The sequence below is a fragment of the Podarcis filfolensis genome (genome assembly GCF_964270895.1).
Source record: "Podarcis filfolensis genome assembly, chromosome: 12".
In the NCBI taxonomy this organism is placed as follows: domain Eukaryota; kingdom Metazoa; phylum Chordata; class Lepidosauria; order Squamata; family Lacertidae; genus Podarcis; species Podarcis filfolensis.
This window is the reverse complement of record NC_139614.1, coordinates 8,621,003-8,687,933: the sequence shown is the minus strand read 5'-3', so window position 1 is coordinate 8,687,933 and position 66,931 is coordinate 8,621,003. Positions and strand designations below refer to the sequence as shown.

Here is a 66,931-nt window from a genome sequence, read left to right as displayed (position 1 = left end):
CACTGTTGTAACAATGTGGAAAACTGGACTTAAGACTGGAAAAATGAGATATCAGAATTGATGGATTAGCCCATCCCTATCAACCAATGAGCCACATCTGTTCCCCTAAGGCAGCCTCTCTCAACCTGTGGGTCCCCAGATGTTGTTGGACTACAACTTCCATTACTCCTAGCTAGCAAGGCCAGAGCTCAGGGATGATGGGAGTTGTAGTCCAACAACATCTGGGGACCCACAGGTTGAGAACCACTGCCCTAAGGGTATCAGGACATATAGTGACAAAGCCACACCAAGGCACAAGCTGCTGCATAGGTCACACTCTAGGTCAGTGAAATGCCTCACATTCCTTGCTTCAAATTGCTTAGCAACTGTGATTAAGTGATAAGCAACCTTAGCAATAGCAGTGCCTCGTTATTTGCATAAAAAGCTTTGGAACGTTGCCTCCACATGTTGCTTTCTAACTTACTTTTTAAAAATAAACCTAAGAGTCTGGGCCTCCTGCTGGTGAGGGGGGGAGAACATTAAGATGAACTAGAAACCAAAAAATCTACCCCAAAATAAATTTAATTCATCCAGCAATTACAGTAACTACTTTCAGATGTAATTCAGATTTTTTTTAACTCTTTCAGGGAGCTTGGTTCAAATTAACCAATTCATTCCAAGTACTGTTCATGACATCTTGTAAATGAAATGCAACATTTGAGGTGCAAATAAGATATCTATCTATCTATCTATCTATCTATCTAATCTCTCTCTCTATATATATATCCTTTTCTGCACCTCCTCATGGCTGAAATCTGCCTTTGCCAGATTTAAATATTCAGCAATTCATTATTATTATTATTATTATTATTATTATTATTATTATTATTAGTTGTTGTTGTTATTGTTGTTGTTCAGAGTGTGGTACATAATGGAGGGTTACACTACTGGAAATAGTGATGGCAAATGTACTGCATTTAGAATTTTTCACAAGGGATTCAATGTTCCCCAAAATATATAGCAGAAAAAGGACTAAATATAAAACACTATAGCACTGTCTAATATGACAGCTTGAGCTCATCACATGTCTGAATATAGTTTTTTCCCCCTATATTTTTAGGCATGGCCATCCGCCACTATATCACTACTTATTTTTCAACACTACATTCACACATTTCAAAAGCCCTTTGGTTTCAAACAGTTACTTCTTTCCCTCCTCCACCTCACCAGTTAGCTGTTTCAACACCCACAAAATTTGTAAATGGCCCTGAATAAACACTTAATAAAATTAGCACTGAGCCTGGTGGGAAGTTACATACATATATATCTCACAACAAACAGAGAGACATTGAAGGAGGGGGAAAGTAATGTAAAAGAAGAAGGTATTCACATGAAGCGTGGCCCAAGACACTTTGCTGCCTGAGGCAGAGGAACAAATGCCATCCCACCCCCACTAGGTGCCTAGTGCCCAAAGCCACTAAAGTTATTCTGGCACTGGAGACAGAAAATCCCATTTCCCGTCAGTAAAAATTCAGTAACAAAAAATAACAAACCATTTGCTGCCCTTTTGTGACATCCAGGAGCAGCTGCCCCACAGCACCAAAAGTTGCCTAATTGTCATGCAAAATCCGTGGAGATGCTCCTCTTTACCTCATACAGTGGTACCTCGGGTTACATACGCTTCAGGTTACATACGCTTCAGGTTACAGACTCCGCTAACCCAGAAATAGTGCTTCAGGTTAAGAACTTTGCTTCAGGATAAGTACAGAAATTGGGCTCCGGCAGCGGGGTGGCAGCAGGAGGCCCCATTAGCTAAAGTGGTGCTTCAGGTTAAGAACGGACCTCCAGAACGAATTAAGTACTTAACCCGAGGTACCACTGTATTGAGGAGGAACTGCTACAGAATGAGCCCCTTTGCAAATCCCACCAGCATCTATTTTGGAGCCATTTCTCTAATGGATATTATTCTTCCTCGTGTAAATGATATTGTATAGTCAAATCCAAGTGGATACACATGTACTGATGAGATGAGTAGAAGAGTTTGGATTAGATATCCCACTTTATCACTCCCCGAAGGAGTCTCAAAGCGGCTAACATTCTCCTTTCCCTTCCTCGCCCACAGCAAACACTCTGTGAGGTGAGTGGGGCTGAGAGACTTCAAAGAAGTGTGACTGGCGCAAGGTCACCCAGCAGCTGCATGTGGAGGAGCGGGGAAGCGAATCTGGTTCATCAGATTACGAGTCCACCGCTCTTAACCACTACACCACACTGGATATCATTGTGTGAAGAAGACCCTTTTTGCATGTTTCTGTTTTAAAGGTTGCTGAAGCAGCAGATGATACAGGAGATGACAGGCCCTGTCAGATGCTGCGGGAGGGGGCCCTCTAGGAAATATCTCACCCCGCCAAGCCCCTTTTCACAGAGGGAGGTTTTCACCTTTGAAAATTCATCGCAGCTCTAGCCATCTGTTCTCACAGTACTCAGAGGTACCTCAGCTCAGGCCCGGTCCCAGTCCAAAATTCAGTGGGCCTGCAACAGCAGCAGCAAGGACAATTCACAGGTGAGCAAGTTGGTGTTTTTGAAATGCATGTTGTGGCCATCAAGCAAGCAAAACTCTGACCTGGCATTGCATGTTGGGTAATTTGATGGTGGCTAACCCCACATATGGGAGCAGCAAAGCTCCCATCGAAAAGTGCAGTTACTACTCTAGGTGCCTTATATGGAAGAATGCAGCTGGGTAAGTGAATGGTGGTGGTGGTGGTGGTGGGGAATTAGAGTCAGGCATGGCTTTCATTTTTACACTGCCTTTGAATCACTGGGCTCTTAGGACCTGCTTGGACGGATACACTCACTGTTAGAATTCCTGATCTATGATTGCAGTCATGGGATTGTTGTCTTTCACATGACGGCATATGTTTTGACTCCACAGAGTGGGAAGTGACGGAGACGGGATGTTTGTGTTACTGTGTTCTGTGAAGTGGGACTATTGTCCTTTGTTCCTTCTCTCTTTTGCTGTCTGATGCTAGAGAGGGAGGCATGTTGCAGTGCTCCGTGTGTGTTTATATGTAAATAAAGTAGATTAGCCAAAATGCTGAGTTGCTGAGGTCTGTCACGCATGATGCACAAACTCTGTGGATCCCTAAGTGTGCCGGTGTCGGTTGGCATCGGGAGCTGTGATGTTTGGGCTGAAGAAAGCTTTTGAAGCTCCTGAACAAATGACCAGAAGGGAGAGAACATGCCAGTCAGGCATGTGTCTCTACCAGGGTCCTACTCGAGTGTAGGCTGACCTCCTGACACTCACCACATAGAATCATAGGATTGTAGCGTTGGAAGGGCCCATGAGAGCCATTTAGTCCAGTCCCCTGAAATATAGGACTTAATATAGGCTCAAACCCACAACCCTTAGATTAAGAGCCTTATATTCTACTTACTGAGCTATCCAACATGGGTGGCACGTTGCTGGCATGCCAGTAGTGCCCCCCTGCCCAATACATCCTGCTGTGGTCCTGGATGGGGGGCAGCCAGTAGTCTCTTGGTCTCTGCCCCATCTTAGCACCAAGCCTGGTGCCACTGAAATGATTAGATTCAACAGGGAGATGCAAGAACATCACACACAAAAGGGGGTGGGAGGGAGAGAAGCCATTATTTCTTCCAGCTCTTTTCCTTTTGAAAACCCTTCAGAAATCATCTACTTTGCAAAGTTGTGCGAAAACTGACAACAGCTAATGCTCAAAAAGCTAAAGCAAGTTAGAACGGCAGTGCACTGGGACTCCGAGCTGAGCCTGTCATAAACATATCACTTCCTCAGCTCTCCTTGTTGAGAGCTAATGAGCTCATAAACCTTTCTACCATTCTAACAAACTTTTCATTTGTCAGAGCCTGCCTAGATCTGCCTTTGACTGTCGACCACAGCAAACTATGGCAAGTTCTTAAAGAAATGAGAGTGCCTGATCACCTCATCTGTCTCCTGAGAAATCTCTATGTGGGACAAGAAGCTACAGTTAGAACTGGATATGGAACAACTGATTGGTTCAAAATTGGGAAAGGAGTACGACAAGGCTGTATATTGTCTCCCTGCTTATTTAACTTATATGCAGAATTCATCATGCGAAAGGCTGGGCTGGATGAATCCCTAGCCGGAATTAAGATTGCTGGAAGAAATATCAACAGCCTCAGATATGCAGATGACACAACCTTGATGGCAGAAAGTGAGGAGGAATTAAAGAACCTTTTATTGAGGGTGACAGAGGAGAGCGCAAAATATGGTCTGAAACGAAGATCATGGCCACTGGGCCCATCACCTCCTGGCAAATAGAAGGGGAAGAAATGGAGGCAGTGAGAGATTTTACTTTCTTGGGCTCCATGATCACTGCAGATGGTGACAGCAGTCAAAAAATTAAAAGACGCCTGCTTCTTGGGAGAAAAGCAATGACAAACCTAGACAGCATCTTAAAAAGCAGAAACACCACCTTGCCAACAAAGGTCCGTATAGTAAAAGCTATGGTTTTCCCAGTAGTGATGTATGGAAGTGAGAGCTGGACCATAAAGAAGGCTGATTGCCGAAGAACTGATGCTTTTGAATTATGGTGCTGGAGGAGACTCTTGAGAGTCCCATGGACTGCAAGAAAATCAAACCTCTCCATTCTTAAGGAAATCAGCCCTGAGTGCTTACTGGAAGGACAGATCCTGAAGCTGAGGCTCCAATACTTTGGCCACCTCATGAGAAGAGAAGACTCCCTGGGAAAGACCCTGGTGTTGGGAAAGATGGAGGGCACAAGGAGAAGGGGACGACAGAGGACGAGATGGTTAGACAGTGTTCTCGAAGCTACCAGCATGAGTTTGACCAAACTGCGGGAGGCAGTGGAAGACAGGAGTGCCTGGCATGCTCTGGTCCATGGGGTCACGAAGAGTCGGACACGACTAAACGACTAAACAACAACAAGCCTAGATCTGCTTGATGCAAAGTTTGTCAGCTTTTCACGAGTCTTTGTCGTATAACTGAGGCTGAACAGCCCAGTGAGTGTTTGGCTCCAGAGTATACCTATTGTTAATGATGTTTGAACGCTCAAATCCCTTTATTTTACAGTGAGTTTACCCTAGAGTGGCAGGGCAGAAATTATCACCGAGATAAGGAACTGGAGGTCCCCCAACCACTTGAAGATTTGTCCTCCCAATTTCCAAACCCAGAGGCAAGAGACATGTGTTTATTAGCAATGGTGGCTTTGCAATCAGACTTGCTAGGAGTCTGTGGAAGAGAGACCCTGCTCTATTGCTTTCCATCTCCTTCTGCCAAAACTGAGAATCAAGGGTAGGGAACATCCTACCATACCCTCCGACATTTATCCGATGAAATTAGGGATATCCTAAGGAAAAGCGGGGCATTCCAGGATCAAATCAGAAACCAGGATGGCTTCTGTAAATCTGGGTCTGTCCCTGGAAAATAGGGACACTTGGAGGGTTATTATTCAGGGAAGAATTCATATAAATTTTCCCCCGGCTCTTTTTACTGGCCCATTTGGACCAGCATGGATAGTTGGCCCCAGTGAATATTTGACATTTTCTCCCCTTATGGCTTTGATCTATAGGCTACCACTAAAACGAGGCTGCATTTTAAGCTGCATTTTAAACTGTATTCTAACTTATATTTTAATCAACTGGTGTGTGTTTTGGGGTTTTTTTTGTGTTGTTTTGTTTTGTTTTTAATGTTTTTACTGTATTTATATCCAGTGTTAGCCGCCCTGAGCCCGGTCTTGGCCGGGGAGGGCAAGGTATAAATAAAAAAATATTTTTATTTTTATTATTAAATGGCACCCCAGCATCACTTATAGTTTGGGTGAACAATTGATTCCCTTTTAATCTTTAAATAGGGGGTTAGAGGCCAAATATTGAGGAAAGGTGAGGCAAGAATCAGAATAGTGCCAGAGCCAAACTGAGTGGAGCCGAAGTCAGTGGTTGGTGGAGATATCTCTTCTCTCTCTGCCTCACTCTCTTTCTGCTGCCTTATTCTGTCTAACTCTCTTTCTTCTCCCGGTCCATCTGCCACCCTGAAGAACATCCCTTCCCTGCCAAGCAATTAGCTAATCCCACCTAGTTCCCACACAGGGAATGATGATGCCAACGAAGAGAGACCATGGTCTGGATCCATTTTGATACAACTTCCAAATCCCGCCTGCTCCCTCTGTGCCACAAGTACCATCTTTATTCATCAAGATTCTTGTGTCCAGTCCAGTTTGTCATGGAAGAGATGGCTCAGAAGAAAACAAAAGCTGTTTCCCCTCAAAGGGATTCTGCCTCTGTGAGCAGGAAAGGAGTTCCTTGCGTCAGCACATCAGAGCCACTGAAGCTGAAGTGCTTTCCAGGCCAGGGGGCTAAATCTGTCCATTTTTGACAAGACATCTCTTTGACTAAGAAGCCATATCACCTTCTTCTACTTAAGGAGGAAGGCTGAACGATAAAGCAGCTATTGAGTGTAGGGTTTTCCTCATCCTCAAACCTCAGCCAAACTAAAAATAAACAAGTTCACTGAGTGGTTAGCAAGCAAACTATTGATTCCCCAGAGAACTCAGTGCAAGTGCAAAAACAGCTATCTTTTGCTCAGACATGTGAGGGTGTGTGGATGGATTTGTTTTTGTTTAGTCGTTTAGTCGTGTCCGACTCTTCGTGCCCCCCTGGACCAGAGCACGCCAGGCACTCCTGTCTTGCACTGCCTCCCGCAGCTTGGTCAGACTCATGTTTGTCGCTTCAAGAACACCGTCCAACCATCTCATCCTCTGTCGTCCCCTCCTTGTGCCCTCCATCTTTCCCAACATCAGGGTCTTTTCCAGGGAGTCTTCTCTTCTCATGAGGTGGCCAAAGTATTGGAGCCTCAGCTTCACGATCTGTCCTTCCAGTGAGCAGCCAGGGCTAATTTCCTTAAGAATGGATGCGTTTGATCTTCTTGCAGTCCATGGGACTCTCAAGGGTCTCCTCCAGCACCATAATTCAAAAGCATCAATTCTTCGGCGATCAGCCTTCTTTATGGTCCAGCTCTGGATAGATGGATAGTGTCATTATATAATTTGGTCACTAGGTGGCACTGGACTGAGTAGTGTCTGGGTGGAGTCAGGAGTTTCCTGTGCTTGTTCTGCTCTTTTTGGAGAGAGACAATAAAGTTCTCATCTAGCTTCTTGGTTAGTGTGTCCTCTAAGTGTTCCATGACATAGGGATTGAACCTGGAAGATACAAAATAATCTGCTCTTCCAGCGAGCAATGTCCCTTCCCATGTGAACTGTGTGCAAGAGAAGCAATGGAGACTAATTCCCAGGATTTATTCATATTGATTGTAGAATAATAGAGTATATTTATACATAACTCAGATGGTTGCGGTGAATTAGCAGGAGGGTCTTGTGGAGCATAAGAAACCCACAAGGTAGACTCTAGTCCAGCAAAGTTTATGTCATAATAAATGTAAGCAGCTTCAAGATTTCATTGGCTAGAATTATAGGATTGGTGGTGCTGGGGAAAACTGACCATCCTCTGCCAAAACTGTAATTCAAGATGAGGAGAACTGCTCTTTTGGATTATGAACAATCTCAGTTTCTAATATACGGTACCTCTTAACCTTTGCTGTGTAGATACTTCCTTGCAAAGGTCTGTGAAACTCATTACATCTTTTTTTGTTGAGACATCACAGCAAGCTTCTTTGACTTGACTTAATCCCACCTGTTTGAGAAAGGAAGGCTTTCCAGACCTTATCTTTAAAGTAGCTTCTTGTGCACAACACTATTTGTCTTTACAAATCCCCAGCTAATGCCTTGAAATACAACAACAAGAGTGGTGAACAATGTGTGTCTTAGCCAATGCGGAGAAAAGCCTTATGAGAAAACACAGTTAAGAGCATTATATACTACTTGTGGGTGGGTGGGGGAACCTCTTCAGAATCTGTCAGTAGAAAGAAAAGGTTCTGGTCTTAAAGGAAAGCAATCAAAAACACCATTTACAGGTGACACTCATGTGAACTTCTGTATAATTCCTACCCTGAACTTCTTATAAAGATGCCCACGAGATGACCAATACTCCACATTGATATGGTGAACATTGGCTTGGATCTTAAGGTAAGCTAACTCAAGGAGGTTCATGAAAGAAATGTTAACATGTTGAAGATTGTTTTGTTATTTATGTCCAATGCATAGGGTCAGTCTGAGGAGTTTGAGGCAATGCGTGTTTTAGCACGAAGCACCTAGAACAGAGATATCTCGTAATCAAAAAGATTATTTCGCCGTTGCTTCATGTGTGGAGGGCGGTATAGAAATTTAATAAATAAATAAATGCTTTCTCCACTGGCGTGTGTTATTGTCATGCGGAGGAAAAACTTAAACATGTTGCAAGATTCCCAAACAGTGGACCAGAGGCAATTGTATTTCATCCAGCAGAGCTTTACTGCTACTGAAGGCAAATGAACATAACAGTCACAAATCCAATACATTCAGGATTGGCACAGTCCATAAGATATCCAGTTGCAGCAGACTTAACTTAAACTTACAGTAACTTATAATAAGACTAAAACTTTAACACTAAGCATACAGAACATCACACCAGAGCAAAGAGATAGAAAGAGAAAGTGTGAAGACCCAGGCTCCTTCTGGCCTTACTATTATAGCCAGCATTACCTTGATAGAAAGGGAAGCAGGTGGCACTGTGGGTTAAACCACAGGGCCTAGGACTTGCCGATCAGAAGGTCGGCGGTTCGAATCCCCGCGACGGGGTGAGCTCCTGTTGCTCGGTCCCTGCTCCTGCCAACCTGGCAGTTCGAAAGCACGTCAAAGTACAAGTAGATAAATAGGTACCGCTCCGGCGGGAAGGTAAACGGCATTTCCGTGCACTGCTCTGGTTCGCCAGAAGCGGCTTAGTCATGCTGGCCACATGACCTGGAAGCTGTACACCGGCTCCCTCGACCAGTAAAGCGAGATGAGCGCCGCAACCCCAGAGTCGGTCACGACTGGACCTAATGGTCAGGGGTCCTTTTACCTTTACCTTACCTTGATAGAAAGAGATAACAGAACCAGTTTAGACCAGCTGTGCTCAACTTCCCAGAAGGAATAACCCAAACATCAGAAACTTTCTGCTGGTTTCTTTCACACAGAAAGAAACCTTCCAGAACCCTCTTGATCTAAGCAGAACAGGAAAGATCACGGCACATCAGATCAATACTTTCTGTACTAAGAAATGCAAACTGCCAGTTACATGAGTAACAGGAGCCAACAGTGAACTGTGCCATACAGTAAACTCCACTGAATAAGTGCTCTCTGTTTATTTTAACAGACTGACAAAAATGGATAGACTCTCCGGGTTGCCTTATTATTTCTCTCTCAAAGTGCCAAGCTATAGTTGGCATCCAGGTGGTGCAAGCAGTTCCTACATATTTTACAGGGGCTCACCAGGTAGGTGGACTGCCTACCAGTCAAAGGCAATTCAACAGCCATAAGATGAAGAGTGCGTATTCTGTGTAAACTCTCATGCTTCCTATTCCTCAGGCAGTGGTAGAAAGCGCTGAGCAACCTTCGCAGAGTGTTTTGCCTTCGGAGGAAGAGTGCCCAGGGGACTTTTGCCGCTTTTGATTGAACTGTTTATCTGCAAACCTTTGAGCTGATCAGCTGCAAAGAAGCAGGCATGTTCAAAGTTTCATAGCAGAAAGCATGTGTCCATCACCATCCGTATGTTATTGAATACCATAAACACTTTTTTTGATGTATAAGGGTTTGTGCATGCAGATAAAAGGGGTGTGCTGGTTAATTTTGGGTTTGTCCTGCACCTGCTACTAGTTAAGCATGTGAGAGGTAGTCAGCAAACATCTGAGAGTGATTCAGCACAATCTTAAGTTTGAAGCAAGTTTACTCTTGACCCTGGCCCTTGGCTAGAGTCTAGTCTGTGTTAGAACCCTGCAAGTATGCTGCTGGAAGGACTGTACTGTCATACCTCAGGTTACAGCTGCTTCAGGTTGCCTTTTTTCGGGTTGCAGACCGCTGAAACCTGGAAGTACTGGAACAGGTTACTTCTGGCTTTCGGTGGCCATGCATGCACAGAAGCACCAAATCACACTTTGTGCATGCGCAGAAGCACTGAATCGCAACCCGCGTGTGCGCAGATGCAGGTTGCGAACACTGCGGTTTGCGAATGTGCATCCCACATGGATCACGTTCGCAACCCAAGCATCCACTGTATATTACAACTGCATGTAACCCATAAGCTGTGGAACTGCTTTATGCTATCAGTAAAGGCACTGACCCTACCTAGAACTGTCTGGTGTTTTTCTGTTCCATTGCCACACTTCACTGGCGTGTTGAATAGGAACTGTGCAAACACCCTGAGATTGTGAGCATGCTTAATTGATGTGCAGAAACAAGCCCATGGGCAGAAGGTACGAGTCCCCCAAACACGAGTGTCTTGAAATTTCCAGACCTGCTCCCGCCTGCATCTGGAGCACTTTCTCTGGACAAAGCTGCTTTTGAAACCCCTCCTTTGGCAGGCGGCAGGGACTTGTTTTTCCATGTGCTCAGAACAGCCAACTGTTATTTCGTGTGTCCATGGTCTACTCGTGAGGCGCTGCCAATCTAGGGATTAGATTTTGGTTACAATAACACAGCTGCACTCACTGCAATATAACCTGCCTTCCAAAATATATTATGGTAGATGGAAGCTGCACTTGCTTAGCATGGTAATGAACTGTCTTGCAGCAGCAAAAATTACTACTGCAGGAAGGAGATTGCTCCACCTTCAGAAAGCGTGTTCTCCTTCATGGAGAGCACGTGTTGCGGTGGGGGCCAACAGGACACTCCAAAATTGTGGGGCGGGCTAATTGATCATTGGCCACTGATGCAATTGGGCTTCCCTTGTCGTTGGGAAGAAGTTAATGTTGCCATTTGTTGACTGACAGCCAGAAATGCTAAAACTCTTTGCACGAGGCTAGAGCTTCCTCTTTTCGCCCGTGCATCAGATTGCCCCCCCCCCCTAGAATTAGGGTTGTTCGCTTGACCTTGCTATGCTTGTCATGGGGTCATCTGCTCTTGAAGCAGGGGCCTGGTAGGAATTTTGTCCATCTGGCAGATTGGCTGGGCCAGTTGGTTTTTTGCCTACTGCGTAGCAAATTGTCACAACTTGTAAGGTTGCAGTTAGGCATTGGTTTAAGGTTTGGTTGGTTGAGGGGCATGGATTGGCTGTGCCTGCCCCTCTCATGCTGCTGCTGCAAGGGATTCCGTTAAAGGAATCGGGGGCTAACTATTCCTTGTCCACCCTGTCAAGGGGGCTCGGGCCACTGCAAGAGCTCCTGGCTGCATTTGGGGAGGGCTGAGGGCAGCTTCCCTGCTCTGTCACTACCCCCAAGTGTATTCCCTTTTTCTGACTTTCGCATGCGTGCGGAATGTCAGACTGTCCCCCATGGTGGGGGCAGCTAGTCGCAACCAATGCATAAGCAACCACTCACATGTTTGTATTTTAATAAAGTTGTGGCCAAAATTATGCCAAAACCTTAAACTAAAATTTTGGTGTGGTGTGTGAGTTATTTGGGGTGGCCCTGGGGACCTCGACACGCATTAATTATTTTATGTGATGTGAAAGACTGGCATATCAGTGAAATCAACTTCTTATTCAAGGCTTCACGAGGGTTACATGTCTGGTGACCCTTTTATTCAACATAAGCCTTAGTTCACAACGTTTTGGAATAATAAAATCTGATAAACTAACACATAGTGGGTGGTATGCAATAAAGTTTTACTCAGAATAGATCTATTGAAATTAATGGGCCTAACTTAGTCATGTCCATTAATTTCAATGGGTCTACTCTGAGTAAAACTTCATTGAATGCCACCCCATGTTGTGTTCTCTCTCTTGTAGCAGAATTAAGGAATTTGCAGTAAATATTTATAACGAAAAGGAGGGGAAGCAGTAGCTGCACTCAACATTCCAAAGAACTGCCGAGTATTTCCCAGGACAGACAAAATTATGCTTTTTTTGTTGTTTTTAGACACCTCCCTGCATCTTCCTGAAGTGGAGAAGCTCAAATCAGTAATTTGGGCCACAGAGAGACTTGTGAGGAAAGTGCCATAAGCAATCTCCATTGGGCTCTCTCGCTCTCTCTGTAGATAAAGAGATAGATCAGAATCTGTTGCTGCGGCTACAGCGTAATGTGGACACCTGCTTAGCTTGGTTAACACACAAAATCTATTGGTCATGGTAATTTGAATTCAATTAAACTGCCTCCATTCCTAGTCCTTCAAGGAATCTGCCTGTTTTGAAAGCTTTTAGCTCACTAGATCGCTTAATCACAGACCATCTGCATACTCTGCCCGAAGTAGAATGCCTTCCATATCATCACAGAAATAATCACAACAAGCTAGATTTCTAATTGTAACAAGGGCCACTGTGCCTTTAAACAGGCTCTCACTCTCTCAGAGGGGTGTGTGTGTGTGTGTGTGTGTGTTTTTAAAGCACACATCACTACTCAAAATAGACCAGGGGTCAGCAACCTTTTTCAGCCATGGGCTGTCCCTCAGACCCTCAGACCATGTGGTGGGCTGCACTATATTTTGGGGGAAAAACAATATGAACGAATTCCTATGCCCCACAAATAACCCAGAGATGCATTTTAAATAAAAGCACACATTCTACTCATGTAAAAACACACTGATTCCTGGACCATCCACAGGCCGGATTGAGAAGGCGATTGGGCCGCATCCGGCCCCCAGGCCTTAGGTTGCCTACCCCTGAAATAGACCACATCCCCTGGAAATCACCTCAACTTTCAGGAAAGAGGGAAATGAGACATTACAAGGAAAACACCTTGGCTCCAATTTCATCTTTCTCTCTTAAAGCAAATATCAGAAAGCATTTTGAGGGAACAATCTACAGGTGAAAGGAGGTGCCTAATCCTTCCCTCACCTGCCCTGGCAAATTCCTCTGGTTGTAAAATCCAGTGATGTGACCTCATTTAATGCCACAGGTACCTGAGAGCAGCAGGAATTGGCTTTCTTTTACACCTGGATGATGTGCCAAGCAGAACACAGGCCACTTGTTCAGTCCGTGCCTTCCAATTCAAAATTATATGTGCATAAAATTAAAACCACTATATGATAATGTTTAGGGAATGTTTAGGGAAGCTTTTAATGTTTGATGTAGTACTGTATTTTAATATTTGGTTGGAAGCCACTCAGAGTGGCTGGGGAAGCCCAGCCAGATGGGCGGGGTATAAATATTATTATTATTATTATTATTATTATTATTATTATTAGGGACCATAATGACCATTAGGTATTGGGGGTTAATGCTCAGTTCCTTGTTTAATTAATGTTGTACTTCATATTGATCAGGGTAGTGAAAGAGGGAAGAAGTGTAATTCCAAATATATAATCCAAGCAAGGGGTTAAAAGGGTAGAAAACTCACTGTATACGGCGACGAAGTTCAAATTCTTGGCTCTTATTCCAGAGATTAGACACTTAGAAATCACAGGTAGTCATGAACTAGGCTAAGGTCAAGAAGCCAAGTTCAAAGTCTGATGGTTGATCCACACAAGAAAAGTAAAAAGCCTGAAGGTCAGGAAGGGAGGTTCAGGGTCAATCCAAGTAGCCAAGTCCAAAGTCCAGCAGTCAGGATACAGTCCAGAGTCAAACCCAAAGCAATCCTGTGGAGATCTAGAAGTATCCAAGCCAAGGTCTATCAACATGAGCAGTTGAGCCAACACAGCACCTCAGCTCTGCTTCTGTTTTGTCCTTTTCCTGCTGGTTGCAGCTTCTGGGCTTGATGAAGCAGGTGACCCTCACCTGTGGTGAGCCTACTCCAGCTGAGGAATCACCACCCAGAGCTAGCGAGCCACACCTGGCAGGCTAGGGAGATGGGCTGTGGGCCCTTGCCTGTCTCAGCCTCCTGGAATACCCTGCCCGCTGCTCAGACGTCCCAGAGCCCACCACGTTTGTGGAGGTAGGGGTCCCTCTGGCTCTGGTGATGGGTCCTGCTGCTCTTGTTCCTGTGCACTGCCCCCCACCGCCTCATCATCCTCCATCACCCCATGAGTACTTCCTACACCAACCTCTCCTTCCCTATCCCCAGCTTGCCCCAGTGTGTCCCAGTCCCAGCTACACCCCTCACTGAGATCCTCTTCCTCCTCCCCGTTGCCCTTCTGGTTCATGACAAGTGCCAGCATATCTGAAATGATATGTCACCTTTTATATAGCCAACCAATCATTGTGTTCTATAAGGGGCGGGCCTCCTGCAGATACCACCCTATCTTCTGAGGAAATGCAGTATATAAATGAAAAGCGGCCTTTAGTGTGATGGCATCTACCCTTTGGAACTCCCTCCCACTAGATTATCAGACAGGCATCATCTGTGTTGTCTTTGTGGCGCCTACTGAAGACTTTTCTACGTTAAGGTTTTCATCACAGTTAGTATTTGTGTTGAATTTGACATCGTTTTGGTCTATGAAATTGCTTCAGTGGGTTTTTCATGCTTCGCTGTGGATGTTTTTATTGTCTTTACTCTTTGTCGTGAAATTGTTTTGAGACGCTGCATAGGAGGCGGTTCATAAATGAAATAAATAAAATAAATAACACGTTTCTGGAATAAGTGTCTTCAGGAGTGCCAATAAACTGTTCATATTTACCAGGTACCCAGTAAAGAACACTCCACAGCAGGTGATTTATATAAGATTTGGGAAACAATCCAGATGCTTGAACTAAGCTATACAGAAGCCTGTTTCTTGGCAAATGCCCTCACGACCATCTGGCAGAAGCTGCTGCTGCAAAGGAGATGCTGGCCTTGACAGAGCATTGATATAACTCGTTGTGATTGTTTCTGTGCTCTTGATAAAACAGGAGCTGTATCTGACAAGGTTTCCCTCTCCCCGCTTGATTAGATGACCACGGATGAAGTGAATGCCATCAGAAACCTGAAGCTTTTCTTTCAGGGATTAAAGGGACAGAAGTTCCAAACAAGATGGTTAAGGACTCAGCTGCATTAGTCAAAAAACAGTGTTTTGAATGGGTTATAAACATGTAACACCAGATGGCGCCAGAGAGCACACACAAAAAGTAAGCAATTTTCCATAGCGTTTTTTTTCCTTTAGTTATAACGATTTAATTTCTGACTTATTTATAGTGGGGCTTTTCCTGTGTGTAGATCCACCCTAAGTTGTTTATGCATGTTACAACTGCAGCTAGGACTCTCTACGCACAAAAATGGAAAGAAGCAGAAATTCCCCACTAAAGAAGAATGGATAAGTAAGGTGATGGATTATGCAGAATTGGCAGAGTTAATTGCTAAAACAAGAGAGAACTAATAATGAAAGTTTTGTGGAAGAATGGAAACCCTTTTCGGATTATTTAAAGAAATATTATAGGACTAACCCATGTTCAGGATTTGAGCTATGAGCAACAGAATGGATTAAAGATTCTAATAGTTTTGTTAAGGTTTAAGAGATAGAAGATGGGGTGCAGCACTGGGAAAGAAACAAAAACACCATGGAAAAGGGGGTAGGAAGTCGGGGAAAGGTTTTTGTTATGTATCGAAATGCCTGGGTGAAATTTTGGAAAACTTAATTTAAAAAACTTCACACGCAGAGAAATGAAGTGAATCCCGTCAGGTCCTTTGCTCTCGTGGCAAAGTCTATCTCCATGGTTAACTAAAACCTGTGTAATTGCAGCATTGTGAGAAAACCGTACAACTTCAATTAGGACAGAATCAGTGTCAAGCAACACTGCCCACTAATTGGCCACCAGAGTCTATCCCAGTCGAGACTTGAACCTGGGTCCATGAATCCCAAAATGAAAGGCCGCAAGCACCTGAAACAAAAGAAGAATTCTCACTAGCTTTGTTCTTTGTTTTTATAGCATTTCCCTCTTCCCGAGCCTCCAGATTTAGGGTGACCTAATGTACAGGCACCAGTATCTGTAGGCCCCCCACCCCACCCCTCAGGAGGAATCAAACTCATGACCTCTGGCACCAGAAAGACCAGTCCCTGTTCTGCGAGAGCAACAGCTTTAGCAACACACTCCATAGAGAGAAGCAATTAATTAGCAGAACAGATGGGAGATTCAGACTAAGTAGCTAGGGCTACACAAGGTCATATCCCAGTGGAACTGACTCAGCCTTTTACCCTTCTGAGATAAAATGAACTCTTTACAGGCTTCTGTGCATAGATCATTCAGAGAAGGCTCTTGAGAGCTAAAAAGGCACACACCAAATTCTGCACACACTTCGGCACCTCAACAGCCACTCAGCTGATGTTACAAAGGCCAGTTTGGTGGACTCCCTTGTGTATGCTCCCTCCTCCTCCTCCTCCTCCTTCTTCCTCTTCTTCTTCTTCTTCTTCTTCTTCTTCTTCTTCTTCTTCTTCTTCTTCTTCTTCTTCTTCTTCTTCCACCCAGCAATTTCAAAAAAATTAACTACAGTGGTACCTCGGGTTGCATACGCTTCAGGTTAAATACGCTTCAGGTTACACACTCCACTAAGCCAGAAATAGTGCTTCAGGTTAAGAACTTTGCTTCAGAATAAGAACAGAAATCGGGCTCCGGTGGCGCGGTGGCAGCAGGAGGCCCCATTAGCTAAAGTGGTGCTTCAGGTTAAGAACAGTTTCAGGTTAAGTACGGACCTCCGGAACGACTTAAGTACTTAAGCCGAGGTACCACTGTAATCCATTCCATAGTCAGAAGTATCTTTTGAAAAGTAAGTTATTGTGAAATGATGTTTCCTAAGTTTGTTGCCCCATCTCATAAAGGAAACACACTGCTTCATCTTGCCAAGCAATAACGTAGGGTGGTTGAGTCAGACCATCCATCGGGTCCGAGAAACTGAGCATCATCTACTAGGGCAGATACATCATCATCTACTAGGGCGGATACATCAGAGTCCAAGTGAGTATCCCATCATGCTACTCGACAAACGAGGTGTTATATAACATCTGCAGCATTTTTAAGCCTTTTTAGTAAGCAATCCAGATTCTGAACTTCAGGCTCATTCTCAAACATCACATTCATTGCAAACATTTTTTGTCAACGGAAATAATCCAAGTCAAATCCACAATGGATTTGAGCAGAATTTCTTCAATTTATTCGTAAGGATCCCAGGGGAGTTGGGGAAAGAACATGAGGCTTGTTGTTGCTGTTCCTTAGATTAGTTGCTTGTTACCCAAAAGTCTTCAAGTGTCTTACAACACTGTTAAATACACGCACACAGCATAAAACAAAACAAAGGCAGCCCCAGTAATGCGCATTGCAGCTAGGATACCAGTGTTATCCCTGTGCAGATAAGGAGCTGCAGCCTAAGCTGATGGAAAGCTCACTGCACCATCGAGGCCACTTAGATCGCAAACCGCTCACCCCCAGGCTGGCTGAAGGCTGCAGCAACGTTAAGCCATTGGGAGCAGAAAAACAGGAATACAGAAAAATCTTCCTGAAGTGGTAAAGGGAAAAACAGAGTCCAGACTGCATGGATGGAGATGATGGAGATGATGGAGATGATGGAGATGATGGAGGAGGAGGAGGAGGAGGAGGAGGAGAAGGAGAAGGAGAAGGAGAAGGAGAAGGAGAAGGAGAAGGAGAAGAAGAAGAAGAAGAAGAAGAAGAAGAAGAAGAAGAAGAAGAAGAAAGGAGGCTGATCACCAAAGAATTGATGCTTTTGAATTATAGAGCTGGAGGAGACTTTTGAGAGTCCCATGGACTGCAAGAAGATCAAACCTATCCATCCTGAAGGAAATCAGCCCTGAGTGCTCACTGGAAGGACAGATCCTGAAGCTGAGACTCCAATACTTTGGCCACCTCATGAGAAGAGAAGACTCCCTGGAAAAGACCCTGATGTTGGGAAAGATGGAGGGCACAAGGAGACGGGGATGACAGAGGACGAGATGGTTGGATAGTGTTCTTGAAGCTACCAGCATGAGTTTGACCAAACTGCGGGAGGCAGTGGAAGACAGGAGTGCCTGGCGTGCTCTGGTCCATGGGGTCATGAAGAGTTGGACACGACTAAACAACTAAACAACAACAAAGGAGTCTCAAAGCAGCTAACAATCCCCCACAACAAACACTCTGTGAGGTAAGTGTGGCTGAGAGACTTCAGAGAAGTGTGACTAGCCCAAGGTCACCCAGCAGCTGCATATGGAGGAGCGGAGATGCAAACCCGGTTCACCGGATTATGAGTCCACCGCTCTTAACCACTACACCATGCTGGAAGCCCCACTAAGTTAGCGGGACTTCTTTGTCTTAGAAAGGGGTGGGGCATCTATGTACCTACAGATCTTCCTAGATTATAAATCCCATAAACCCTGGCCACTGATCAAAGGTATCCCACTCTGGTAAAACGTTAGCCCTGTTTGCCTAGAGAGGATTTCATTTTACTTTTATTTTATTTTTTTAAAGCGTTCTGAAGAGTCAATGAATATTATGTTCGGAGAGCTGTTTACCACAGCCTCACATTTTGAACTCCAAAATGCAAAACTAGTAATAGTAACAGCCACTCCCCTGTTTGTGAATCCCCTATGGCTCGGCCTCATCAACGACCATATGGCGGCAGCAAGATCTGCTATCCAAAAACTGCCATGGGATGCCTTGCAGGTTAGTTATGGTCCTTCTTTTTAAAAATTAAATAATTATTATAGCAGTATTCCTGTCAGGTGGCAGTGACCTGCCTCCGAGAGTCTCCATCTGGATTTCAACATGTTCCGGCCTTTTAATTCCCGAGGCTTGTAAAGCAAATTAAATTTTACATGTAGTTTTCATCCCTATTGTATGCATGTGTTCAGAAAGGCCTCTCTTCTAAGACCAGGAAACATTCTCAGGGATGCAGCCTCATCAACCAAGACATTTCTTTGTTTTAAAAACTATTTTGTGATCTTCCAACTCAGCCACATCGCATTCAAGCCTCTCAGGCACCAGCCCCCCACCCCCCAAAATAAAGAGACGGTTTTAATTAAAAAGAACTGCATGGATACACATTATGCAGTCCAAAGAATCCCACTTCATGGTTATATTTGTTTTCCTGTTACAGCCAGATAAAATTAAATTAATAGGAATTGGCAATTTTTGATATTAATTTATTGGTTATATTTTTATCTCCTCACCTTTCCCGAATCCCCCTAAGGTTCAGTCGTCCACCACTAGGGACCGAGACTTTACTGTGGCAGGCCCTGCCCTGTGGAACTCCCTGTCACTAGAGGTTTGGCAGCAACAACCCCTCCCTCCCTCCCTTCAGATATCTTTTGAAAACTTTATGTGTTCAGACAGGCCTTCCTTTACAACATAGTTTCTTCTCTTTAAATGTATCACTATTTATTTATATTGGTGTTTTATTTTTTAGAGGTGTTTTTCTGGATCTTTTCTTGATTTTATCCTTATATGCTGTTCTCCACCTTGCTATATTTTTTTAATGAAAGTGTATTATAAGTTCATAAATGAAATAAAGGATTTGGATGTGGCGTACAGTCATTACTCCATTTTGTCGTGACAACAGCCCTGTGAGGTTGAGCGATAATGACTGGCCCAAAGAAGCTAGCACAAATGTACAAAAATGTATCAAACAAGTGTTGGGAATGTGAGGACTGTAAGGGGTCATTTTATTATATGTGGTGGACCTGCAGGAAGGCAAAGGCCTTTGGGGACATGATCTATAATGAAATTAAGGGGGGGGAGAATTAAAAGTGACTTTTCCCAAGAGCCCAGAATCCTTCTTGTTGGGGATACTGGACAGCAAAATCCCAAAAGAATCCTCAATGGTATTTCTGTATGCGACTAGAAAAGGATGCACAGAAATGGAAGGAGGCGAGAACACCCTGAAAGGAAGAAGAATGGTCGATGGAAATCTTGGCATAAGCAGAGATGGCAAAACTGACAGCACTGATGAAAGATACAAATGTAGAACCTTTTAAAGAAGACTGGAAACCCTTTCTTGTCTATATAAAGAGCTTTGTCCCTTATGCGAAGACTACAGTGAGGTTGGAAGTGTAAGAAAACACTGTAGCAGAATATATTAAGAAACGTGTTCAAGAGGATGAAATTAGATAAGACAATTAGAATGATGATATGGTTTTATTTGTAGATGTGTGTTTTTGTTTTTCGTTTGGTTTTTTGTTGTTCTTTTTTCTTTTGTGTTCTATTTTTGTTGTTGTTTGTGCTGTTTTATTTTGGGTTCAATGTTTGTAATTTTTGTTGTAATTTTGCATTGAAAATAAAACATTTAAAAAAGAAAAGAAATGAGATAAGACGGAACCTTAAAGCTCAATTGTATGTAATTTGGGTTATAAACACGGATGTCGGGTGAGCGGGAAGTCACGAGTTTTGTTGAACTGGAATATAACCGTTGAGTAACACGTGTAACTTTCTATATGGAAAAAAGAATAAAATATTATTATTTTGAAAGAACCCTAACATTAGGAGGCAAGTAACAGTCTCTCTCTCTCTCTCTCTCTCTCTCTCTCTCTCTCTCTCTCTCTCACACACACACACACACACACACACTTCTATATGAATTCATGCCTGAGGGCTGTCTAAAACCCATGCAGGACAACAATACGATGGTACTGCCATGAAAAGATAAGTACTTGCAACACATGTACATTGTTAGAAGGTGAAGGCCTCGAATCCATTACAGCAAAGTGCTATTGTCCAGGCCTGTCAGGCGCTGGCAGCTGAGTATTTATTTGGAGGACAACAGAGCCTGCTTCAGACAAAAGACATATAGGCAGCGCGGTGTTCTCGCAGTGCTGGCTGTCTCCTTATTCTAGCCTCATTCATTTCACAGGCATTGGCATGAATGTCCATTCAAGGTATGGCTGCTGGCCTAACGCATTCTCGGAAACAAACCAACAGCAGGGGACGTCAAGGGGTTAGAAACGAAGGAGGAACGAATGTTGGGGAAAGCGTGCTAAAAACAGGCTTTGGGTCAGCATTGCTAAGCTTTTGCACCGGTTCGCCAGTTGACGTCTCAGAGCATTTGCTGCTTCCATGCAAGCACCGTCGATACTTTGCACCATGATCCTAAAGTAACATTCTCGCCTGGCCAAAAGATAGCCGAACCCGTTCGCTTGCCTGCATCTACCAGGTCCACTTTGCTTTCTCCTGAATTGTATTCGGTGGAGGCTTGCGGGCTGCAGCCACTGTTTTGCAGAGAAAACCAGCTGATTACATGGCTACAAAACCGACATAGAAACGTTGTACCTATTTGAAAACCAACTGAATGTTTTCTCTAACAGCAGCCAACTGGTTCAGTAAAGGAAAGCATTTTTCCGAGAAAATGCAACTTACATTGTACAGTGGTACCTCGGGTTAAGAACTTAATTTGTTCCGGAGGTTCATTCTTAACCTGAAACTGTTCTTAACCTGAGGTACCACTTTAGCTAATGGGGCCTCTCGCTGCTGCCGCACGATTTCTGTTCTCATCCTGAAGCAAAGTTCTTAACCCGAGGTACTATTTCTGGGTTAGCGGAGTCTGTAACCTGAAGTGTCTGTAACCTGAAGCGTCTGTAACCTGAAGTGTCTGTAACCCGCAGTACCACTGTATTCTTAAAGTATCTAGACCTCATGACCTGTCTCAAGAGGAAAGGGAACACTTTTTGGAAGACTGTCGGTTGCTTTACCCTCAAGCCAGAGGCACTTTTAGGGTAGTGCAACTGGTTTGGGCCACCCCACAGGGGGAGCCACAGCAATGCTGCAGGATGGAGCGCGAGAGGTGCACTGAATTTTAGTGTCGCACAGGGCACCACCGCTGAAATTCGAGAGCTTGGAGTTCGCCACTGCTCCAGCTTAGCCTGCCAGTGTAAAATATGGAAATGGTTCCTGGCATCTCCAAGCAGGGCTGGGAATGCCCCTTGTTTGGAACCATGGAGAGCCTGCTGCCAGTCAATAATAATAATAATAATAATAATAATAATAATAATAATAATAATATTTATATACCGCCCATCTGGCTGGGTTTCCCCAGCCACTCTGGGCAGCTTGTAGCACATTATAAACACAGGAAAACTTCAAACATTAAAAACTTCCCGATACAGTCAGTGTGGACAATACTGAGCTACATGGAACCGAGCATGAAGAATCTCGCAAAACACACAGACCTTGTCTTAGGCCCTTTCCTGCCGGCCTCATGCTGCAGCAGGGAGGAAAACGTCTGTCTTTCCCCCTTTGGGGGGGCGTCAATCAGTTTTTCTCCATATTGCTTGCTGGACTAGGAGGAGCATCAGGCTGTTCACTACATATGAGGCAGCCAAGAGTCATGGACGATGTGATTTGTAGTCCACAATGTCCCTAGATATGGATCATGCAGTCCAGGGGTATTCAGAATGAATCTTGGGCATATCCCCCCAATGTGGATTCAGTAAATATAAGGGCGAGAGGTTGGTGAGTAATCGTGCCAAAGCAGTAGCAGACTCGGCGGAAAACAGCAGTGAATAGGCTTTGGGGGAAAGTGAAGATCATAACCATTCGGAGAGTTTCCATGAAATACTGAATGCTAGAGAGAAAGTAGAGTTTTCTCCCCGGAAATCAAAATGGGAGCTGCATTCATAAACACTAAGCCTACGATAGAAAAGCAATTTCGTTCTCAGAAATACCCAGCTAGAAAAGCAAGTTTTCTTTTCCTTTGGCAAGGGCTCCATCTGCCGGACATAACAGAGAACTGAGAGTGAGCTGCACCAGCAAGAAACTATCAGATAAATCGAGAGAGGGTGAAAGCCTTCACCAATAGCAAGGGCAATCGCTGTGCTACAACTCCTACTCTGACCACTTATCCTTGACCCACCACCAATCCCTGGACTCTGAGCCTTCTTCCCTTGGGGGTTCCCCAGCTAGTGCCTGACACCATTCCTCTGTGCCCAGCCAGTCCTTGACAACTGATACAGAATAAATGGGAGAATGGCAAGTGTGAATGAAGTGGGCGGGGGGGGGGAGATTCAGGATCTGGCCTGCTGGCCCTTTTGTTCTAGATCCTGGTATTCAGAAGCATTTCTCCAGAATCATAGAATTGTAGAGTTGGAAGGGACAACCAGGATCATCTAGTTCAACCCCCTGCAATGCAGGAATCTTTTGCCCACGACCCTGTGATTAAGAGACACATCCTCTACCTTCAGAGCTATCCTTCATTAACAGGACAGTAATCAAAGCAACAGGGACGCGGGTGGCACTGTGGGTTAAACCACAGAGGCTAGGACTTGCCGGTCAGAAGGTTGGCGGTTTGAATCCCCGTCACGGGGTGAGCTCCCGTTGCTCGGTCCCTGCTCCTGCCAACCTAGCAGTTCGAAAGCACGTCAAGTGCAAGTAGATAAATAGGTACCGCTCCAGCGGGAAGGTAAACGACGTTTCCGTACGCTGTTCTGGTTCGCCAGAAGCAGCTTAGTCATGCTGGCCACATGACCCGGAAACTGTATGCCGGCTCCCTTGGCCAATAAAGCGAGATGAGCGCCGCAACCCCAGAGTCGGCCACGACTAGATCTAATGGTCAGGGGTCCCTTTACCTTTTTAATCAAAGCAACACTGAAGCCTCTCTCCTTTTCTAGCAGTTTTCTTTCTAGCTTTGGTCCATTCTCCCAAGTGTTCCTTTTCTATCCATCACCAAATATCCAAATACAGCATCCAGCAAATTATACGTTTCCCGCCCCCAGTTTCAGAGCCAGAAGAACTTCTACATCACATGCTGCTCCTTTTGTCTGGCATACCAGCCCTTTGAGAATTAAAAGTGACAATCTTGCAGGCACTTAGAAATAAATGTCAATGGAATTATTGCTCGGCTGAATCTTCATTCATTTATTTATGTGGTAGGGCAGTAGCAGTTTTATTTTTGATAAAGCGGGGTTGATCTCCAAGGAGTAATGCCAGGGTTATTAAGAGTGTTTACGCAGAACCACCCTTTTCCCCAAAGCCCGCACAGCAAGAACTGGCAAATGGCAACTGGAATCTTAACCATGCAAAAGAAAACATTCTTTTATCTCACCCGCTAAAGACTCGTTTCAGTTGTTTACAGCATCGATTAACGCCAGAAATTAATGGCGTCATGGGGAAAAGAAAAGGCCACTTGCCTAATTACTTAGACTTTGATCTCTTCTGCTTGGTGTTGTCAATTGTCTTCAGATGCCTCTTCAAATTTATATTTTAAAGCGCAGTAATAATACATCATAAAAAGTGCTTACTTGTGAACGTCTGCCATGGTTCATGTATTTGCTAGAGCAGGGGGGCATCTTTGCATGCTGGTGAAGGAATGAACCTACCACTCTCCCCTCCACCATTCAGATCCAAATGTGGTAGAATTGCCCCGGTTATTTCAGTCTCTAGGTACCATTTTTTAGCACAGTGCGGCACATTAAAACATGAGAACGTGGAGGGTTTAACTAGGGATGTGCGCGCATCAGATTCGGCCGAATGCTGAATCCAGAACCAGGCCAATTTGGGGGAATCTGGGCTTCAGCCAGGTTGGTGGAAACATCCCTGGATTATCCCTGTTGTATCAGGTGTCGTAGAGCAACTCCAGGAATGTCAGGGAGCAGCATGTTGGGTGGGAAGAAGCTTTGGCTGCCCAACATTCACATGTGCAGACAAACTGAGAACGATTGGGAAAAAATGCAGGATTAACTGTGATCACCATCATTGTGTCTGGGGCTTCCTCTTCTGCCTTTTACAGAAACCTAGTGCACAGTCTAAACCACTGAGCCTCTTGGGCTTGCCGATCAGAAGGTCAGCGGTTTGAATCCCCGCGACAGGGTGAGCTCCCGTTATTCGGTCCCAGCTCCTGCCATCCTAGCAGTTCGAAAGCACGTCAAAGTGCAAGTAGATAAATAGGTACCGCTCCGGCCAGAAGCTAAATGGCATTTCCGTGGGCTGCTCTGGTTTTGCCAGAAGTGGCTTAGTCATACTGGCCACATGACCCGGAAAAACTGTCTGCGGACAAACGTCAGCTCCCTTGGCCTGTAAAGCGAGATGAGCGCCGCAACCCCAGAGTCGTCTGCGACTGGACTTAACTGCCAGGGGTCCTTTACCTTTTTAGCGCACAGAAATTAAGCAAGAAAAGCTTGACCTGGTTATCTTATGTGTAGCAGGATGTTGTTAAAGGCACAGGAGCAGAGCCAGTAGATGCTAACCCATGCCACCTAATTTACAGACTACTGCATGGTTAATCCTTGAGATTTTGCACCTCTCCAAAGATTGAGGTGTGGTTGTCAGCTAAAAATAGAATACCAAAAATGCACATCAAAATGCTTATTTTTAGAAACGCATTATGAGACTATATACTTTTAGAATTCATGTTTTGTCGTTAGAAAACAAGTTTAGCACAAAAGATGCAGAAACAGGACAGAATAGATTTATAAAGGAGCATATGCAAAATGGACAGAGTCTGAAAACAGACTGATGTGTCTACCCCAGTGTCAAAACTGTCAAAGAAGCAAGCCTGTTGAGTTTCATTAACCAAGGGCTTGTTTGATTCCCTCTCGTTTCTTTTAATCAAAAGTGGAGCTTCTATAACCGTCAGCATTAATGATTATACTACTTTCTCTTTGCAGGGAGCAAAGAGACTGGTGGGACAGCTTTATATCAAGGTTCAAAACCCCACTCTTGAGTACATAGTCAAGATTGTTAGTGCAGTCCTCTAAATCAGGGCAAAGAACTGTGGGATTGCTGTCCTCTTTCTTTCTTTCTTTCTTTCTTTCTTTGTTAAATCTGTATGCCACATTTTATCTGTTAGATCTCGGGGAGGTTCACAAAAACAAAAAAGCACAAAATTAGACCCGCAAGACCTCTCCATTTGGCCCACCAAGCCATTTCATCCAGATCACACCCACGTGTTTTACACCTGATGTCGTATGAACAGCCTGCTGGATCAGGCCAACGGCCCATCTAGGCCAGCATCCTGTTTCCACAGTGGCCAACCAGGTGCCAGTGGGAAGCCCACAAGTGAAGAAGAGGAGTTTGGATTTGATATCCCGCTTTATCACTACCCTAAGGAGTCTCAAAGCGGCTAACATTCTCCTTTCCCTTCCTCGCCCACAACAAACACTCTGTGAGGTGAGTGAGGCTGAGAGATTTCAGAGAAGTGTGACTGGCCCAAGGTCACCCAGCAGCTGCATGTGGAGGAGCGGGGAAGCGAACCCGGTTCACCAGATTACGAGTCTACCGCTCTTAACCACTACACCACGCTGGCTCTCAACACAAGAGCACTCCCCACTCCTGTTATTTCCAGTAACTGTAGGGCTGCCATACGTCTGGATCTTCCCAGACATTACTGGGATTTCAAAGGTGGAATTGATATCTCGGGGGTGGGGTCCGAAAGGTAGTGCTTTGTCCAGGATCTTAGGCAAGTCAAATGAAAAATCACAGGTTTTGTTAAAAATCACAGGTTGTTTTTTTTTAAAAAAAAAATCTCTACAATTTTGGTGGTTTCCTTAGAAAAAGCTCAACAATTTTGGGGTGTTCCAAAAAAAGAAAAAAGAGGCTCAGCACCCCTAAGCAACTGGTAATATGTGGCACAAGATGTGGGGATCAGCCAAAAGCAGGTTTGCAGAGATAACCAAGCAGTGGTGCCGTAAGATACCACTCTGGAAAGGGCTCAGAAAGGCTGTAACCCCTTTGCAAAGGACAATCTAGTGAACCTTTGTGAACCTGGCTAGTGGAAGGGTGGTGGAGATAACAGCCTGGCCGACCTACCAGATCCAAGACTACAGCCCTGCTATATGTGTTTATGCAAAATATTGTGTTCACTGGAGCTTAAAGGTAAAGGTAAAGGGACCCCTGATCATTAGGTCCAGTTGTGACCGACTCTGGGGTTGCGGTGCTCATCTCGCTGTATTGGCCGAGGGAGCCGGCGTACAGCTTCCGGGTCATGTGGCCAGCATGACTAAGCTGCTTCTGGCAAACCAGAGCAGTGCACGGAAATGCAGTTTCCCTTCCCGCTGGAGCAGTACCTATTTAGCTACTTGCACTTTGACGTGCTTTCGAACTGCTAGGTTGGCAGGAGCAGGGACCGAGCAATGGGAGCTCACCCCATCGCGGGGATTCAAACCACCAACCTGATCGGCAAGTCCTAGGCCAAGTTTAACCCACAGCACCACCTGCTTACGCTCAAGTAAATGTGCAGAGAATTGCACCCTAAAAAAAGAGTGTATTTTAAGAACCATTATTGACTGGCAGTCTCCGTTGATAAGAGTGACTATACTTACTACGACGACGACAGTGTTACTGAGAAATCATCCCATCTGATCTGAAACCCTTCTTTGAGAGGTGTCGCAACTGATCCTGTAGAAATTATTTTTCACAGCAAAAGACTAAGTTTTATAAATTGCTTCAATGGTTCAGAAGCGTCTAAAGTTTCTGTCTTCACCAAAGCAAGTTTGCTACCCTCCTGTTTAGCTGAATCCTCGTTTCATTTATGAAAAGGTGGTCGTCACCAGCTCATACATATTTGGACCCAGTCTTAACATCCAAATTGTTGCAATGTTCTGTGCGTTTTAGAAGTGGGAGCAAAAACAACATATTGCATTGTGAAATCGCCCTGCTCAGGGTTCTAGACAGCCACACTATTTTCCAAGATAGTCCGTTCCGCCAGTGTTAAGTTGTGGGTGAACATATCAGACGACGCAGCGATTCTTCAAACAGCTCTTGTTTATTCACAGGCCAGAACTGAACTGAAGGGTTCAGCCAGCCTGCTTATATAGAGCTCCACTACAATGCAACAGTAACCACTTTCTGTAACTATGCAATCACTGAACATCACTTTCAATTCCTTATTTGCATATGTGGACCTGAGTGAAAACTATCTACAGTATCCCCCTGCTGGCCCAGGGTGAGAACTTCAGTACATAACAGCCAGCACCTTCCCCACCTGGCAGTCCACATTCTGTGGCCTCATTGCGACAGTCTAGAAACCCCTTCCCCATAAATTAGGGTTCTCCCCCCCCCCCAGGTTTTTGTACTTCTACAAATTTCAGGGTTCTCCCAAGACTGCCACTATTCTGTTGTGCATAAATGACCTTTTCGCTACACTCAGACAATGAGCTCACTAGCTAGGCAGAGTTAGCAGGGGCTGCAGGAATCAAGAGAAGCATTGACTGGCTGGCTTCACAGTTTTCTCCCCGTGATTTTTGCTTAGCGTTCACACACACATCACAATGTGGGGAAAACCAGCTCAGCTCTCCCCGGCTGCAGGGACCAGCGAATCACAAGAGCAAGTGCCAGCAAAAATGAGAGGCGCAGACAACTTGGAACTGCAAGCAGTGGTGTAGTTGTAATTTTCGAGGAGCAGAAGCCTGCTGTAACAGAACCCACTAATATACCCCAAAGTCCTAAATGGTTGGATATATGATCCCACAGAAAGAGAAAACAGTGTGCGGCATAGTATATATTTATCAGGATCAAGTCACATGACTTTTTTCCATGCTAGTATGATGCAATATATAGTAAAACATGAAAGCCCTGTTATCACCTCACTCACTTCCCAGAGCTAAGGGTTCATCTGCTTTAACAGATTTTACGTATGTATAGTTAATTCATTTTTAAAAAATTAAAATTATACCTTTTAAGTGGGCCTTATTTTTATCTGTAAGGCACCTTGAGTCCTGCCAAGGTAAAAGACAGGATATAAATAAGTATATTACAATAATATTCAGTTGCCCTGGCCCTTCAGTAGGTGGTATAATTCCAGCTTAGCAGTGTTCAATTTGGATAAAAAAGTCTTATTGTTTTTCAAAGTACATGAATAGCAGATCTATTCACATGTATGGCATTCCCCCTGCCAGCTATACCATGCCCACTTGTTACAGCTGATAATGAAGGTAGCTACCAGAAACTCCTCCCTATTGCCTGCCTTAAATTGAGAGTCTCAAACCTGTTAAAGAGGGCAGGATCACATCCAAATCAGACACAGAACGAGCACGTAGGCAAGGAGAACAAAGGGCTGTGCAAGTGTCAGGTTTAGCTCTGGTTCCTTAAGTCTTTTGTCTGCCTAGTTCCACCAGGAGTTAAGCAGCCCAAGAGAATGGCCAGGTCCTTTCTGGGCTGCCGGTGATACAAAGCACATTAGTCAATAATTGATTATACGAAAAGTCTTTTCCTCCTCTGCGCTATGAAAAGTCTCAATAGGGTGCTTCTTGAAGGACAACAGAATGCAGCCTGAGCTCCAGACTGGCAGCAGCCCTGAACTTGAGAACGTGCATTCGTCTTGCACAACTATGCCCTTTCAAAATTACCATGGCACAAAGCCGCCCACATCCTTGGATCATTCACAGGTCTGAGAACTTTCATAAGCAGCTGAACTCTGCAGCAGACATCTAATCCACACTTAATTAAGGCAAGGCAGCTAGGAATCCTCTCTTAATACTGGAAGCAGAATTTCCATTTCAGGTCCATCCTAGCTTTCAAAGCTTTATTCCCCCACAGAGCAGGCATGGAAAATACACCATCACAAAAATATCGTTCTTTATATTCTTGCTATACGAAGATGGGGCCATTATCAGCAGTAAATTATCTTGTTTAGTTGTTCCACTTTCATAACCCAGGGTGAATAATTCTCTCTCCTCCCAGTCCTTTGCGTGACCAGGCAGTGACAGCCCCAGTCCCCAGTGATCATAAGAAAGGAATAAAGACTCTGGCAACGTGTTATGGAATTAAAATTAGGCCACAACTTTTATTAAACTTCCGAATATAGGAAGACCTTGGCTTACGCCTTGGGCGTGTATCCCTCCCAGCCCCACAGCTGGGGGAACTGGGGAACATCAGGGTGAATGGGATATGGGGGTGCACTGTGAGACACGTGAACCTCCAAATAATAACACTGAGAGGCAGGCCAGCCCCTGTTTGCCATTAAGTTCCCTGGGAACTGTAGCACCATGTGTGATCCCGCAAAGAGCACCCACAATGTAAAGTATGAGTGCACTTGGGCAAAAAAAATGAGAGGCACAAATACAAGATGGGTGACACCTGGCTTGAGAGCAGTACATGTGAAAAGGATCTAGGAGTCTTGGTTGACCACAAACTTGACATGAGCCAACAGTGTGACGCGGCAGCTAAAAAAGCCAATGCAATTCTGGGCTGCATCAATAGGAGTATAGCATCTAGATCAAGGGAAGTAATAGTGCCACTGTATTCTGCTCTGGTCAGACCTCACCTGGAGTACTGTGTCCAGTTCTGGGCACCACAGTTCAAGAAGGACACTGACAAACTGGAACGTGTCCAGAGGAGGGCAACCAAAATGGTCAAAGGCCTGGAAACGATGCCTTATGAGGAACGGCTAAGGGAGCTGGGCATGTTTAGCCTGGAGAAGAGGAGGTTAAGGGGTGATATGATAGCCATGTTCAAATATATAAAAGGATGTCACATAGAGGAGGGAGAAAGGTTGTTTTCTGCTGCTCCAGAGAAGTGGACACGGAGCAATGGATCCAAACTACAAGAAAGAAGATTCCACCTAAACATTAGGAAGAACTTCCTGACAGTAAGAGCTGTTCGACAGTGGAATTTGCTGCCAAGGAGTGTGGTGGAGTCTCCTTCTTTGGAGGTCTTTAAGCAGAGGCTTGACAACCATATGTCAGGAGTGCTCTGATGGTGTTTCCTGCTTGGCAGGGGGTTGGACTCGATGGCCCTTGTGGTCTCTTCCAACTCTAAGATTCTATGATTCTATGATTCTATGATTCATTATAGTTGTTCAAAATGCTGATACTTTGTGCAGAACTTCAGGGGCCACACTTAAAAGTTTTTTGCATGAAGGACAAAACTTACACTTCTCGATGGAAAAAAGTCACTTTTCAAACAGTCCAAACAGTCAAATAGGTGAAGCCCCATTAATAGCTTTCTGAAACAAAAGCTTAGAAGCAGGATTAGTCTAGATAAACTGACACAGAATGCCACTTGTGGGCCGAATAGACCATTGTCTGTATGTTTTCAAGATAAGCAAATATGGCTGTTTCATCATGGAAAACAGGTGTTTTTCATTCTTAACTAAGATGAGGGGTAGAGTTTAATTTTGACACCAAAAGGAACACTCAGTGTATGGAGCTACCTCTCCTCTGCTTTAAGCTATCACTTCATATTTCTTCTAGATTGAGCTGGTACAAGTATTGAGCTGGGCTGGCAAGTTCCTGGAAAGATGGAGCAGGTAACTAAAATCGGGGAGGGGGTAAATATTCACACACACACACTTTTCAATGCACTAAAATAAACTCCCCATGTACTCTATTTTGGACATGACTACGTCAGGCACATGAAGAACGAGCCTAGCTCTCCAGGTCAGGGCTTCCCAAACCTTGGTCTGCAGATCACTAGTAGTCCATAAACTCGATTCAGGTGGTCCAAGGTGTGTCTCTAAAAATACAATTAAAAATCATACAGCATCTACAACAGAGAGGAAAGAAATATTAAGTGGTCTGCCAAGACTCTAAGCATTTTTCAAGTAGTCCATGGAGAGAAATGCCTGGGATCCACTGATCTAGCTTGTTTTTGAGAAGTGTGAACTGTCCCATTTTCAAAGTTCAAACATCAAAATCTAGTGGAAAGTATTTATACTGTTAATTATCATTCGTGTTTTTAATCCCGTTGCTATAAGTAATCAGGAACGTAAATCCATGTTGGCTTGATTAAGGCCCATAGCATTTACAAGGCTACTATACACAGCTTCCTTCCTCAAAGTTCCCAAAACGAGCTTTCCCCACCGGAGGCTATTCCGTAAAGAGAGAGAGAGGACCGTTTAACAGACAGACACCACCAAGGAAGATATTCCTGAGTTTTTGTTTAATTTTTCAGTGTTACAATCTAGAACAGTAAAAACAAGGGATGAAAAGTTAAAGAGACAAAAAGAGTGCTGGCAAATTTGCAGCGGAGACCTGGCAACAGGCTTTGATTCCTCCCACCCTGTGAAACTGAAGATGGAGAAGGAACAAAGGCGAAGCTCTGGATGAGTTGTGTCGCAATCAGCCACTTCCATGCTCCATAAGAATTTCCATCCATTTCCATGCTCTAGCTAAATCTACACATGTGGACCTGTTTCCTTTGTAAGTAGTAACCAGAGTTGCTGGGGAAATTGGAACTTTGTTCTGGAAACATGAAAAATTGGTTTCTCTAGAGTGAACATCAATTTGGTTGGTTGATTGATTGATTGATTGATTGATCAGTCTTCTTATTTCTCCCAGCATATCACTAGCTTCTCACAACATTACCAGGGATACAGACAGTCAAAACCAGGGACGGCTCAAGACATTTTGGCACCTGAGGCGAAAAACAAAATGGCATCATCCTGCCCACCTGGGAGGTAAAGGTGAGCAAAGATCTACAAGGGAACAAGCGGGGAATAAATATCTACATCAGGAACAAAAGGGGGAGGGAAGATCTGTATTGGGGAAAAGCGAGGGAATCAAGTCAACCTTACTCAAAGTGGGAATCAAAGGCCATAATGGGGGAGAAAGGGGCTTGCTCTGAATCACACCAGGCAGGTACAGACCCCAGAAGGCAGCCCCTGGTATTTCCTCCATAACGGTGGGAAGAGACCTATTTGCTGAGGCCACTTCTATTCATCAGATCCGGCCTCCAAAGACCATGCTGCAGCCATCGCTGTAAGCAATGCATTCCTTGGAGGCTGGATCTGCTGCCCTGCAGATACTGCCATCTGAAGTAGTCGCTTCCCCTTGCCTCATAGGTGGGCTGGCCCTGGTCATAATTCAGTTAAAGGTAGAAGCTGGAGCCTGACGTGAAGGAGACAGAAGTGAGTGAACAGGGCAGGGCAGATGGCAAAGCGTTTTTACCGAATCCAGCAACCCCAGTGGCTTTACATGCTAATGTTGCAAACCTCCGGGGCTGAAATGTATGCAACCTCAGAATTTAAAGTTTTCTGGTTGAAGTGCCAGACTCACCACTAAAGTTTATGTTGAAGCAGGAAATACTCGTATTGTTTTTTCTCTCATGGGCTGTACAGAGCAACAACTTAAATATGATGTTCCAAAGAAAGTATGAGAAATTAAAGATTTGAATTGCATAATATTGGAAATAGAAATATCTGCTGCAGCATAGATTTGTGGACTGACTGTGTTTGATACCATATCTAAAAGAAAAGGAATCTGGTTCTTATATGTTCCAACTCTTCACTATTTATAAGGGGATAAAATTTCTTAGGCTATGAAGATAATTCACATCCTATTAGCACAATATCCTATTAACTCTTCTCATATTTTCTATTACGTGTCCAGAATATTATATTTTTATGTGTGTGCATTTGTGTATATCTATATATATCTATATATATCTAAATACACCTGAAACAAGGTTCCCCCATACACAACACGTACAGGGAGAACTATCCCAGTTCTTCAACAATAAAGGATATAAATGCTTTAGTTCTACAAAGAAAATTATAACACCAAGGCTGAATTCAATAGCCAGGATCCAAAGAACACGCAGCTCATTCTAGATTCCCAAGGAAGCTTTTTGCTTATGTTTCTCAAACAGCCACTTGTGCCCCATGGCAGGCCTGGGAAACTATATCCAGCTGGGGTCACTGACAGGTGGGTAGGAAATTTCAAAGATAGGAACCAAGAGTGCTGTCTACGTGAGCTCCCAATGCTTCATTTATAGCCTGGTTTGAATTCAGGCCAGAGATACAAAGGAACAATGTCCCTGCAAAGGAAGAATTGTGAGCACACTCCCCTTATTTGTCTTCCTTTTCGCCATAGCTTCTGCTTTAGCAGAGTTTCCTGCATTACAGAGGATTGGACTCCCTTAAAACTCCAAATCCTACAATTGTATTATTCTAGTTGCTGCTTGAACTTGCCCTTGCCTGACAACATCAGATCAGGGGAAGGTGGCCGTGGTTTTGCTCCAAAAAAACTGGTAGGTTAAGCTCTGAAGCCTGGCAGATCTAACTAGACCAGAAAGCCGGAAGTTCCCTATCACTGACCCTTGGCAGCTGCCTTTGTAAACTGAGGACACTTTCCAAAAGGAAATACAGTGGTACCTTGGAAGTTGAATGGAATCCATTACGGAAGTCCATTCAACTTCTAAAATGTTCAGAAAGCAAGGCAGGGCTTATGATTGGCTGCAGGAAACTCCTGCAGCCAATCGGAAGCTGCATCGGCCGTTCAGGTTCCAAAGAATGTTTGCAAACCAGAACAGTCACTTCCGGGTTTGCGGTGTTCGGGAGCCAAAATGTTCAAGTCGCAAGGCGTTCGTCAACCAAGGTACGACTGTACTAACATTTACTCTTTTAAGTAAAAAAAATGCCATTGGGCACACACATTCACAAGTCCTCACGCACACTTAAAAGTAGTTCTTAGGATCCTGACCAGTATGTAAACTTATTAAAACATGTGGACGGATTACAAACAGAACCAATCTTATCCATTTAAGTTAACAGTTCAACAAGGACTTTGCAGGTAGCATTTTCAAAGTGAGTCCTATTTAAAATATGCCTCCACCACCACGACGTGGCGTCTTCACTCCAAAGAAAAGGTGCAGGTGTAAAAGTTGGAAGCATTCAGAGAACTAGATTAACATTAAGGCAGCCTTTTGGTGCACGCAGACGTACCAAAAAGAAAACAAGAACAAAAATCACTTATTTCATGGGCCAGAAACTGAAGCTGCCTCATCCGGAGTCAGACCCACATTGCAGCTAGCTCAGTACTGAACACAATGACTGGCAACAGCTCTCTGGGGCTTCAAGTCCTACCAGGAGATGCTCTGGGTTGAATCTGGTACCTCCTGAGTCCAAAGTAGATGCTCTGCCATGAAGCTATGACCAGCCCAGCTTCCTTCTGCATCTGGAGAGCCAGTGACAAATGTGCTAACCAGAGAACTGAAGGCCAATTCAGTCCTCCGCCAAAATATTTCAAGGTTGGGTTCCCAAGGTTGCTCAAACAGGCTGTTCACCACCACCCCTGCCCCAAGTATTTTTTAAAAAGCAACAACTGTAGAAAGAAGGAAATGGGGCACATAACATCACAGGAAACTAGCCAATCAGTTTGGGGGCACAGCAGGCTTTGTCTTCATACAGGAATAATGGATTTCCCCTGAGCTCAGTCCTTAAGTGTATATGATAAGTGTGCTTTTACAGTGGGCTCATTAAGTACACCTGGGTGCACCTTTTACGAGTCTTTGTTGCTAGCTTCAGCCTTGCGCTGGCTCAGAAAGTGGCGCTCAAGATTGATGGTCACCTCCCTCTGGAGGTTCCTGCTGCTGTTTTTCCCCGCTGTGTGGATCCACAGGTGCTGAAGAACTTGCTGGGCGGTGTAGCGCTTCTGGGGATCAATCACAAGCAGTCTGCTGATCAGGTCCTTTGCAGCTGTCGGGGGCAAGAAGAAAGCAGTGAGCATGAGGTTGTTTGGAACAAAAAGGAGAAATGGGGTGACAGTTAACAGTCAGTGTAGTGGTTAAGAGCGGTAGTCTCGTAATCTGGTGAACCGGGTTCGCGTCTCCGCTCCTCCACATGCAGCTGCTGGGTGACCTTGGGCCAGTCACACTTCTTTGAAGTCTCTCAGCCCCACTCAGCTCACAGAGTGTTTGTTGTGGGGGAAGAAGGGAAAGGAGAATGTTAGCTGCTTTGAGACTCCTTAAAGGGAGTGAAAGGCAGGATATCAAATCCAAACTACTACTACTACTAGTAGTAGTACTACTACTACTCTTCTTCTTCTTCTTCTACTACTACTACTACTACTACTACTACTATTTGTACCCCGCCCATCTGGCTGGGTCTCCCCAGCCACTCTGGGTGGCTTCCAACAAAGATTAAAAATACATTAAAATGTCACACATTAAAAACTTCCCTGAACAGGGCTGCCTTCAGATGTCTGCTAAATGTCAGGTAGTTGTTTATCTCTTTGACATCTGTTGGGAGGGTGTTCCACAGGGCAGGTGCCACCACCGAGAAGGCCCTCTGCCTGGTTCCCTGTAGCTTTGCTTCTCGCAGTGAGGGAACAGCCAGAAGGCCCTTGGCGCTGGACCTCAGTGTCCAGGCAGAACGATGGGGGTGGAGACTAGTAGGTCTAATTCAGGCATCCCCAAACTCGGCCCTCCAGATGTTTTTGGACGACAACTCCCATTATCCCTAGCTAACAGGACCAGTGGTCAGGGATGATGGGAGTTGTCGTCCCAAAACAGCTGAAGGGCCGAGTTTGGGGGTGCCTGATCTAATTCATCAGAATATTCAACAGATACGGCAGCTGCAAACTCTACCACACTGAGTGAGACTTGTAGGCAGATCATGGGAGAGGTTTTTGCTGCCCATGGCAATGTTAAGAGTAGTTCTCAAGGCAATTTTTTATTATTATTATTTTTTCCCTTTTTTACCAAAAATTTTGTTAGTTTTTACAATATTAACAACAAACAAAAGCACAAAACAAGCAAAACATAACAAACATAAATCATAACCTTACTGAAAATAAGTTATTAACTTTGTAAAACGACTTCCTCGTTTCCCCTTAGTTGAATTTCATTGCATATCCTTATAACAGTTTTCCAAATCCCAATTTTGATACCCTTTAAATTAAACATTAGCATCTTTAAATCTTCTCCTTCTTGTATTAAACATATTATTTTATCAGTTAACATAAATACAATCCTAAGACCATTAAGTATCTGGAAGCTATTTCCAGTTAGTTTAGCTTAACAAATTTAGCTAAATAATCATTAAATTTCTTCCATTCTTCGTGGTGTTCCTCCTCCTTCTGTTGCGGACTCTTCCGGTTAGATCGGCTAGCTCCAAAAAATCCATCATCTTCATCTGCCATTCTTCTACTGTTGGTAGTTCTTGAGTTTTCCACTTTTTAGCTAACAAAATACGAGCCGCAGTTGTGGTATACAAAAATAGTTTAACATCTTTCTTGGGCAATTCCAAACCTGTTATTCCAAGAAGAAAGGCCTCTGGTTTCTTTATAAATGTATATTTCAACATTTTTTTCAATTCATTATAAATCTTTTCCCAGAAGTCTTTCACCTTGGGGCAGGTCCACCACATATGAAAGAATGTTCCTTCCTCTTCTTTACATTTCCAACATGTATTATCACAATTATGATACATCTTTGCTAATTTTACAGGAATCAAATACCATCTATACATCATCTTCATAATATTTTCCTTTAACAAAGTACATGCGGTGAACTTAACCCCTTTCTTCCACAATCTTTCCCAGTCCCCTATTATGTTCTAAATCTCTTGCCCAATCTATCATCACCGATTTAACTTGTTCATCTTTCGTATGCCACTCCAGCAAAAGCTTGTACATTTTGGATAAATTTTTACCTTCAGTATCTAACAACTCCGTCTCCAACTTAGATTTTTCCAAGGCAAAACCGTTTTTCTTATCCAATTTATAATCTGGTGGTAATGTAGCTAATTTAGCTTATCTTTAATTTGCTCAAATGGTCTTAATTTATAACCTTCCTCTTCCTCTATTAATAAATAATAATATCTCAACCATTTGGTATCCATATTTAATTTTTTCTGGGCCTTTGCCTCCATTGGTGAAAGCCATCTGGGCAATTTTAAATACAGCATTTTCTTATCAGATCTAACGAAACTCATAACACTAGAGTTTAATGGTATGTGCCAAAAAGACCAATGCAACTAAATTCTGCACTTCTCGAGAAAGACGGAGGCCAACAACTAAAATCACAACTCCCCAGGCTGCTTTTAGGAAACTTACCAGCTGAAATGTTGTCCCAGTATGGTGAGAGAAATTCATAATGCCCAAGTTGTATGATTCGAAACAGCTCCTCTTGATCTCTTTCATGACTCCGGAAGGGGGGGAATCCACAAAGCAAAATATAGAGTATAATGCCAGTAGCCCACATGTCCACTTCTAGTCCATAGCCTAGGGGAGCAGAAAGATAAATCCAGAATCTTTAACATATGCAACTAGTTTATAAGGAACAGCCGCTTTCATTAAAAATGTAAATGAAATATTGGAGTAAAATGAAAAATCTCCTTTCAAAAGGCACAGAGATTATACTCATGCAGTGCACATACATGCCTAGTTAGACGTAAGTTACGTTGGTCTTCAGTGGGACTTACTCAAATGTAAGGGTGCATTATTGTCAGTGACTGGGCAGAGGATGAATGGTGGAGTCTGTTTCCCATTCCTGACCCTTCCAGGGAGGAGGAAGAGGAAGACAGTATAGATTTACAACAGGGGGTTGAGGGAGGTGGCAGCTCAGAGGCAGATGAAGGGAAAAGTTAGGAAATCGTGGGAGAGCCAGAGCAACACCAGGCTGACACGTTGTCATTAGAAATCATTCCATACCCTCCATCTCCAAGAACCTGGCGAGCCTTGAAAGTAGGAGAGCAAAGAGCTCAAAGACAGAGGGCAGTTAGTGGTACCCGTAGAGGAGGTGATGAGAATGATGAATGAGGAAGTGGGAGAGACAGCGGGTGGAAATTCACTCGGGACAACGCCATTATCCAAGAGGCTGGGTTCTACAGCCTCTCTCTGTAAATACTGAATAAAAAAGGACAGTAAGAAACTTTTCCTTGTCTTTATACTTTCCTGGGCAACCAGCCCGGAGCTGATGACAGCATCCTGACAATAGTAGTGCAGTCTGTGTGCTTCTTAATCTTTTTAAACTTGGGAATCCCCATTAAACTTTTTCTAGCTTTTCTATCATCCCCCATTCCCAGGATAGCACCAATAGCCTGTTCTATAAGTAAACATGCACAAAAGTTGTGTGCAAAGAATCTGCTGGTGCTATATTGAAAGATTCACTAATGTCAACACCACCTTTAGCAAAGAAATAGGATGTGCGGGGAATCATAGTAAGAATAAGCAGCAGTTTTTAAAGCTCTCTTTTTTCCAAATCACATTAGGATGATGGAGCAGTGAGGGTGCTGTCACTTCGGGGGGGGGGGGGGAATCCAGTGACTGCATTCTTCCAAGATGCAATCCACCCTGGACTTTGCTAGAAAGCAAGGAAGGTACAACTTGCTTCAGGTTTCTACCCTTTCTTAGAACATCACAACCTAAGCTTTCATGCTACAAAGTCAAGAGGGAAAATTGCCCCACAGCTTACAGAGCAGTGGTTTTCAAGCAGATTTTCAAAAGAAACCCAGTACGGCCTGTCCATCAATTCTAACACTATTAAGGAACTGAATATGGAGAAGTGGGATACGTAAAAAGAAGCTAGTGGTGATCCCAATATCCTAGATTATGTTTATTTGCCCTGAACAAGCTCTCATCCAGAAGACAGCAAACTGTTGGAAAAAATAATAATGAGAAGCCCAATTATATTTCTTGTTCAATACTGCATCTAACAAATATTTGGATAATAGGATAATGCACTAGGTTACTTGGAGCGTATTAAAAGAGTTAAACTTTATATTCACCAGTCTCAGCCAGTATTTCAGGAGCAACGTAAGTTGGAGTTCCACACACGGTGAATATGGGTTTGGTCACCTGTTTTGCAAGGCCAAAATCTGCTAGTTTCAATGTGGTAGTTTTGTCTGGATTACGCTGGACCTGTGCAGAGACAAAAAAATTCAGAACAAGCTGCACCTTAAGAATATAAGAAAACGAATAACTTTCGCCTTAACACAAACCTAACACGGGCTTTCCAAATGAAGAGCAGCATTTATTTCTATATTTATTTCTATAGCACATTATTTTCTATATTTATTTCTATAGCACATGCAGGTGGGGAAAAGCGCATCATATATAGCTGGCTGTCACTTATGAGCTTTCCCTTGCCACACACTGTGATGTCATGAAGTGGTTATACCGTATTTTTTGCTCTATAAGACTCACTTTTTCCTTCCTAAAAAGGGGAAATGTGTGTGCGTCTTATGGAGCGAATGCAGGCTGCACAGCTATCCCAGAAGCCAGAACAGCAAGAGGGATCGCTGCTTTCACCGCAGCGATCCCTCTTGCTGTTCTGGCTTCTGAGATTCAGATTTTTTTTTCTTGTTCTCCTCCTCCAAAAACTAGGTTCGTCTTGTGGTCTGGTGCGTCTTATAGAGTGAAAAATACGGTAAATATATTTGCTGGTTCAGGAAAAGTCCACAGATACAATTCCCCCCTGCCAATTTATTATTATTATTATTATTGTAAACACTGACCCTGTAGTTTAAGAAAGCAACTATACTTCATCAGGCCTTTCCAAGCGGGGGTTTTAATACCTTGGACAGTGTTCTGGAGCAATGATCATAGCTTAGTTCTAAGTGGTAAAGCTTTGTAATATGAAAAGGTCCCAGATTCAGTCTCTGGATAAAAAGCATATTGGGGAAAACATCTCCCTAGGATTCAGTCAGAGTAGGCTATAATGAGCTGCTAGATGGATCATTTGTACAAGGCAGGTCTTTTTAACTGTTATAAGAATTTTAACGTCTTATATATAAAATAGATGTTCATAAATGTACCAAGCAAACACATACAAATATGTAAACCACATGTCTGAAACCCACAGAAAAGTCCTGAAACCATTTTCTCTCTCCCAAAATGACCTCAAATATTTCTCTGCAAGGTCGAAGGAAATGGGAAATCTCCCCATTGTCTCCTTCACAAATCCTGTCTTAAGGGCACATTTAAGATATGAATAGGGTGTGAGCCTGAGACCTGGATTCAGAACTGAGTAACAAAAGAGTGGCCAAAACCCAGATAATGCAATCAGGTAACTTGCCAGACAGTAGATAAACAATGCACTCAGATTTCTGTTGTAGATCGCCTTTTCTGTGATGTAGGTATGATGTATCGGGGGGGTCTTGGGCTACACCCCTTCTGGGATGTATGTATGATGTTTCTGGGGGTGGTGTTGGACTCCAGGGCGGGCAATTAAAAATGTCTATATAAGGGCTTGCGCGCATGGCTTGGGGTTCCTCCTCCTCTCTCCTGCACGCGGGGGAGCACCCTGTTGCAACAGTTAATAAAGATCAGGCTTACTAGCTGGTTTGCTTCTCAATATTCTCTGGTTGGTCTTGTGTTATTTTCTCCTACCAATAGAGAACCTACAAAAGGACTCTATATGGGCTCTTGGGTATCCCATAAGGGAAAAGGAGCAGGTTTTTTTACTTATATCATAACTATATCTAAAATGACAGAATTATATTCCAAATTACAGTATGAATTTATGTGCGAGTCCTTACAGTTACCTGGTTAGCAGGTCACTAGTGATTTCAGGTAAAGAACAAGTGCCCACGGCTGCACACTTCAAATCTTTGCATTTCTCTATGCTGTATCTCTTTACAACACAAGATGGCAATACTACATTATTATTTCAAAACATTTGCAGGAACTAGACTCCCTCTATATTCCCAGGCCTGCATTAAACCAATGGAACAGCACAAAGCCTTGTTAATACAGTGGTACCTCGGGTTACATACGCTTCAGGTTACATACGCTTCAGGTTACAGACTCCAGTAACCCAGAAATAGTACCTTGGGTTAAGAACTTTGCTTTAGGATGAGAACAGAAATCATGCAGCAGCGGCACGGTAGCAGCAGGAGGCTCCATTAGCTAAAGTGGTGCTTCAGGTTAAGAACAGTTTCAGGTTAAGAGCGGACCTCTGGAACGAATTAAGTTCTTAACCTGAGGTACCACTGCATTCATTTCTGTATAACCGCTTAAGCTTCTATTAGCACCATTTCCAAGCTTGCTATTGTCAAAGAAACTGAAGTGTGCTTATGTAATGCAAATTAATCTCAAGTGTGGAAGGTGGTGGATTCTCCTTCCTTGGAGGATTTTAAGCAGAGGTGGCCATCTGTCCTGGATGCTTCAGTTGAGATTCCTGCATTGCAGGGGGTGGGTCTAGACGATCCTCAGGGTTCCCTTCGAACTCTACATTTCTATGATTCTATAACTGGCGATGTGTTTCATCCTTTGCATTCTCTTTTGCACAATTTTGTGTGGGCGAGGGGCTGAAATGCTGTGCAAAAGCATTATCAGAACGATTATTAAACAGGTGGTGTCGGGTGATTCAAATTCAAAGGAAGAATCAGGCAAACTAGACGCAAGGAGGGACTTTAACTAGCAAATACATTCATATAATGCAGAGCAGAACTGCAGGCAAATGCCTCATCAGAAACAACTGGTTCCACTTGTCAACCTCTGCCCATCTACCCATATAGCCATGCCCACTCCCATCACGGATGGACCTCAAACACCTTGGCCTTCCCAGGTCCACACCAAGGGTGCTTTTACTGGGATGAGGCAGGCTGCTGGTGGTGGTCCTTGCCTCCTGTCTTCCTTTTCCTGGTCCCCAACCACACATCCATCTTTGCTGCTAATCACTAGAAATAATAATTTATAATAATAATAATTTATTATTTATACCCCGCCCATCTGGCTGAGTTTCCCCAGACACTCTGGGCGGCTCCCAATCAGGTGTTAAAAACAGTACAGCGTTAAATATTAAAAACTTCCCTGAACAGGGCTGCTTTCAGATGTCTTTTAAAGATAGGATAGCTGCTTATTTCCTTCACATCTGAAGGGAGGGTGTTCCACAGGGTGGGCGCCACTACCGAGAAGGCCCTCTGTCTGGTTCCCTGTAACCTCACTTCTCGCAATGACGGAACCGCCAGAAGGCCCTCGGCGCTGGATCTCAGTGTCCGGGCTGAATGAAGGGGGTGGAGACGCTCCTTCAGGTATACAGGACCGAGGCCGTTTAGGGCTTTAAAGGTCAGCACCAACACTTTGAATTGTGCTCGGAAATGTACTGGGAACCAATGCAGATCTTTCAAGACTGGTGTTATATGGTCTCGGCGGCCGCTCCCAGTCACCAGTCTAGCTGCTGCATTCTGGATTGATTGCAGTTTCCGGGTCACCTTCAAAGGTAGCCCCACATAGAGCGCATTGCAGTAGTCCAAGCGAGAGATAACTAGAGCATGCACCAGTCTGGCGAGACAGTCTGCAGGCAGGTAGGGTCTCAGCCTGCGTATCAGATGGAGCTGGTAGACAGTTGCCCTGGACACAGAATTAACCTGTGCCTCCATGGACAGCTGTGAGTCCAGAATGACTCCCAGGCCGCGCACCTGGTCCTTCAGGGGCACAGTTACCCCATTCAGGACCAGGGAATCCCCCACACCTGCTAGCTCCCTATCCCCCAAAAACAGTACTTCTGTCTTGTCAGGATTCAACCTCAACCTAGAAAGGCCCCAGCCCCTCAATTGACCTATGTGGCTGTTTTCAGCTGCAAAATCAAGCAGAGGGGAGGGAGAAGCCAGCCTAGACGAGAGCTGGAGACTACCAGAATCTGCCTGCTCTGCCTCCTGTCACAACAAACAGTTAAATCAACACTTCTTACTCAGATGCATCAAGTATGAGTTTTGGATGGGGGACTGTTCAGGTTTCTGGTTCGCTAGGAAGGTTTTCTGTCTGAGGGAGGCTATAAATCTGCTATTTATTGTTTTAGCTTCCTTGAATTTTCAAGCCTGGGTACAGAAAATCAATCTCAGAGAAAGGGGGTGGAAGAAGAAGTACGGCTGCGAGTTTGAGAGGAGATATGTGGGAGGAAAAGAGATGTAATCACTGAACTTCAGTATCACAGACTAAAAAGAAAGAGACAAAGACAAATGAGGTGCCAGTACATAAGGTATCTGTTCTAGTCTGTATATTTTTCCTTGCAAGTGCGAGTTATTCTCTTATGAAACCTGTGGATTTTCCGTTAAAGAACAAAAGCAAAGCCAGGGAGCCACACAAAAGCTGTTTAATGTGCCTATTTACCTTTAAGTTAAACCTTTAAACGCCATCAAGAGCCTTCTAGTGGTTCCCTCACTGCAAGAAGTGTCACTACAGGGAGGGCCTTCTGGGTAGTGGCACCCACCTTGTGGAACGCCCACCCACCAGATGTCAAGGAGATGAATAACTGCATAACTTTTAGAAGACATCTGATGGCACCCCTGTATAGGGAAGCTTTTTAATGTATGTTTTATGTTTCTATATACAGTGGAACCTCCACTTACCACCATAATCCGTTCCAGCGGCCCGTCCTTTAGGTGAAATGGGTCGCTGGTAGAAGCGCCGTTATGCGCATGAGCAGATGGCGGCAGCTGCTTCTGCGTGTGCGTGTATCGCGGCAAACCTGGTATTTACTTCCGGGTTTGCCACAGTTCATGACTTGGATCGGGCCCAAGTAGAGGCAGTCGTAAGTAGAGGTTCTACGTAAGTAGAGGTTCTACTGTATGTTGGAAGCTGCCTAGAGTGACCGGGGCAACCCAGTCAGGTGGGCAAGGTACAAACAATAAAATCGTTGTTGTTGATGTTGTTGTTATTTAAATTTCTATGTTGCCCTTCATCAGAGGATGGCAGGGTGATTTACAATATAAGAACACAAATATATGTAATATGGTAACAAACAAAAACTGTACCCCCAGCATCTAGTATTGCTAGGCAAGACCTAGAATAATGTGCTCTGATGGAGGCTTCACATTATAGGGCCTGAAGACTTAAGAATTTCCCCATATGTGCACAAACTAGAGAGAACCAAGGCCGGTCAGAAGCTCCATGCAGCATATACCCATATCAAACAGGTATTTATAGCAAGCTTGTAAAAAGCCACTTGCCTGAATAACAGAGAAAGGTACAAGTTACCTACAGGTGAGAAGGCACAGAGGAAATTTTGTATACTGAAAGAGGGTTGATTATTGTTAATGTTCAAGGTGTCACTATAGCTGACACTAATTAGCAACAGACGCATGGACAGGCAGGCCAGTAATGGTTTTGTGGGATAGTAGTTTTTGTGGACTTATTTGCAAGGGTGGTTTATAAGCACTGCACGTTGCATTTTTAGTACCATAACTCTGAGTGCAAAATGGTGTCAGTTGTGTCCCAAGCAAGGATATTAGAAGTTATTCCGCGTCTCTCGTTCCAGAAATAGCATCCTAACGTTCACACCCTACAGTGTATATCCATTTCCTGAAAATTAGTATTTCTGTCCAAAAAGAGCATACCCAACAAGTACAACCCCTCAGTTGTATTATTATTATTATTATTATTATTATTGATTGCTTGATTGAATTTATATACCACCGTAGACCCAGAGGTTTCAGGGCGGTTCACAGAACTAAATCAGAATATAATACCACAAAATATATAATCAAAATAAAAACAACAACCCCATAGACGCCACCCCACCCCCCTCCCAGCACATTTCCCAATACTTACCAGAAGATTTTCTGGCTTAAGATCTCTGTGGACAATGTTCTTGCCGTGAATATAGACGAGAGCTTCGCACAGATCAGTTATCATGAGAGCAGCATCACGTTCTGTGAATTTCACACTCTCGATTATGGCATCAAACAGGTCCCCACCGGGAACGTACTCCAAGATTAGGTATATTTCTGCATCGGTTTCAAATACTTCAATCAAACTGACAATGTTTGGGTGGGAAAGGCTCTTTATGATCAGTATTTCATTTTCAAGCATGTCTTCCTTTCCTTTCAGCTTGGACTTATCAATGATTTTCATAGCATAGTTCTGATTAGTACTGCGGTGATGACACTCCATCACAACAGCAAAGTTCCCGTCTCCAATGGTTCTGCCAATCTCATAGCTCTTCTCCACATCTGCTCTGCTTGAGACATCATGTCTCAGCTTTGCGTCACTGGCCCTACGCGTCTTGTTAATCTCTTTGATGACTTTATGTTCTTCTTCCCTTTCAGGCCTAATCAGTTCACCCTCACTATGACCTACTTTCTCTTCGCCTCCATTAGCTTCCTCCTTCGGTATCCGTACCTCTTCCTTTTTCCCCTGAATCTTCAATGGTTTTTCAGTATCTGTCCGAGAACCCTTGATCAACCAACAGCTTTGGTTCACTCTAGAACATTTCCGGTGCTCCTTCTTCAATTCATAGGCATCTCCTACTATGGTATGCTGACTTTCAATGGGCTTCATCTTTCCCAGTTCTTCATCATGATTCTTATGGCTTTCCAGAGTTTGCTCTCTGTCAACGCTCCTTTTTTGCTTCTCCGAGTCTTTTTTGGCATGACTGAGAGGGGCTGTCCAGGTACTTTGACAAGCAGCATCGTTCCATGTAATTTTGCCCTCTTCCGCTGAGCTTTCTGACAATTTCCTGCAATTTCTCAATTTCACTGGCCTTTCTACATGGTATCTCTGACAGGTTCTCATACTCAAGTCCCTGCTCTCAAATGGAAGATCAGTCTGTCTTTCCTTCTGCAATTTTTGCCTGAGTTCCCTTTCTCTTTGGCACTTCTCACACCTCACTATCACGTCCGAACTCTTTTCTGCTTCACTTTCAAGGCATTTCTCTTGATTAAAATATCTCTCGCATTCTCTCGCTTTTCTAGATGGCTTTGCATCTTGCTCTTCATTCCAGTTGTCTCTGACCCACCTCTTTTTGGTCCTCACCTTCTCCTCTTGCCTGACCTTGGTCTGAACTTTCACTTCATGCCTATTAATTAGTTTAGGAGATATGGCATCCAGACAGTTCTTGGCAGCTATGGGCTCAAGGCTCTTTTCCAGTTTGGAAGACTTTTCATACAGCCTGTTTTTGGGTTTCTGAGTTTGTTCCCAGTTTTGTGTGGTTCCAGTGCGGGGTGCATAGGGGTTGTCAGGGAAAAGCTCTTGGATTGCCGCCTCCAGGTTCTTCGGGGTTAGCTGTTCCTTTCCCATAGCTATAAAGGCATCGCCTTCTCTAAAAAAGTCAGAAACACTTCGAATTTCCCTTCCCTTCAAATTATACAGTTTTCTCACACGGTCATTCTTCCAGCGTGGAAACCCAAGGGCTTCTGAGATGTCAGCGATCAGTTGTTCAAATGTCTGGACAGATCGGCGATTTAGGAGCAGAGTTATCTTCCTCACTGTGTGCCCACAAGGTTTTACGACAGTGACAATCCTCGGCTTCACTGGGCTGTTCTCGGAATGAATTGTGTGGAAACCAGTCCGGGAATTAATAAATGGGGAACTGAAACAGTTTGTACCAAAGAACGGCTTCCCAAAACTGCCACGGCCAATTGGTGGGCAAGTGCCTTGTAGTCTTCTCTCCGTTATGCAGTTTAAAGAGTGGTCAAAAAATCCTCGAGGTTCTGCAAAAGAAAAGAAAACCGTTCAACTTTTGTTCCCCACGAACTTCTAGTGAACATTTTCTGCAAGTTGGGTGGTCCTAATACACAAAAACTAAGACACTCAGACCAAAGAGCTGCTGTTAACTGTTAGCATATTCATATCACTTAACATGTCCCTTTTTATCAGGAATACATTTGTCCAGTTTGGAACCCCAATTTTCAAGGAAGATATTGACGTGTGTTGTCTCGCACCAAAAATAGACTGTGAGGCATTTGAATGGAACAGAGAGATCCAAAATATGTATTAGAAAGCCAGTGGTGTGAATTTAAAGTCTATTTCCAAGTGTTTGTGCCATGTTGAGCTTGGTGGGTTTTTTGGCTAACTTTCACTGGAATATTTTCTGGTGGAGAAAAAAACACTATAAAACCAAGTACCATAGATCTGAACAAACAAAAGTTGTCCACAGAGGACTTTTGGAACACTTGTAAGTTAAAACCCAGTGGCCACAACACGGCAACTGGAAGTTTAGGGAAACAAAACAAGTAAACATACACACATTTCAGTACCCTGTTCTACTTTTAATGCTATTGGTGGGAGGCAGCTCTCGAGACCTGCTGATTTTTCCCCAGCAGCCTACATCAATATAGAAAAGATATTTCTCCCAAGAAAAGGAGTCAATTCAAACAAAGCATCCGCTCCCAGAATAAAAGGCAGGAAGGGAATTCAAACTCTTCTAAAATAGAAACCAGCATGTTTTTGGATTTCAAAGAATGTCATGCACATCTCTAACTCAGAAGTTCTTATAGACAAGGTCACTGCAAATATCACAATCCCCTCTATGGAAACAACGCAAAGAGAAGTGATAAAGCCATTTTTGTACCACAGCATGACTTTGGTGCTGCAATAAAAATACAACTTAGTCATTCTGGCCTATGATTTATATGGCTATAAGCAGTGCTATTCTTCTAGAAAAAGAGGTGCTGGAAATCCCTTGTTCTTTTATAAACCCACCTGAGAGGGGCCGGAACTGAGTTTCAGCAAGTTCTGGCTGAAAAAAAGCCCCGGCTATAAGCATATAGAGTAGTTCTTCCAACTCCAGAGATACTATAGTTGTAAAGTTAGGACCTGAACCTGGACCAACTGATTGCTTCCAGTCATTTCTCTCCTTTCCTAATCTAGTGGAAACTCTTGCCCTCCCACAGTCAACAGGCTAGCTACATATACAACTGAAAGAACCCATTATTTGAGCTGGAAGCACCGAGTGCCTCTGAAACCCCCGTCTTTAATAACCTTTGACAACGTCCTAAGTCAATAACATCTTTACATTGAACCTTAATGGACAAGACACCTTGACCTCAATGGAAAGAGAGAGGATCGGTCAACTGGAATATATGTGTATATAAATCACCAACACAAACACCACAAACACTAGCAAGTCTCCTCCAGTGACCTCGTTCCAAGGGAATAGGACCTGCGTACACTGTGCCCCTTGAGTTCTCATCATTTGGAGAACTGGGACACATGCAAAATATTATGAACCCAGCTGTACACTGGTATGTCAGCATTAGTCCTGATCAGAACACACTCCCATTTAAAAGGGCTAAGGACAAAGGTTTAAGAACATTGCCCATGGAGGTAATGCTACATTTTCACAATAGCACACACACAAAACCAGTAGCCTCTTTGTTTGTAAAGTTATATCTGAGAGAGTTTCTGTAATGCCTTGAGACGTTTGAAGCAGGGAAGTCTGTGTAACTCTGCTTGAGAGATACATTGACTGGTTTAATAAATTAATTGAATGTAAGTTGTTGAACACACTGCTCTATAGGGAGGGTGAGGTTTTACTGTCTCTCATAAATGATTGCCCCTACATATGACTAAAAGAATAAATGGTGTCAAGCAGCAAAACCTATGGAATAGATGATGCAAAATCAGAAAATTCAAGCAAATCCATGTGTGTGTTTTACATTGGCTGCAGAATTTGGCTTCTCTTCTCAAATGAACTTTGTTAATGTAGTGTACTGTATATGTTTTTTGTTGAGGGGGATACATGCAGAAAACCTAAGAATTCGTGAACATGGTTCTCAAAGGAGGAATACTTTATCCCTCACAGCCTAGGCATAACACCCATATTTGAATTACATACCCCAACTTTAATATGTGCTAAGTCAATACATGAACCCTCTTCAGATTTTCAGTGTAGTCTGAACAAAAGTGCATGGGCTGGAGAAGAGGAATGTGGCGGCAAGACTCCACCTCACACCTAAGCATGTACATTTAAAAATCTGAAGAGATTGCAAGTAGGGTAACCTCTATACACAATTGGGAGTTTTGACTTTCACCAAGTTCCCAATTACACAGAGAAGTCCGAATGTACAGTCTTAGGGGTGAAGCTTCTTCATCCTGCATGTTCATTGTACGTATGTTAAAAAGTCCCAAAGAGGGCCTTATATTGAGGCCAAAAATATCAATTCACCTAGGCTTGCCAACGTTTCTCACAAAGAGTATAAAAAGTTTGAAAGACAGACAGAGGAAGCCTTACAAACAGGAAGACACTCTGGGCATTGCCTGCATGTCTTTCCTGGATCACTTGAGACTCCTGCTCAAATACACGCAAAAATTCTACCAGGTACTGGGGTGCCATCGGGGGGACCAGGGAGGCCGAGGCACCCCAAAAAATTCAAGTAGGGGGGCAGATCCCACATAGCTGCGGCAGTCTCCACCGGGCCCTCCCGCAGCGGTCCCCATCAGGCCTTCCTGTGGCCACAACAGACCCTGCTGGTCCCCCTTCCAACACATGACATCATACATGTGCAACAAGCCCCCCCAAAAGTTGGGTGGAACCCAGCACGTGTGCTGGGGCACAAGGATAACTATTTTGAGCCAGACATGGCATTTTGTTTTTAAAACAGTAAAGCCAATTCTTTACATTCCTGCTCCAATTCATTGAAGGTGGGGTCAGGGGAAGAGAGGCTTTGTTAGATTTAGGGGGGCGGATTTCTATTACTAATAGTTTCTCAAGTAGGAAAACCCTTCAAAACACATTCTTATTATGCAGAAGTCCTTTGAAAGAGCGTAGCTACCAAAAACGACGTTTGAATTTATATCACCAGTGATCCATTATTTATTTCATTATCATGCAAAAGACCTTTCATTGGCTAATTTACAAGGCTGATGACTAAATTGCAACTGCCTTTGATTCTTGCCCCTTCCCCAACTAAAGTCAGTGCATTAATCCCAACGATACTAAAATTATAGTACACAAAGGTATGCACTGTGACAGACCCACAAATCACTGCATACAAGTATGTGTAAAAGCAGGCTAAAGGAAGGACACACTGGCATCTGTATGCCTCAGCTGAGCACAGTTCAGAACAGCCCTTTGTATGACATGGCTCCCTTGCGTAAACGTACACAGGTTTGCAATGCGCAAGTAGCCATTATCTGTAAGGTGTAACTTGAGTCTTTTAGAACTGTATTGACTTCGATCTCTTGTTCCTTAAAGTAAATTATTCACAACGGCAACTTGCAAGGCCAATGTACACTGTGTGTGCACGAGACTGTACAGAAAGGGGGAGCAAGGAAGGCAGGACACTACACAGCAAGTGTATTGAATTAGTCAGGTGGAAACAAAATGTGACCACAGGCTTCCTTTTACAGCACGTGAATTTCACACTGGCATTGTTTACCGGCACCTTAGAAATGGAATCCTGCCTTCTTAGCCTAGGTCAGCAAGCAGAAATAAAAGCCAGCAATGAGGGATTTAAGGAAGCAAAAATTAAGGTTGTAATTTTTTTAATTTAATATAAAATTATTAAAACGGAGGGAAATGCACACAGGAGCAAATCTGAGAGCTCAAATATACTTTTATCCATCTAAGAATGCCCTATTTAGTATGCAGATACAGAATCAGTACAACTGGCTTTGCAGTGGCTTGTGAACACAACCAAGACATCAAGATTTCACACAATGTGGGGCTTCCCACCTAACCCACAGTTTTCCAAGATCAAATTTAAGATAGAGACTTCCCTGCACGTATTTACTTACCTAAGCTAACCATTCTGCAATGGATAAATCCAGATTTGTCCAGGGTCTGGAAGGAGGGGGAAACCATCTGTGTTGAGAGCTTGAGAGGTTGCTAGTCTAACCTGAGACTACGGTAACTCCTGTCTGAAGAAGAGTTCAATGTAACCTGAACCTGCCAAAACAGTTCAATTCACTGCTTCAGTCTTGTCTCTTGTAGCTCTGTACCAATTTAATGCTGGGTGTCAACCAAATTTAAGAAACCGGAGCAGACCAGAGAGTTGCATCCACTTCCTTAACTGTGATTAAAGCAGAAGGTGGGAGCGCATCTGCTCTAACTGTGGTTAAGGCTGCCCAAGGGCAAATGCAGATGTACCAATTTGCCACATGGCTGATGCTGGAGAGCAAAATCCCATCTTTAGCCTTCCTCTCTGTCCTGTATATTTCAGCAGACATCTCCTCGGTCTGCAATAAAGTCTAGACTACATTTACATTTTATGTTATTATTGAAACAGGAAAGCATAACTGAATGTTACAAATGCTAGACATAAGCAAATATTTAAACCTTTCAACACACACACACACACACACACACACACACCCCATGTGCAACACTAATCTGAAATATCAATCAATCAATCTTTATTACGGTCCAGAGACCCTACAAATCAATACACAGTTCATACAGCCTACATCCAGGTTAATCAAGCATTTTGTTTAGAATATAGGGCTCATTTGTTCTTGCAACCACTGATAAAAACTTTGCCACTGCTAATGTTCTAGCATTTCCCCACCACAATGAAGCCAAGCCAGTTATGGAATGTGCAGCCTTAACATTATCTCATGGAACATAGCGAGTTGGGCCAACAAACTAGGGGATGAGCCATTCCGTGAATATATAACAGGTTTTGACATAATCTGAAATATTATTAAACTTCTAATCTGAAAACCTGGTTCTTTAAAGACAACTCTACTCACAAGACTCTATTGTTCAGGGAATATACCTCCTCTGCTCTTTTATCATGTGTCATGGATCGCTAATGCGGATGACCAGTTTACAAGTGGTTAACCCCCAAGCCTTGAGCACTATTCAGAATGCAAGTGAGGCAGGGGGAAAACTCACATGACCAAGCAAATTCCATGGTTGCCAGACTGCTTGTTTTGGCCACAAGCTTGCTGCATAACCAGTATAGCTCAAAATCCTTGTTTAAGAATCTTAGGGTGGAAATTTGATCTGCACAGGTAGTGAGCATGTGATTCTGCGGCTCTTTCTTGTTAAGAGAGTCCCAACTACATCACCCTTAAGAGACCAAAGCAAGGCATTCTTGTAATACCTGCTGAGAACTGGAGTGTAACTCCCAAAATAATTTTGTTTCTAAGTGGACTAAGTGGTTACATAGTGGAGATACAGATCAAACACTGCTAACAAGAGAGCTTACAAAGGGAAATCAATGTTATGCATTAACTTGCAAAGCGGTCTTAATACTCCCCCAGATCTATCAGCTCCTTATGCACTGAACAAGACTGACTTAATTTTATACGACAGGACAAGTAATTGATCATTTCTGCAGGGGGAACAGATTTTATCTCGATCCATAGGGGCAGTCTGAATAAAAACATCTGCCAATATTGAAAACAGGCTTTAACATTAGCATATTTGTTCACAAAAAGAACGCATTTGTTAAAACAGGAATATTCATATTATAAGAAAACTATAGATTGTGCCTTCTACCCAAACAGATGACGTTTTCCAATTTTAAGGCCTTTTCAGTGGCAGCCCCTCAACGATGGAATGCGTCCCATAGCAAAGTTCCCCAACTGCTGGCTTCTTAGCACTAAGCTAAGATTCTTCTGTTCTCCAGGGTCTTTTAAGAAATGGATTCTGAAGTCCCCATGATACAGCTGACAGTTTTGATGTATGCATTTCATGGGTGTTCTGCACCAAATTTAGGATGGTGCAGGTGGTTTGTACACACAGGGCACCAAGCCAAGGGGGTGCATAATAAAATAAAATAAAATAAAATAAAATAAAATAAAATAAAATAAAATAAAATAAAATAAAAAAACAACAACACCTATATTTATTCGGGTACCTATTGATATGATCCTTTTTTAAAGCAGCTGGACCAAAAGGAATTGTTGTGAAAATAAGAAATATGGGGGGGGGCAGAACGCGCCAAATTTTGTCTGCTCAGGACACCATATTACCAAAGTCTGTCCCTGCAGGTGTTTTCGGTTCTGTGCTGTACACGGTATTATACTGAGCTTGTTTTATTGTGCTGGGTTTGTATCTCTCTCTTAACTTTGTGGTTTTATTGTTGCTAGACCTCAGAATTCTGCAAATAAGCTGCTTGAGTGACAGATCATTTTCACAAGGGTTACTGAAAGCCTCCTTTATGCGTAAAGGTAATTGCTCGCATTAGCGCCATAATTGGACTAAATAAAATTATACTAGGAACAGAAGGAAGTCAGGAAATGTTCTATTTTAATTTACAGTGAAGCAAACTATTCCTAGGTAAGATAAACAACTTTCAGACACCATAGACTGTATATAATTCAATAAACTATTTAAGTAAAGGGAACATAGGAAGCCTGCCTTGAGTCAGACTGCCTCTCTGGCTTTGGGGCTTTGGGGTTTTTTTGTTAAACAGGAGCAGGTTCTAAGTGAGTCTGTTCAACCCCCTGCATTGTTCTACGGCTAATTACATTTAAAGGGTGATATAGACCACCCCTCAAGGGATACAAAAATTATTCAGAGATCACAAATGTTAAGTAAGGGATGAGAGGGCTAAGTGGCAACATATTGCTCTTGTGACGCCAGAGGCAGTCAGGTTGTGATTTTATTTTTATTTTATTTTACTGACTTCCATAATTTTCTATTACGTGGGTGGCAGTCAGCAAGAAACAAACACAAAGTCTGTTGCGTTAAAATGCCCAGGTTAAGCAAAATGCAGAGAACCAACGGGCCCCAATTGCTGTGCCAATAGCACATTCTAGCAATCACATTCATTCCTCGGTGTTTGCAGAATGTGGCTACATATGCATATGCAGAAAGGCACAAGCCCTTTCTTCATATTTATTTATACCTTTAATTGTAAGTATGGGAAAAGACCCCATAACGGAGAACATATTGTGCATGCAATACATTTGGTTTCTGTCATCTCCAGGTAGGGTGGAGAAAGACAAGATGCTGGAGTTGGTACTAGAGATCATTCTAAACCTAGTACCTGTTTGGCCTACCTCTGCACATCCAAGATGGTGGCCAAGCCACCACTATTTATTCTGAAAGCTTTCCCCCACTTTTTTTCCAGCCCTTGTAAACAAGGTCAGATGCTAGTTAAGGCACAGTTATTTTGGAATAGGGTGCATGGGATGCTCCTTCTGGGGTAGTTTGTCCACCTTTGGTCATCACTCTGCACTCAGCTCTCACCTGTGACTCTTAGAAGCTGTCAGCATGCGACATTAGTCACATCCCGGGAACGGCTTCCACTGGCCAGCTAAACCAGGTGAGCGTAGCCGATGGGTCTCAAACCCTTGGTGAGTCAGGGACTTTCCCTGCATGCAAAGACAGGCTCTGGAGAATGAATAGACCAAGTGGGTTCAATGGCCAAGAAAGTAGTTTCTGCACATGTAGAGGGAAGTGAGGGGCAGGTGGGGCTCATCAACCTGGGAAGGGAGTCCATCTAGGACAAGGAAAACTCTGAACCTAAGCCTCCGCTGCCTTGTGGGATATATTTGGGAGAAGAAGAAGAGGCTAAGGTGAAAGTAAAGGGACCCCGGACCATTAGGTCCAGTCGTGACCGACTCTGGGGTTGTGGCGCTCATCTCGCTTTATTGGCCGAGGGAGCCGGTGTACAGCTTCCGGGTCATGTGGCCAGCATGACTAAGCCACTTCAGGCGAAACCAGAGCAGCACACGGAAACACCGTTTACCTTCCCGCCGGAGCGGTACCTATTTATCTACTTGCACGCTGACGTGCTTTCGAACTGCTAGGTTGGCAGGAGCAGGGACTGAGCAATGGGAGCTCACCCCATCACGGGGATTCGAACCACCAACTTTCTGATCAGCAAGTCCTAGGCTCTGTGGTTTAACCCACAGCACCACCCGTGTCCCAACACAGACAGATGCCAACAACAAATTTTGCAATAACAGATCATGTAAAAAGCCATCTGCAAACTGATCTACTACAACTTCTTTTTCTTCAGATTTCCCTCTGTCTGCCTCAACAAATCTCAAGCACCCTCCTACTCAATCCATTATGAGTGAATTGCCATTCCTTGCATAGCTTTTTCGAGAACAAAAAAAGGAATGTGTTGGTATATTTGAAAAGGCAAGTACCTTGCTGAGAGAGAGAGAGAGAGAGAGAGAGAGAGAGAGAGAGAGAGGTGAAAACAGTGGCAACTCCTACCAACAAAAGCAGGACACAAAGTAAATATTCAGGCTTGTAGCTAGAAATTGAGTTGACTGGGTCATCTTACTTCAGTGCAAAACAGCAAGGGTAATGTCTTTTATTTAAAGGTAATAAAACATTTTAATTCAAAACCACTTTAAACCATTGCTAATTATCCCAGTCTTTTCACATGGATCAGAAACAGCCAGGAACAATGGGGTGGGCAACTGCCTTGAGTGTCTGGTCATTTGTTCTTCCAGAAAAATAAGAACAAGACACTTTTTTTCCTGAAAACAAAAGGAAGAGGCCTGGACCACCTCTAAGCTTGGAGTCTAGGGGTGAAACCCCAAAGCTTTCCACCCCTTCGAGTTACAACTGAAGCTCATTTAACATTTGCAAAAGTGGATCATTTCCAAGATTCTGATAAGTTTGTGGACTCTAATCCACAAAAAATTATGCCATACAACAGTTCTTCTTTGTTGTTAATTGAACTGTCTCAAGAGAAAGGAGTCTACATAGACTCCATCCGACTGAACCAGAATCCTTCTTCCTGTCCCACATGCCAATTTCTTCTTCCATTTGTTCTAACCATAGTTTGAAGTGGTGATTGATAAGGCAGCTATGGCCAGTTCCCAAGTCCAAGCCTTGGTTTACACTGCTATTTCAAACCATGGTTTCAAATTGCCTTTTGAAGACGAACACTAATTACTGTTTGCCCAGTTCAGCTATTATGGCGTTGTTTAAAGAAAACCCAGAAATGAGGGGGGGGAGCACCAAACCATTATTACCTTGATGGATCAAAACATAGACCCTGAATACAGCCACATCTCTCTCTTGTGGTGAGGAACCCACCCCTTGCTAATTGGCACTATACTTAAATTTTAACATGATACCAAAGTAAATTTCCATTGTTCCTCTTATTACTAAGTACACATTTCTTGTATGGACTGAAAGAGAAGTGGATAGCTTTTAAAAAGGAGATGCCTTTCTAAAAAGGGAGCATTTCCCCCCTTTAATTCATAGCTCTGAAGTCAAGAGCAAAAATATTCGCACTGCATAAACACCATATTAAAAGGAAGCATATTAACTGTTCACATTGTTTTTTTCATGGTGACATCTATCGAATAATGAAAAAGTTATGCATTTCTTTATGAAGTGTTCGACGGAAATAAAAGACTCATGTTAACTATCCGCCCACTGCACTAACACAATCCATGCAGCTTGATTCTTTAATGTTCAGGCATCTATTTATAATATTTTAAGCTTCCACCCTCTCCCTACGTCACAGTATCGAGCTAAGCATGTATACATCATACGCACAAGTTGCTAAGGGGCAACTGGCTCCATTAGAGAATGAGGAGCTAAAGCCTAAGAGAGATTACTTTTCGACTTTTGGAGGACTATGGCAGAAACTAAAAGACAACGATGTCAGTGTTGAGAGATCCAGGCAGAAGTTCTGCAGGCTAAGGCTGCTCACTCCCAGACTGCACATCGTAGCCGCTTTCCCTTCTTCATGGAATGCTTTCCCTTTGGTCCCTGTGTGCTCCTTTCCAGTCATTCAACATTTAAAACCTAGGCAACCTGAAAGCGAAAGCCAAAACTAACAACCTAAGCTTCTTCCATGCATGACTGACAAAATACACAGCTGGAGCTCTAGCACCTTCAAAAAGTCTGCTGTTTGCTTGTTTCTCAAGCAACTAGAACACATTCATTTTATGCGGAGTGGAAATATGCCCCCTCCCTCCCCCCAAAAAATGACTGTAGAGTCCCAAACCTGTTCTCATTTAAGTACACTATGGCATTTTCTGTTCTCATTTGAAACTACTGAATTTTAGAAGTCATGCTTTAAAAACATAAAAATGATTATTTTCAGCAGAATTGAAACCAGTGTTAGAGATATGAAAACTGGGAGCTAAATGGCACCTTAAACCTAGGTTATGGGCGCAACAAGGGAATGTCTAGGCACACTTTTTAATATCAAAAATATAAATCTGAAAATGAATGAACTGCAGCTAAAATATTATGTTCATTTTCCACGTAGTCTAGTCCTTCCCCTGCCCACCCCCTTAATATTCTTAAGAGGGTCTCTTCTCCAGTCTTCAGAGAGTAGCTAGAAGTGGGGAGGCAGAAAAAGGTCCTCCTTTCCTTCCACTCTGCAGTTTTAATCTGAAATCTTAGCCGCAGTGCTGCACCCAGAACTCAGAAACTGCTTGTGCTAATTCTCTGTCGCAAAATGCACCTAGAACAATGGGAGTTTCAAACACTGATTGAAACATCAAGATATCCTTGATTTTCCCTATAACGCTGAAACAACTTGGATTTTTGAAAGGTTTGGTTGTTTTTGCAATCCACCAAATTCCTGCAAATTGAATGACACCTGTCTGAGTTTTATCAAAAGTCTTCGCTTTGTTCTTTCTTAACAAAAAAGGATGGATAGCAGTATGCACTCAACCAACAGTATACACAAACCAGATTCTATTTTTCCTACAATAAATTATTTGCTCATTTGCTAAAAGGGTTGTTAACATGAACTCCAATGAACTCCCATCACAGGCCATGGGAATGTGTACCATGATGACAAGCCAAAACAACTTTTTAAAAAAGTTGTTTTTCATAAGTGTTTTTTTGTAGAACACATCAGTACTCATCAATACACATCAATCCAATTCTCATATCACACTAAAACATACAGTTGTTTGCAAATTCACATTAAAATGTACTGTATTTAAAAACAATGTGCTCGCCCACCCTGCTGAAAAGTTCTCACTCTGCTCTTCTCCCAAAACCTGGCTTGTGATGTCTGAACCCTGGCTTATGGTTTGTTTCTCTTCAAGCTACAAGCAGTAAACCAAGAACAAACTGTTGGTTACCAGTCATGGTTTGCTTAGAGAGAAACAAACCATGAGTCAAGGTTTAGATATCACAAGAAGTCGGAGTGTCTGTTTCTTGGTGACACAGCAAGAAGGGAGGACTAGAGCGAGAACTTCTGAGCAGCATTTACTAGCAAAAGGCACATTCATATTAAAATATTAAAATAATAACTTTAAACTGTAGTTTAATGTGACACGCGAACTGGGCCAAGTGTCCCTGGCTCAGATTTGCCACAGGCAAAAAAGAATTGTAATACAGCTGTTGAATTTGAAACTGGACAAATGAGAATACTGCGGTGCTTTTCACTGGATGCAAACTTAACTTTAAAAAAAAGTCTCTGAAATAATATTCACCTCATTCTCCTACCACAATTATTTCACCCTCCACAGCTATACCCGACTTCAAGATTCTCTAATTAAATATTTTCCAAGTTTTGAAAAGGAAGATATACAAACATTTGGAGAAAGTAACTCATTAAGAAGCACAAAGCTGAACACAACCAACATCATTAATATCCATTTTAACATGCAACCAGCTGGAGGCGACACAAAAAGGACCAGCCTCTTAACCACTTTGCTGATAGATCCATGAGATATATCCATCCCACACAAACTACATTCACTATCCTGCAAAGATGGAGTCCTAGGCTTGCATTTCTGACAGAAACAGTCCCTGCCCTTCACAACATGAGAACAACTTTGTCACCAAGGCATGACCTTCTAATGAGAAATAAACTCAAGGACAGAGCAGGGTCCTGCAGCAAGCTCTGATTCGTGCCTCTCCCAGCCTACACCTACTTAGTAAGGTTGAATATTCCCAAAGAAAGGGTCCTCATTGATTCACACTTTGCAGAAGGGCCATCGCTTAGTAACAGAGCATCTGCTTGGCATGTAGAAGGTCAGTCACTGTAGACAGGGCCTGCCAGTGTCGCTAGGTAGATCATGGCAGTTCTTATCAAGATGGGGCAAGTAGCGTAGTTTGGAGGGGAAGAGCTTTCTGGTTTCAACAAGTCTTAGAAAGTTTACCTGCACCTATCACATGGAAGCAGAATAAGCAGCAGGTAGAGAAACAGTGACCCAAAAAAACAGCAGCCACATAGTCTACTGATGCATTTTAAATTTTTATAAAGCAGGAAAACATATAAAGGATCTCCATAACACTTAATTTGTGTAAAGCGACTCCTGAGAGTGGAATCCGGCGCAACAAGAGATGTGGCTTTCTGGAACTGGCCAAGACTCATCTGGTCTGGCATCCTTTTGCAAAAATCCCAACAGGTGGTGCTACCCCTATCGGCCATTAAGTCACCGAGGGACCACAAAGTCCATCTTCTGCCCATGCTTATTTACTCTCCTAATTTTGACAACTACTGTATCTGATCACCACTAACAGCCACCTGGGGAAGAAAGTCAGAGTTATGAACCGACATGCTTTCAAGAATCATGGAGCAATGGGAGGGCTCTTTTGTTCCTCCGATCCCAGGATACTAGAGATCCCAAGACCAAAAAGATGCAAAACTTTTTTCCAACTCCCATCCCAGCCAATGAGAGGAAGCTGACGTTTAGTTCACATCACAATTTGCTGCTGTTGCTGCTGTTTTGCAACTGCACAATACTTTTCACGGGCATTAAATGGAGAAATGACAGCATGTCAGTGTGCTCACTTCTTGCTAGCACAGGAGTCAACTTGTGGGGGGCAAGGCTGCCCCCCCCAAGTTGATGGGCATTGCCATTCAAATAGTGTGTGCGTGCTGCATCAATTATGCCCCAATATTCTATTCAAGCTGACACTCCTGCTAGCTAGCTATCCCATGTTGGGCAAAAATAATCGTCCGCTGGAGGGGGTTGGACTAGATGACCCTTGTGGGTTTTTCCAACTCTACAATTCTCTGATTCTGTTAACTACAGTGGTACCTTGCATTACAGACGCTTCAGGTTACAGACTCCGCTAACCCAGAAATAATACATCGGGTTAAGAAATTTGCTTCATGATGAGAGCAGAAATCGCGTGGCGGCAGCGGGAGGCCCCATTAGCTAAAGTGGTACCTCAGGTTAAGAACAGTTTCAGGTTAAGAACGGACCTCCGGAACGAATTAAGCTCTTAACCCGAGGTACCACTGTATTGTGGTACCTCCTGCATTGAAACAAGCTCTGCCCAGGATAGAAATCAGTCGATACCCAGCTAAGGCACTGCCTTTTCAGGAGAAGATTCTCCCAGTGACTCAGAAGACAGCCTTACATACTGGATCGTTTCTCACCAGCGGATCTACCGGGTATTCCCCCACCTGCTGAAGCCGAGGATCCTCTTTTTTTAAAAAAAAAAAAAACTCCACCAAGCACGCCCCCCCCAGGTTAATCACCTGAGGTAACACAGAATGAGGGCAGTTAAATGTGGGGGTGTCAATAAGGAGGCTGATATGGGGGGTTAGGGGGTAAAGGGTAGGAGGTGGGAGTAGGGGTGGGGTAGGGAGTAGAGGGGAGGAGGAGGGTGGGGTAGGGTTAGGAGGAGGGGTGGGCAGGTGGGAGGTAGGAGGAGGGGTGGGGTAGGGTGAGGGTAGAGGGTAAGAGGGGGTGGAGGTAGGGGTAGGGGTGGGGTAGGATGGAGGTGGAGGGTAGGAGGAAGTGTGGGGTAAGGGATAGGGTGCGGGTAGAGGGCAGAGGAGGGGTGGGGTGGGGGTAGTCTGGGTAGAGAGTGGGGGGGTAGAGTAGGGTCTCCAAGGGATCCTGCGCAGGCGGGCGAGGCATTCACACGTTTCCTCTCGTCACGTTTCCCTCTCCCGTCTCAAGTTGGGGCAGCGAAACTCCCGCCCAGGGGAGCGCGCGAAAAACTCGCGCAGCAGATATAAAACCGGGAGAGGGGGAGGCTGGCAGAGGAAACGGGGCGCAGGGGTCCCACAGGGATGGGGAGGCAAAGGGGTCGTCCCCGCTGCCGTGCTGAGGAAACGGGGCGCGGGGCGTTTTGTTCCGCGGCGCAAGGCGGGCACCACTCACCGGGATGGTGTCGGGCGCAGGGGCAGCCGCAGGAGGGCGCCGGCCCGGCGGCGGGGCGCAAGGGGGGCGGCGGCGCGGCGGCAGGCATGGTCCCCGCTGCGCTGGGTCCCTCCGTCGCTCTCCTCCTCCTCCTCCGTCTCCTCGCGCTCTGGCGGCAGACGCGGGCACGAGATGGCGAGGCGGCGCCTCTTCCGCCCAGAGGGCTGCGCCGTTCCCCGCGGAGGCGGCGCCCCGCCCGGCGGCGTCGGTTTCCCGGGAGGCTGCCTGGCTGCCTCCTGCCGCTCTGCCTTCCACGCCCGGCTCCGAAATCTCACCCAGCTTCTGGCTGGGGTTCTTTGCGCAGGCTTCCTGCCGGAATTCCAACACGTGAAGCTTTCCTCCTCTGGCATTGCCCTTCTGAACCTGTTGAATGTCTGCCTGCCTGCCGCGCAGGCACACACACAGATTGCGGCGGCGCTCCAAGGCACTCAGGATAGCTCCGTCGGCAGAGCAGGAGACTCTTAATCTCCAGGTCGTGGGTTCGAGTCCCACGGTGGACAATAAGTTCCTACATTGCAGGAGGTCGGTGTTTCCCAAACTTGGGTCTCCGGCTGCTTGGGGACTACAACTCCCATCATCCCTAGCTAGCAGAAGCAGTGGTCAGGCATGATGGGAACTGACAGCGGGAGACCCAAGTTTGGGAAGCCCTGATGACTCTACAATTCTATGAATGTGCCCAAGTTAGACTGTGTATGTAACCAATGATGAATAATTTCGAGCAGTAGGGTTGCTGCCGTTTCCTTCCCGTTCCTGTCGCTTGGGTCCTCAACAGCTGTGTGGCAGGCAGAAATTAAACAGGTCTGAAGCACAGCTTTTCCCAGTGCCTGAGCAACTGAGCTGTTTGCTTTCAGGAGCAACTGTTCCTGTTTCCCTTATTCCCTTTCATGGGAGTAGCACTATGACAACCCTGTGTTTTGAGCCATTGCTCGGCCAGGCAGTCTTATTTTAATGCCAAGACTCAATATCACCTAGCTCCTGGGACACAGTTCACCTTACAGCATTTCCACCTTGTGACTGGCCAATACTTAATTTGAAACATCTCTCACCTTCAACAAAACATACTCCAGGGCTGTGTGAAATAATATAGACAATGCATTAACTAACAGTTAACAATAAAACACTTAAAATTAGCAACATAATAAAAGGCAGCTGGTAAAAAATGCACAGTCAACTGAGACAGACCCTGGTGCTGAAATGAGTGTGATATAAATGCCAGGTGTACTCCTTGGACGAAAGCATTCCAAAGCTGAGGTGCCACCACTGAAAAGTCCACGCCTTTATGATTGCATCATGGCACACGTCTGAGTTGGCCGGCACTTGAAGCAGCAGGACTTCAGTGGCATATCTTCAGACACGGGCAGGTTGGTCCAGTCTCCCCACCCTTGTGCAACTTACTATTAAGTTGCTGCGAACTTAACTTCTCGGTTGTCTGCCTGTCGTGTTGCCAACATGGCAGACACAGCAGAGAGGGAAGACCCAGTGCTCTTTCTTCCCCCATGCCCTCTTATTTTTCTGTTGCTGCCCTGCTATTTTGAAATGCCAGACTCAAAGACTCACAGAACACCTCATGAATCCTCTATGGTGAATATGAGTGAATAAAATAATCATTTTGCTGATGAAAAGTAGTTGCTTGCATTTGACCTATGGGCAAGCACTTCAGGGCCGGTCCTCTTAGTAGGCAGAGTCAAGCAGCTGCCTCAGGCACTGGATTTTGGGTGTCACGAATGTGCACCAAATGGTTAGTTATTTAATTTCCTGTTGCTTTGTTTTGACTACTATGGAGGTGTAAGGTTGTTGTTCCCCCCCCCCCCCAATGTCAAAATGACTGGACTGGCGTTGAGTACTAGGCCCACGGACTCGCATGGGTGTTGTGCTGTTCCGTCTCAAGAAGCGGCAAAATGGCTTGACCCAGCTTGGGTGATGAAAGGACCTTAAACTTTGCCCGTCCATCAGTTTAATCTGGCTAAAAATCTGTGAAATTGTACAGCCTGAGTGGCAGGTGATGGGAAGGGGAGCTCAAGCCTTTCCTGTTCTCCATCACCCTGCTGTTTCTCCCCCACTTAGATCTCACCCCTTTCTGAAGCCACAGTCAAGGACTGGGGAACATAACTGGAGGAAGGTGGAGCTCCGTAAATAACAGACTCAGGGACTAGTCACAGGTCCAGCTGCCACACAGCACCTCCACGTTTCCAAGGCTCCATGTTTTCAAAACTCTTCTTCCCTTCTTCACAATTTTAAAAGGAGAAACTTTTTTTTAATTTTTTTAAAAGCATTTTCAATTGCCACTTGTAAAATGTGAGCATTTTCCTGCAGCACTGAGAGACCCGTCCATTTTCTAATAAGCAGAGGCTGGTTAGCAATGAAGGCCATGCATTAACATTTTTTAAATTTGCTTTGTAATTTACCCAGCGGTTAATTAGAACTTAAATAAATACCCATCTGTGTACATTAAGGCCCTGTTTCATGTTGCTATCAAGAGGCAGCCGAAGACATTTTGGAGACTGAAGTAGAAAATCCAGCTTTTATTTAGCCTGTGTACACGATATACCTTTAAAGCATTTGAAATTCTGCTCATCGGAGAATTAACTGCCGTTTACCTCTCACCGAATTATGATTCCCAGCAACCCTTAACAAACTACAGTGCCCAGGATTCTTTGAGGGTAAGAATGTGTTTTGAATGTGCTTTAAAGGAATATTATAAACACTATTCTGCAACCACAAAAGGGTTTCTAGGGCAGCTAAATTGCACAATCCATAGTGGTAAATAGATTAAACTGTTTCTATTTGATACTTCAAAAAGAATCTGCTCCCTGTGGTGGGTTGCCTCCCCTGCCTAATGGTAAGGCTGGCCCTGGTGTTGTTTGACCTACATAGTTACTATAGCAATCGCCTGCCTCTGTTTCTCTATGCAGCATCTCACGGTCACTTCATTGCTCTCCTTCTGAGGATGACTAATGATAACACTGTTGCTCCCCCCATTCTGTACAATACAGTCAAACAAGGAGTGTTGCACTGTATTGCCATGCAGAATGAAATTGCCACCAGAATGAAAATACCCGGTATTTTTGTTGGTCTGGCTACTTTTGGAGGGGACAGGGATGCGGGGAAGGCAGTAATTTCATCTCCCACTAAGATGGAGATGGGGAATGAAATATACTCGGAGTCGAGTGTGGATTTCATGCTCTTTATTCAGCTTATAGTGGTGAGGAGGAATGGAAGTTCCCCCAGAATGTCTGCTTTATATACATTATTTACACAATGGGCCCCATGTGATTGGCTAATTCTGGGATTCTCCTGTAGGCCAATCAGGTTGCGGATTCACTTCCACCTGGAGCTGGATTGGGTGGCTCCTGTGGACCAATCAGACTGCTGCATTCTGGGTCCTATTGTTCTAGGACCAATCAGACTGCTGCATTCTGAATCCTATTCAACTCAGTACATAACAGGGAACATGTGGCCTGCAGATGTTGCTAGAGCTCAGCTCCCATCATTCCTGAGCTTAGGCTGTGCCGGCTTGGGGTGATGGAAGTTGGAGACCCGCAACATCTGAGCAACCACAAGTTCCCCAGCCCTGCTGTAGAATGGCCACAAAAAGTTAGAAGGGTTCAGACAGAATGGCACGGGATAGGGCAAGCCCTTTGTCAATGCTGTTACTGAGCCATAACCTCAATGCTGAAGAGGCTCACCCAGGAAGACCGAAATGTGGCAAGAGAACTGAGCTGAACAAATGAACCTGTGCTCTGGAGAGCCACTGTAATCCCTCCTCCACTCTGTTTTGAGCTTGCCTATTGCAAATAGTTGTTCCAAAACAGAGCGGGGAAAGCAGCTTGCAGAGATCAAGCCTACAGACTCAGCACGGGCCAAATGGTTTGGTTTGTTTGATTTGTTTACAAAATACAGTACCGCCGTCTATGTGTGCAAGATGCGACTTTAAAGCCAGCCCATTTAATTTTTGCAGCTCCTGGGAGCTACCATCTGCCCTGCTGATCAGCAGACACCTGACACATAATACAATATAAAAATAAAAGTGGTTGTTTTGTCTGTTATATTAGCTTCGGTAGTAAACCAATTTATACGCAGTTATGGCATTAAAAAAACACAGAAGGGAATTTCATTGCTATACAAATTCTTCTGGTGCAATATTTTTGCACCAGAGTTGCAATGTGCCTGCCAGCTCTAATCCCCCTTGGTACTATGATATTGATCCTACCAATAGCAAGGTGCATGTCAGCGATGACACACTGGGCGCTATAGACATTTTATGAATCATATAATCTTGTTCAGAGTGCATTGACTCTGCTGCTTTTCAACAAGCTGTCCTGTACTTCAATCACCTCACAGGTCCTGAAATACCGCCAGCTGAAAAGGATTGATCTAACACCTATTCAGATATTATTCTGTTCAAACAACTTGAAAAATGTTGCCCTCCCCCACCTCAGTCTGCCCCATCTGCCCCTGCTCCACAGCAGGTGAATGACCCTGGCATCTGCAGATGAAGGGGTGCAAGATTTATACATAATTAATAAATCCCAACAAAGGTCCATATAGTTAAAGCTATGGTTTTCCCAGTAGTGATGTATGGAAGTGAGAGCTGGACCATAAAGAAGGTTGATTGCCGAAGAATTGATGCTTTTGAATTATGGTGCTGGAGGAGACTCTTGAGAGTCCCATGGACTGCAAGAAGATCAAACCTATCCATCCTGAAGGAAATCAGCCCTGAGTGCTCACTGGAAGGACAGATCGTGAAGCTGAGGCTCCAATACTTTGGCTACCTCATTAGAAGAGAAGACTCCCTGGAAAAGACCCTGATGTTGGGAAAGATGGAGGGCACAAGGAGAAGGGGACGACAGAGGACGAGATGGTTGGACAGTGTTCTCGAAGCTACCAGCATGAGTTTGACCAAACTGCGGGAAGCAGTAGAAGACAGGAGTGGCTGACGTGCTCTGGTCCATGGGGTCACGAAGAGTCGGACATGACTAAACGACTAAACAACAACAACAACAATAATGGCATTAAACATAGGAGTCAGCAGTAGAGCAGCCAGGGCTGGCTCATGACATTCCTTTGTCCTTTAAAGGTAAAATAATGCTTGAATAGAGTTGTGGATGTTTGCAGACTAGGCAGCAGCAAAATCCTGCCATGAGAGAATCCCTTGCAGAGACAGACAGTCGCGTTGTGCATCCACAACAGGGACCAGGGGAGGAACGACGACCCCTGGGAGAAGCATGGAGAGAAGAAACACCCTGGTTCATCTGAAGCAGCACGACTAGATGCCTTCATCTGCCCCAGCTGCAACAAAACATGTCTCTTCCATATCTACAGCCACAGCAGGCGCTGCGACCTTCCAACAGTGTAATTCACTCCCAAAGGCGCACTCCTCCGTTGTCTCCCGAGACAGATGGATGCCAACAAGTACCATATATGGCAGAAACTGATTTCAAAGCATTCATAGCATGAGGGGTGGGGTCCTAAATTCCCCTGCGTAGACTGTTTGGTAAGTTGTACATGTAATTTTGAAGTAGTGCATGGGAAAGCTTTTTAATTAAACTGCAGCTAACAATCGGAAACTCACAAGGGACTAGCAGCTTGATCTGATAATTAGAGTGGAAGCACACATTACTTTAGCAAACATGTATTCCCAAGCTCATGTTTGTAAAGGTAAACACAGATGAGGAGGGAAAAGGAACCTTTATACGGAAGAATAGGGGAAAAGGATCCTGCTCTGTAAATACCCACCT

General features: G+C 44.1%; 1 protein-coding gene across 2 annotated transcripts; it reads right to left on the bottom strand.

Annotated features, from left to right (window-relative positions):
* Positions 1 to 31,672: 31,672 nt before the first annotated feature.
* On the bottom strand, positions 31,673 to 61,471 carry DCLK3 (doublecortin like kinase 3). 2 transcript variants are annotated; one of them, XM_083577900.1, is made up of 5 exons: positions 61,155 to 61,471; positions 45,024 to 46,903; positions 39,257 to 39,389; positions 37,584 to 37,751; positions 31,673 to 35,224 (listed from the first exon to the last, which is right to left on the bottom strand). In XM_083577900.1, exons 1-5 carry the CDS (start codon positions 61,240 to 61,242, stop codon positions 35,028 to 35,030), a joined length of 2,466 nt encoding a protein of 821 aa, XP_083434026.1. In that variant the 5' UTR covers positions 61,243 to 61,471; the 3' UTR covers positions 31,673 to 35,027. The 2 variants fall into 2 exon arrangements, with proteins under 2 accessions (XP_083434026.1, XP_083434027.1); XM_083577901.1 differs by lacking the exon at positions 61,155 to 61,471 and adding an exon at positions 50,931 to 50,958.
* Positions 61,472 to 66,931: the final 5,460 nt, after the last annotated feature.

Coding starts and splice junctions, on each gene's coding strand:
- DCLK3 (XM_083577900.1), bottom strand. CDS start 61,242: ATGCCTGCCGCCGCGCCGCCGCCCCCCTTGCGCCCCGCCGCCGGGCCG. Junction 39,390..45,023: donor TTAAGCCAGAAAATCTTCTG/GTAAGTATTGGG, acceptor GTCTCTGCACAG/GTCCAGCGTAATCCAGACAA. Junction 37,752..39,256: donor TGAAATACTGGCTGAGACTG/GTGAATATAAAG, acceptor CTGCTCCCCTAG/GCTATGGACTAGAAGTGGAC.